The following is a 59,696-nucleotide window of genomic DNA, read 5'->3' on the forward strand; positions in this document are numbered from 1 at the left end:
CCACATTGCAGAGGGTTGCAGATGGAAAAAAAAATCACAACACAGATTGTGCATATCACCCATGTACTATTGAACTTCCATATCATAAACATTGTTTTTTCTTTAGATATTTTGAAAACGGATGTGCATCAAGAATTGGGGACCACTGATGTTGTGAAGAACTAACGAAGTAAGTACCCCATAGGATATGTTTTGTTTTCAAGTAATTTGTTTTACTGTAACATTCACATTAAAATCTAGGATTCACTGCATAAGAGAAAAACATTCCAATTATAAAATTTGACTTCATTTAGATTAGAGTATTGCTCTCTTCGCGCAAATGAATATGTTGATCACATTTGAGGAAAAAAAATACTACGTACCCCAAATCACTTGCAATTACTGAGATGAATTATTAATATAGTTTGTAACAAGTAATTGGTTGTCAAAAGCTCTTGGACCACATCACCGAAACAATGCAAGTATTGAGCATGAAAACATTACTGCTGACTTAAACAGTTTAGCAAATACCATTCCTTTCATGTGTGCCAAAAATGTAATTGAAAGGAGGCTGGCATGACAAACATTCAGTTACAAAGTGGTCTTTGGTCCTTTCATCACATTATTAGGAAGTCTATCACACCGACAGTCAGTTGATATGTCGGATTACATTTTCCTCAAACACCTTCCTCATGGTCTTTTCTATCTGCTTGAGGAACACTTGAGGGATCCGCCCACACAAGGTGTTTACTGTGTCCAAGAATTTGGCCTGGATGGGATAGAATAGTGACTGGAACATGTTGTCCTCAAAAGGAAACTGTAAAAACATTACACTGTGTTACTTTTAATTGGCAAGGCCCCTTCCTTCCATTAATATTGCAACCACACATCATTAGGTTATTATTTACAGATTCCCCGAGCATGATGGAATTGCTACTCTATGTGCTTGAGTGTCTTATCTGAGCAGAATATTTGTAGAAAGAACATTAAAATCAAACGCATCCTCTACAACAGGGGTGTCAGACTTGGGTTGGTTCGCGGGCCGCGTTAACGTCAACCCGATTTCATGTGGGCCGGACGATTGTAGATATAATGTTTAGATTTTTTTAAATAAATGGATTAAAAGATCTGGATTAAAAGCCCTGAATATTCAGTTTTTTATAGATCTAAAACAATGTTTATTTTAGCTTTTTTTTAAATATATTTTTAGATTTTACAAAATGATTTTTGAACTAAAAACACAGAAAAAAATTGAATAAAAAATTACAATTATTGATTTAAAAGGGGGAAAATCAGGAAATTCAATATACATCTATACTCTTCATTTTAATTTGATCCTAAAACAGAAATTCGGCACTCATGATTTACTTTCCCGGGCCACACAAAATGATGCGGCGGGCCAGATTTGACCCCCGGGCCACCACTTTGATACATGTGCTCTACAATATTTGAGTTGGGAAAAACGGTGTATATATTTAAATGCTCACGTCTATGCAACATGATCACCTAAATGGTTAAAATGAATATTTATATTGAATGCCTGTTTTGTACTGATTGTATTTGTGCTATTCGATAGTGTTACACACATTTGGGTGGTGTTTGAGGTCTCGTCACTAAAATATACTTACCTCGCGTATTCCATCATAAACTACTCTGAAGGCCGGTTGCTTCTCATCATGATACACTCCACGGTTGCCATGGAGAATGGACACACCTTCCTCTTCAGCTCCTTTGCAGTTACTCCCATACATACAGTGATCAGGCCTGTAGTTCCACTGGCATGGAAAGATGAACAGACACTCTGGGGAAAAACAAAAAATATGACTTTCATGGTACAAGTAACAAATAATTTTCCAATATTATGTTTCTCACCATACCTGGGTTGTAGTGAAAGATAATGTTGAGGAGGTCCTGATCTCCCCATGTGATGTGGTTCTTGTACTTCTGATAAAGTGGGTGCAAAAGGTCCTCCCAGGACAGGCCACTAGCAATCATGCTGTTCTGAAATATCAACATCAGTCAGTGACTCACAACTAGAGAGCTTCTTTTTACCACAAAGCAAACCATCAAAGAGCACATTTGCATTCCAGCTTCCGGTTGCAAATTGAAAAGCTGCTAAATTGAGTTCCGAGGGAACACATTTGTTATGCTTGCATGGTAATCACAAAGCTTCAATCACACCCACTCGCACAGCGCTAAGCCTAGCACTTGAGCACAAGAAAATGACATTAAAAATGCAAAAGTAAAACCACAGCCTGTTTAAGATGTTATAAGAAGGCAAACAAATGAGAATAATTTGGGCTGACCTTGAACAGAGTGCTGCGGATCCTTGTAAGATTCATCAGCATGACACCAGAGTTGACCCCTGAGATGCCGTAAAAGGGATGTCGTGCAAAGCGGCTGTACCAGCCTATCTTGGGGACCTCGTGTTCAGGAGCCATTGCTGCGAGCTGGGTACTGTTGAAAGACTTCAGGATTTTCCAGATATCATCCATGGGTCGAAGGAACAGCACATCAGTGTCCACATACAGCAATGAGTCTATGTCCTTGAGGATGACCTGCAGCATAATTAGACATCATGAAGATTCATGCTCACAAACCACCAACAGGTAATAAACATGTAGAGCACATGTGTCAAAGTGGCGGCCCGGGGGTCAAATCTGGCCTGCCGCATCATTTTGTGTGGCCCGGGAAAGTAAATTATGAGTGTCGACTTTCTGTTTTAGGATCAAATTAAAATGAAGAGTATAGATGTATATTACAATTCCTGATTTTCCCCTTTTAACGTTAAAGCGGCCCGTGAACCAACCCCAGTCTGACACCCTTGATGTAGTCAATCTTTATCAGCCTGGAATGAGCCAAAAGTAATGACAAAAAGCAAAAACAAAAAACAAAAACAAAACCTTATCTACATATATGATGGTTGCATTGTGGTTGGATCAAGAATGTTATTTTTACCTGATAATAATTCATTCTAAATGCCATAACATCAATTATTAGGTTCTATTAATTAAGTGGATAATGGGCATACAGTGTATTGACTTATTTGTAGCATAAGAAAAACACCCATGGAGTTGTCTGTCCTACAATATTCAATATGGAATAGCGGTATTTCAATGAACACCAGCTGAGAGGGAAAATCAATACACAGCAGTTTTCCTCCTGTTGAAATGATTGAATATTTACTATTTAAAAAACACACCCTAACCTGTAAACAAGGTACAAACTCATCAATAAGCACACACAAAGAAACATTATAGTCGTGAGCTTTGGGAAAAGGACATTTAGTTGTTATGATGAATCAAATCATGCACAAAGCATAAATGCCTTACAGGAAGAAAGAGTCTCTGAGCAGCACAGGGCTTGAAGAGCTTCTTCCATTCCTCCGCGTTCCCAACTGAGAAGGTGATTCGGTATAGGGTGTACTGGAACTTGGCTGTGATAAATCGAGGCCACTGGCTAAGCTGGAAGACATTATTAAATTAATGTATACACTACTTTTTTCTGGTGTACTAAAAGTAATTACCAATTCAACAGTAGTTCTAAAAAAACTACACAGATATACAGTACAGTAAGAATTCATGGATAAATAATAAATAAAGAATTGGTTTGGAAATGTTACCGATGCTGAAAAATGTCAAAGTTTTAAGGTTTGACCAGTTCAGAGCCATTAAAAAAATCTATTGTTTTAATGCTTACTCCAACTGATTAAGTCTAACAAATTTGAAAACCATTAAATGATACTAGAAAAATTGGGTCTGACCAGCCAGTGATTAAATGAATAGTATGTATGTTCCAGAACCTTTGTTTTTTCTGTATTCTACACACAAAATACTCTCCGGCTACTCTTTAAAGGTGACTTTGAAGCGATGCACTGCGTTGGAGCACAATAGGGTGTCTTGGTGATAGATTGCACCATAGGCCAGGGACAAAAGGTTGTGTGTCATTATTAGAGGCTCTGAAAGCATAGCTTAAAATGTTCTAATCATGATAACACCTATTACCGAGTGGCGTTGAACGTTAGTTCCCTGCAAAGTTTGTAGGCCACAAAAAAAAATAGGAGGAAAAAAAAATTACCTTCCAGTATACGGAAGTTTCCTACCTTTTCTTTAAACTGTGGGATCAAGATGTCCTCTGCAAAAATGTGAAACTTGATCTTTTTCAGGCTGAACAGAACAGCTGATTTGACAAGTGTTAGGGTTTCCTCCAGACGATGTCCACATGCCACCATGGCCAAATGCATGACTTCCTCTACACGGGTGCGCCTGACCGCAGTCCGTCCTCCTTTACTAAAAATACACAAATTAATAAGAAAGATGACACATGGGCGTGGGCATTTGTCCTTTCAACCCAATTCCCCCTAAACTCTTACGCTTCTCTGTTGCTAGGTTTAAACCCAAAACAGTTCTTATTTTGATAACTTTGTGCAAGGTCCTCTCATTCTTGCTCAGCCTTGAAGGGTAAATGTTTTTCCAAGAGAAGAGATCAGATTATTTACCTCAAAAGAGTCTAAAATGAAATATGAGAAAACGTTTCAGGGTAGTCTCCAAGCATGACCCTTCTGTGAGCCCAAGGGGTAAAAATGAACGGCAGCCTAGGATTAATTTGAAGCCGTTGAGAAATCTGTCTTCCACACTTTAAAGACTGATGCCTTGTCAAGGTTGAAGGAAACACATTTCTATTCTCTACCAAGAAGATTAAAATTTCATCTTCTGAACAATCAGAAAAATATATCGCATGTGACATTCATTTGGCTTTGACTCAAGCAGTGCAGACTCCATTGATAATCAGTGGTTTGAGTGTTCGCAACTAGTTATTCGTGTTTTGAGACTAACTGGCGAAAATTTCAGGGTGTTGTATGCCTTTTATTTTACATAAGTGATGTTGAGACTAGATGGACCATTGAATCTCTTTTCTCGCCTCAAGATTTTGATTTTCGCAACACACATGATAACAGTTTGTGTCATGGCATACTTCCCAACATCTGGAAGCTCTCAGAAAGTTAGCAGAAGAACAAAAGGAATGAATTCAATGCCTGCTGCAGAGCAAGCACAAAAGTTGGGTCCACCACAAAACGGCATAACCAACATTTTTATAAAGCTATGGGCTGAGAACACGGTGTAATTCAGTAATCAGAGTAGAGCCAGACCATGATTATTTCAACTTTAAACACACATTATTAAAGTGTGTTTCAAATCTAGCACACCAGTCATTCTTTGCACAACGCGATTGAAAACACAGGGTAGCGTTTGTTTTGGCAAAATGAAGCAGACGGGAAAATATATATAGATTTTTTTTGTGACAGTTTGTGGGTGATTGATGATTAGAGATGTGTTATATATTTGCCTGGCTGGACAACAGGAGCTTCATTCTGTAATTTTAGCAGGAGGAAGTAGAGTGATGGGTCAAGAGGAAACGATAGGACTTGGAAAAACAGGAATGTTTGTCGATTTAGCATATTGCCAGGAAACAGGCCTGCTCACATTAAAAGATGAAACGTAAATCAGAGAGGAGAGACGCACAGCTTGAAAATAGAACAGCCAACACCTAATGTATACATCAAAGTTGACCTAGATATTTCCACTTAAACATGTTGGTGCTTATTATGGAAGAAAAAAAAATCCAAGTATAAGGCTTATTATTTAAGGACCATACTTTGAGTAAATGCTTTGAGTCAGTCCTCAGCGTGTGTCCCTCAACCATATAGGCCATGTGTGTTTTCAAAACCCGCTATCCCCCCAGCACTAAAATGACACCTCCTCCACCCAATTTTCCTTATCAGTGGTGAGCACACGTGGCGTGTGGCTTCTGGGCGGACACAAAGGTCCTTTCTCAGTGAAATGCCTTGATGGCTTTTATCTCACCAGCCGAGTCGCTAACCTGCAGTCTGGCTTTAGAGGAGAATACATATTGCCTGCTGGCGATTCTCCAAGCTTTTAAATACCTATGTTTATACAGTAACATGTTCGGGATAGTGAGTAAATGGCTGCACAATTCACAACTACTCCAATAGGATGAAGTGCAGTCCCCCCTGCAGACTGCAACTACAATGATAAACATATTCATCTATTCCCTGTATTCCTTACACACACCTGGGTCACGATGAATTAATTGTCACATAATTACATTTCACATGGCCTTTAGATGGTCTTTACCCATTGCATACTTACATTCACGCCTTGAGACAATTTAGAATCTCACTGCCCAGGGAATCTAATATGCATGTTTTTGAATCATACGTGAAACCCCATGGCAAGGGGAGAACATACAAACTTTACACAAGAAGCCCAGATTTGATCACCATGCCAACACAACAGAAGTCTTACTCCGACATGTTATTGTTTATGTATAGACTACTACGACTGTACTGCTGCAATCAGCACATACTGTAGAGACAGACAAACACTTTATTCATATACGTACAAGGGAAATTCACAGTTCTTGTAGTCTCCACAATGAAAACAATGGGAGATAAAACAAGGCAATGCTGGTCTGTCGACTTACTAATAATATTAAAGATGTGGAAAATGGGGTTGGCCCGGCGGATGAGTGGTTAGCGCGGCAGCCTGACAGGTGGGGGTCCTGGGTTCAAATCCAGGTTGGTCCACTTGTGCGGAGTTTGCATGTTCTCGTCGGGCCTGCGTGGGTTTTCTCCAGGTACTCTGGTTACCTCCCACATTCCAAAGACATGCATGGTAGGCTGATTGGACACTCTAAATTGCCATTAAGTATGAGTGTGAGCATGAATGGCTGTCTCCTTGGGTGTCCCCCGACTCGTACCCATAAACAGCTGGGATAGGCTCCAGCACCCCTCTCCCCTGACCCTAGTGAGGATAAAGTGGTTCAGAAAATGAAATGACAAAAAATGTGGAAAATTGTATCTCTCTCAAACATATGCAGAATATTAATCGTCCATGCATGTATCTTCTGTTTCTTCTCTTCAAAATACAGAAATAAGTCAGATCCTGTCTTCCAAATTGACAGACTCTTAGCATTTCAGTCCCAGGGTGGATTAAAATGTATTCTTGTGTCAAGAGTTTATCCTTTAAATAATATTCTAAGGGTGAATTGGGCAAGGTTTAGAGGTCAGCTCATACATCATCGTGTCCCCTAGAAAGGCAACAGCCACACCGCATAATAATCGAGTATTGTGCTGCCTTCAAGTTGGACATTTAGTAGTTGCAATTTCGTTCTCAGATACTATGAAGCGAGCATAAACTGGTGCCTGTGTACATTGTGGATAACTACGTGTTAATAGCCCTAACCAATGGATTTGAAACTGATCGATATGTTGTGTAGCGCTTGCATGAATGCAAACGTGGAAGGAAGAACCGCTCGGAGAAACCAAATCTGCTCTCACCTCTTTGCATTGGCGTTCCCCCTTGGCTTACTCACTTTCCCGTTTTTTCGCCCTTTGGGGACATCTTTCACTTGCGTGGCTGATTTTCGGGGCAACTTTGAAGCAACATCGCGATCGATCGTGCGGGACGACGGAGAAAAAAGCCTGGTCTCCTCTGCCGAAACTTCTTTCAGCAACGGAGCGTCGGCGACATTGCCTCCCCAAAAGTAGAAAAGTAGGAAAAGTCCCAAACACACGGCGATCACAACTACTTTGCAGTGGATCCGCATGGCGAGAGCGACTTGTGACGAGGAGAAGCCGCACACGGGACTCGGCTCATGTTGTCTGCGGTTCAGGGCGAGCGGACAGAGGGGGCATTTTGTTGCGTATACCCGCTTGAAAAGTTGCTGCTGCTCATGATGATGATGATGGAGAGTGGAGAGGGCTTTTTCCACAGCGCATTAAGGGTTACACGGCGGGGGCGTGGTTTCTCAAGCATTACCGTAAACAAGAAAGTAATGTATGGAGGCAAACTTGCCACATATTGTAAGTAACTTGCCATTAGTTTACTGCTTATCCTCACAAGGGTTGCGGGGGTGCTGGAGCCAGTGCCGGGACACCCACAATCTACTGTTGTCAATACTACAGTGTATTTCCAAATTTAAAAATTGGTCAAAAATGAACTCATGTTATTAAAAATAGTTTTTGGGGATATTTTGTTCGTTCCAAGGGCCTAAAAAGTGATCACTATTAATTGCATTCACTTCATTGAAGATTTGCACTTCAATGAAGATTTATTTGCCCATTCAGTAAAGTGGCTCTCAATTCAGAGAGAAATAATGAGATTGCAATTATGGTGAGGAAAAAAAAATCTCGCTTTCGTTTTTTTTCTGCCTAATAATTGATCAAATATGCATTGTTTTCATCATTTTTAGCACAAACTTCAGTGAAGAACACTCTTCCCAATATGAGATGAATAGTAATAAAGGTTTGCAGCTATGGTTTAAATAAAAAACCCAAATACAAGATCAGAAGTTGGAAAGGAACAGCAGGTTAATACAATTAGTATTTCATTTTTAACCGATTTATAATCACCTGTCAGCCTCGTGCAGATGATGACAATAACATTTCAAAACAACTTGAATACGATTTCTTACTGATTGTTTACACGGTCCATTACGGTAAAACATGGCCGCTTCATCTGGACTGTCTGTGTGAGGTTTGTTTCTCGTGAGTTTTCAATATTTAAGATTTTATCTTAATTTCAGACCACTAACTAGTTAGAATTGTTTGCCACTACTATATGATATGAAAGGAGAACAATGTTAGTGTTTGATGGTAAAGCTAGTTTGATCTGCTCGTCATCGCACTTGCGTCAACGTGGTCTGGGTAAACAAACTCCTCTCGGATAACTATTTGACAAGCAAATAGGTAATAAAATGTTTGAAAAAAACGATGAATGTTATAAATACTCTGGTAATTTAATTGAATTCGATCGGCATCCGCAATGTGCTTGTTGTTATAATGTACTGTGGCAAAATTATTTTGACGTAATAAATACATATACAACAATAATAACCCTATAATAGATATAATACATTCTGTCATTCAACCATTAAAAGACAGCCGTAAATTTACATGTTGGCGACACTTTAGAAGACATGTGACACACCAAAATATTTCATCGAGTCAACCACACGAGGGCGCACTTTCAGCAGGTCTCAAGCCGGTTTTGAAGCATCCTTTTCTGTCCCTTTTCTGCAGGACCGTATCACAAAATTAATCACAATGATCACGCCTGCCTTTGACTTGAATCAGAATCCAGAATACCTGATCCTCTCAGCCCGTGTTCCTTACACGAGAACGTCAGAATTTGATCTCTTCATTGATGGAACAGATGTCAAATTCTATGCTAAACCCTACTTTCTTCGGTGAGTTTATCGGATGGTTGCACGTCTCCTTAAAGCTGGTTTGGATCACAGAGCTGTAATGGAATCTTGATGTTACTTTGATGTCATTACTATAATTGCATATGTTCTGTATGGGGGAAAAATGCAAAATAACCATCAGTGGCATTTTAATTCTAGGTTAACGCTTCCGGGAAGGGTAGTGGAAGATGGGAGAGAAAAGGCAACATTTGACATTGAAAAGGGTATGTTATATGCACTGGTTGAAATCCTTCTGTTTTATTGAGTCATAATAACAGTTTTTTTAAACTGGAGAATTAATATAACCAATGCTTTTTTTACCCTATGCAATATGCAATCTTTTGAAGGCTATTCTGACCAAAATTGTATCTTCCAGTTTTCTAACCCAAACTCTTTTGAGTTTTGTCAATTTGATGACAAACATGCATGTGAAAGCATTTAACCATCAACCTCAGAGTTGTTTTATTCTAGTAGAAAATGACAGACTTTTTACAAAGTTCTCAAAACCAAAGAAGGCATGTGTTTATGTTTGAAGTCATGACATATCAAACAATGTAAACATGTTACAAACAATATTGTGACAATGATGTCAGTGTGGGCAAATGGATTTCAATGCTTGAGGGAAATCTCAGTCTTTACCATTCATGTTTATTTGATGTGTTTTTGACATTTTAAGAAATAAGAGTGACAGTTAAATACATTTGCTGAAGGGTTTGTACCGATGCATCTCCTTTTTTTTCTATCTCTCGTTCTGTGGTACCTTTTGGCAAAGGGTAGCTTGAACATGCAATGCATGCTATAAGACAATGAGTCATGTTTCCGGTCACAGTCAGTAACTGTTCCCTCAGGTCTCTTTATTGTGCACTTCAGTCAATCAAACTAGCCAAATTAACAAGATGATCATGCTTTTTCATCCCATTAAAAGGGCCAATGAAATCATTTGTAGTTGACCTTTATGAATTGCAGACTGTTAGCTGTAGTATTTTATCACAGTGACAGGTGGTCTTGTGGGTATTTAATAGGTTAATGTGGAAATTAAGCATGTTAATTATTGTTCACTCTTGATTTCCATGTCCATACAATGTTGCGTGGAACTTTGATCTGCCTTTAACTTTTTACAATTAATTGTAATGGAGTTAACTAAATGTAGACAGCCGGGTCATTGTCGCCCACACCACATTGAGCCTCTATCAGCATAGCCCAAGTTGACATGCTGGATCTTAATAATCCTGTGACATCTGCTATTAAATCAGCTCTATATAACCACTATCCTTCGGCAGATTTACAATTAGTTTAACCCTGTAGAATTCGGAAAACACTCTCTCTCTATCTAGCATACCGATATATTTTGTACTGTCGAGCCGATGAAATAATAAAGCACTGATAAATGAATACACATCCTCCATAGGTATCTTCACTGTCCATATCCCCAAAGAAGTAGCTGGAGAACACTTTGAAGGTCTCCAGTTGCTGACAAACCTCCTCGCTCCCAAAGGATCCCGCTCGGCAAAGCCTCTGTTAGAGGACATTACCCCAGGTAAGTCAGAGCAATTCATCAATGGTCGCCGGCACTCATTTACGCACAGTGATGACTAAAACTAGATAACCATGACCTATCAATCAATGTTTTAAAGATTGCAGTGAAAGTGCAGGCAATGATGAAGAAGAGGAGGACTTTAACTGGCAGGTTGAGCAGGAAGTCTACATTGAGAGGTCTGAGGAGGAGTTAAGTGGTCTGCAAAAATACGGCTTTGGCAATAAGAGGTCTGGAGTTTTTGTCAGATTACAGGTAAAACTGACTGAATAACAGCCTTTGCTCAAATATTTTAGAGCTATCTGATTCTGGATTTTCTTTATGACAGGAAGAACTCAGTGATGTGATAGATGTCAAAAACCCAGATAATACAACAATAGCTGAGAGGAGACAAGCGCGGATGGATGTAGAGGCGTTGGCCTTCTCCCCCGATCATTACTTGTGAGTTTAACTGATGCCAAATTCCACACTTGTTCGCTACACAGCAAGTCTTGGCTTTTTGCTAAGTATTTGGTGTTCCATGCAGAGCTGATTTGTTCGAAGACGATGAGATAAGGAGACTACTGAAATTCAGATCGTGGTGGACAAAACTTTTCCCTTCACCTGCAAATGAAGAAGAGGCTGGTATGTTTTACCTGAAATATTTTCTATTACATTTTATCGAAATGATGTTGCAACTACAGTGTTGGGATTGGTCTTCAATTATTTTTGTTCAAGTTGATAAACCTAAGAATAGCCTTATTTAAAAAGACTGATTTATTTTGCCTAATGTATTTTTTTTGTCATTAGCTTTCATGATTGAAATGTTTTAAGTTTTATTATTTGACTATTTGGGGGGGTGCCTGAAGTAATCAGGAAACGGTTAAATTCGAGCCCTGCTCTGACATTTAGCTTTTTATTGTTGGTACAACACTCAAATGAATATCACTGGTGGGGGTTGCCTTCAACAGAGTGCTAACATTGTTGTCAGACAATATGTCAATACCCAAAGGATAAATCAGTCTACTTGCAGTCCCCCTCCAGAGGAGGGTCAAAGCTCAGTCTTGTCGGCTATAAAGCTACACGGTCTAAAATGCCCTAGGGCACTTCAGTATCAACAACACTTGCCTTTTATGAGAGATTGAATTTGGAACTCACTCTATCATTGGTGCACTGTAATGCTTTCTGGCATAGTTAAAGAAATGCTTTTCTGACGTTTGGATGTGACAACCCCAAAAGGGATTATGGTTTTTCAGTATCCTGCTTTCTTCCAAGTATTTTTTTTTAATAATCACTTCCCATCCATCTCACAATCAGTGGCTAATTACGATGTGAACTCTTGGATAGCTCTAGACTTCATTTCTTTTCTCAGGTCTTTTTTTACACAGACATGATAGCTTGGAAATACTTTTGCAAGAGCCTTTTTAATCTTGCCATCCAGATCGTGATAATTCCTGAATGGTTTTAAGAGGCGCCACTGCATGCTTGAGAGAGGATTTAGATTAGGCAGATAAATTTATCACTGGAGGCAACTCTTTTTGAGCTGTGTCCAAAGGGCCTTCTCCACTAGCGCGAACACAGGTGGGCAGCAAAACAAAAATTATGAAATTAACCTACAACTGCATTCAGGTGTCATATTCTCCTTTGGTTGCTCAGTTAGTACAGGTTTTTATGTTTATTTATTTATTTATTGTTACTGCAAACACTGTCAGGCAAACCTTGCTTTGTTTATTTGGCTATATTGAAAGTTTAAATAGCAAGACTCCAGAATAACATCAGTCAGTGATATTCACAGTTTGAAAGCCTAACCTCATGATATTCTAGTGTTATTCATATGTTTTACAACAACACTGGTGCCTTTGTAGTTATTTTTAGAAACCTATCAGCCCTCTTTCAGTGATGCTATGACTGATAGATATGTCACTTGACAGATGGATGCGGACATAAGTGCTAATGAAGTAGAAAGTAGGTCCTTTGTGTGCTCCAGTGTCAGGGCCATCACACTGACAGACCCCAGCTGTCAGCTGGAGGCCCATATTCATACATCGCTGCAAGTTAAAAGGGCCTGACAGGTTGGCCTGTTCCTCCAACTGAAGCTTGTTATGGCTAGATATAGATGCTACTTTTAAGTCTGACTTTTTAATCAAATTGATAGTGACCAGTGTACAGTCTGATTTTAAAGGTCAAATATACACAGTTTTAGACTCGACTTGATCACAGTGTTCGCATTTACATTAGCTGTATTAGACCTCCCAATGTCATATTTTGACTCTTATTTATTAAATCAGAGCAATGTTTAAGAACCCTCAGCAGTACATTTGACAAAGCATATTTACTAGATGCTGTTAGCCCATCTGGACCTGTGGTGAGCACGGAAAAGACAGACTGCCTCTCCAACTGGAGGAATTAGTTGGAAATTAATTTCCAATCAGTTGAAGGCCTTGTGCGGTGTGAGTCATTTGTCATTGGAATTCATGCGTTCCATATTGCAAAAATAACCATGCATGAAGGATTTTTGAAGCGTATAACTATCCATAATGCTGCTCTTCCTCAAATTTTCACACTAGAAATTACCCTGAAATTATATTATGCTATTATCTTATATTGTGGGAGCAAAGCTCATTTGAGTCATCTAAATAATTAATACCAGCTCTCTTATATATCATGCAGTTATATTGTTCAACGATGAGGAGAAAGAGCAGCTGAGAAAATTCAACAACCAATCATATCTGCTCGACAAGACTTCACGTTACCAAGTGTGTCTCAGCCTGGTGGACATTTTACTGGCTTACTGCTATGAAGTGCGCTCTACAGAAGGAGAGCACAATGTAAGTGACTTTTAGTGTGAAGAGGCAACTCTTTTCTGAAAAGCACTTAGGCTGTTTTTCCCCCCTCAATCCATAAAGCTGCTTTTTCGTTTCATGTTCTTTAGACCGCACATGATTATTCATTCAAGCTGTTTTTGTCACTCTTTTAAGGTGACATACATTTAAAAAAATAAAATACATATAATGCAAATTCTGTCAAAATTAAATAAGTCTAATGCGGTGGTCTTCGTCGATTCCTTGTGAATTAATTCACACTCCAAATACGTGTTGTATTTTGTAAGTGTAACATGTCAAAATATGGTAATTGAATAGATTACGCATATTTTTTTAGGTTTTTTGTGTGTTTTTTGTTCATTACCATTGGTGTCGTTCATTTACACAGGTGGAATCACCGTGGACAATCCGGAAACTGAGTGGAACATTGTGTTGGCTGGAGGTGCGTTTTATTTCAAAATAATAATAAATCCAGTTGCAATAGCATTTGTATGATTGCCTAGAAAGGTCAAAATATTATTTCTACTAAATCTCAAATTATTCTCCTTAAACAGTTTGATTATCTATTTTTTTCATCTATTTTTTCATGAAGTCAAATGGCTATATTTTCCATTCAGTGACCACTGTGAGGGTTAGTAGTTTCCCCTTTGTAGTGACACCAGAGAAAACAGCCCTCAACTGGCTCCTCATCAGTCACCAAATTTTTCAGTGCCAAACTCCACTTCCTCTCTCTATTCTCTTCCTGAGCTTGTGTTGCTTCCTCTCCAACACCAGACTATGTTCTTCCCATTCTTCTCAATTCAGTCTTTTTTTTCATTCCTTTCTTCCTCTGGGAGTTATTAAAGGATTATCTTATCTTTACACTTATCTCCAAGCACACTGCCAAACCCCCCATTTGCTGCATTTGTCCTCAGTAGACTCATAGTGTAACTGAGTTCCATGCCTGCAGCAGCAGACTTTATTTACACTCCTGCTAAACAAGCCAGACAGAGAGAATGATCCCTGATGACACTCATGTCTAAGCTCACAGTGCCCCCTTATTAGGCCTCGATGAAGGAGAATAATACAAGAGATAAACTCTCCAGGCGTTGCTACGATTACTAGAGGAATCTGAATGTGGATGCAATGTTTAAAGACAAGCAGCAATTAAGAGGCCAGTGTGGAAGTAGTGGGAGTATTTTGGCAGCTTAATAAATGGGCGAGGATTGTTAAAAGTAATTAGTACGCCACTGACTGTGATGAACACCAGTGGGGTAGTGTTAAGAGTAAGAAAAGCCCTGCAGCCAAAGTGTCTGGCGCAACCAGCGTTTACTTGCCATTTGCATCTTGATGTGATTTAGTGCTAGATGTTTTGTGAGTGTCTTGTCCTCTGTTCCCCAGACATACAGCTCTTTGCAGGAGGTCCTGGTGTCGTTTGGAAGAAGGATTCTCTGCTATCCACTTTACCGACACTTTGACATGGTGTCTGCTGCTGTTTTTGATACAGTTGGAGTCCTACAGGCAGGTGAGTCCTTCAGACCAACACTGCCTCAAGACTAGTGTTTAACGTTGTTGTGAAGTTTGGTTACATTTTAATTGGTATGGATTGATTTCCATTTAATAATCTTGTATTTGTTGGTCCAATGGCAATATAGCTAAGGATTAATTGTAGTTATCTGTAGGTCACTTAAGACCGCAAAGTATTCAAAACTTTTTAGTTATTCTGTTTTAATTAGACAATTTCATTTTTTCTCTTTGGAGTCAGAGTTGGACAATTGTGTTAGTCAATAATTCATATTTTGAATACTATTAAAATCTACAGCCCACATGACCAAATGAAACATTACCATAGTAACTAGGGATATCAGTTCTATGATGATTTTAAATGTTGTAAATTACATCAAATTAATGTCCTTTTTACGCCCCAGGTGAACATTACTATGCTTCATTAGGTGGTAATGAAAGTTGATCAAGAGAGCAAGCGAAGCAGCTGCTTTGCGCCTCACCTTGCTCTGATGCAGGTTGTTCACACGTAATCTGGAAATTGCACCACTGTTTGAGATCTTTGCTAATCCAAGTGCAACGTATATTTAGCGGTGTTCGAACTTGAAAAGTAAGAGAAAACGTAGCAATTGGTTGCCAGAAATGTTGAAAAACTATTTTTGGTTGTATGGACAGACCACCGGAGCAGGGAAGAATCGTTTCAAGGATGTGTGTGTATCGGCTATAGCAGGGGTCGGGAACCTTTTTGACAAAGAGAGCCATAAACAATTCATATTTTCAAACATTATTCCATACTCAGAATTTAAAAGAAAAAATACATGAAAATGTGTGCATTTATTAATCATTTCACCACTTTGAAAGTAAAAAAAAGTCTCTGAATTCTTTTAAGAATATTTTCTCACGGTTGCTTATCAATGAGTACCAATGAGAGTATGCATGCAAAAGAGTATCATGAAGAAAAATTATGATTAAAGAGGCGCTAGAGATAGTGTCGGCACCACAGTGTGACGCTCTCATTGGTGCGTTTGGGGCTTAGGTCGTCTTTCACCAGCGGTTCCCATATTTTACCACACAGGTTAGCAGAGAGCCATATACAACCATCAAAAGAGCCACATATGGCTCCCGAGCCATAGGTTCCCTACCCCTGGGCTATAGCGTTCAAAAAAAAATCACACTGCCCCCTACTTTACGGTATGAGTACTACATTTAAATGCAGAATTGCAGCAACTTTTGAATGGAGAAGGTTGTCGTGTGAACGAAAACCTTTAATGGGTCGTTTCTTGTTGTTTAGGTTTGTGTGTCACCGTGTAAATGAGCCATTGGTTTAATGAAACATTTGCAAAATGTAATACAAGGGCTGTGTTTTTTCCTTACTTCATTTTCTCCAACACACACCTTTTAAGAGAATCCGATTTTTGACCAAAAACCTTTTCAAGCAGTATGGATTAAATTACTCCCTTGTCTTCATGGGGTTTTACACTGATGTTTTATTCTTGTCTTTGATGTATACAACACAGGCTACAGAGCCTGTAGTTGTGACTCGTTTCTGTCAGCAGCTAGTGCGTTGTAAAGAATAAGAATGTTTTCATTTGCATGCTGTCTAGGGAGAGCCTGCGTCCTCAAATGCCTGCTTGATATTCACAAAGTTTTCAGACTGAACGACCCAGCCTACATACTCAATGATCTTTACATTACAGACTACTGTATCTGGATTCAAAAGATCAAGTAAGTTCCGACACGCCATCAAAACATAAATATGCATTTGCTGTATGTCTATGCCCTGCAGAAGGATATGCTTGGGGGGTAAAACAAACTACTACATACACAGCCAACACTTGAACCAGGATAACCTCCCATTCATTCTATCCCATGTTTGAAATTTGGAAAATTATTTTCATACCTCTTTGAATTCTTGGTTGTCTTGTGCTGAAAGTACCAAGTGGATTTTTCCCAAGAAAGGTAGCCTAGAGCAGATTAAATGGGCAATTTAGGAGAAAATAGAAAAATTCTTCATCTTCTCAAATGATATGGATGTATGTATACCTGTCTCTATCACCTTCTGCATATTTCATATTGGTATACACATTTATTTTGCAAAACCTTGAGTATATTACTACTACATAATAAGTTCTGTTTTACTGTAGGCCCAGGGTTACTAATGTGGTGTTTTTCCCTGGAAAAAGCCCAGTTGAAAAATGTGTGCCTGATGTTGTAGGCTTAGTGCCCAGACACACACCTCCCTCCCATTCCTTACATTTTCATTTCAGAGTATTCTTCGAAAAACGTTAAATTCTATTATCTAATGTTGGAGGATGTGTTGACGCCTTAGTTTATCAGTGGTGGCATATCATCCTTTGCAAGATGGAAGAGCAAAGAAAAAGCACCAGCCAAACTCATTTTTCTCTGGCTGCCCACTGAAAAAAGTGATCTGTCTCTTCGCTCTTGGGCACCAGGGAAACTTTTCACTTTCCTGCTTCTCATCACTGTTCTCTGCTTTGCCTGATTATTAAAAAAAATGCACTTTTGCCAATTTAACCACATGCTGAATGTTAATACAGACATCACTGATCATCAAATAGTTAAATGCACTGTATAGGCATTTGTTTAGTCAGTGCATTTTGGGAAGGGAACCCTACATCTCAGTGCTGTGAGGCGTTGGCGATTGACCTCGTAGCAATACGCCGCATGTCCGTTTTGTTGTAATCACTACCAATTTATTCCAAGTTCAAAATAATCATAGAAAAAAGTCAACAGAGGAGACCCTAACCCTCAAGGTCAATTCCTAACAACATGCTCTAAGCATCCGAGTAGTGACAACAATGAAGTGGTTCGTTCAGTCCTTTAAAGGGGGGGGCGAGAGACGCTCTGATTGGCTGCTGGGGCCTCGTCCTGGGTTACCATCAGTCTTGGATTGGGCAAAAGACTTTATGCGTCAGTGCAATGGTGATTATCTTTTGTCAGCGTAGGGCGAAAGTGGGCACGGCATTAAAGTTATCAGTTATCTGGTGTCCGCAGTGACCAGGCGAGGACGAAAGTTGTTGTCCCCCATTTATCTGGTGTCCGCGTCAATCTGGCAAGGGCGGGACTTTGCTGTTCCTCAGTGCGGTCACTGTCAGTATACTGGTTGATGGTCGCCGTAGATGCCTTATCTCAGGGAACCACAGAATATTTCATGTTGTAGTAGCCTTATCATCAGCATACTAATCAAGGATTTCTCATCCTCTAAACTGACTTGCATACACTGCTCTTTTTGTCTGGCACATACGCACTCATATCTCATGTCTGAACATTTTTTTATAGCAATCTACAAGTTTACCTTTTTAGTTTTCACTTTCAGTGACCGCAACATACATACATATTTTTTGACCTAAGCCCTCTGCCATCACAATTTTCTCTTTTCTACGCATCGCAAAATGCAAAGCATCACATTTAAGCATTGGCCTTTGCAAGATGGGAAGTTTGCAACACTTGTAGGCACTTAAGCCCACCCGTCACTATCATATGCGGTTTGTCACCGCAGGCTTTTTGTGTAACTTGATCAATTTGATGACATATCACTCGAGCATTGTTTTCTTCTCCGCGTGTTATTCCCCTATGCAGCATTTGTCAGGTCTGCGCTAAGTAAGTCATCTTTTGGAGCCACACGGAAAGATGTAATCTTATACTCCAGGTGCCGTTCTTGTATCTTCTCAAACCTCACAGATGAGTCAAGACATGATCACTCTCAAATGATGAGACACGGCGATAAATGGTTGTTTGTAGGCCGAGGGGGCTTGATTTATTTAATCTCCTTTTCGTCCCACATGCATTTCTTCTCATAAAGTCCTGTGACTGCAAAGACATCAGTCTCAGATTTACAACCTCGTAAAGACTTCACTATGATTTAAGCCAAAGGGCAGGCACTCCCTTTTACTCTCACTCACTCACGCTTGCACAGTCAAAACAAAGCTTCAACCCTGTGCATTGACTCAAGAGTCCTCCCTTAAACAAATTACTGTTCATATCTAAATCTTGTCAAAATCTTGTTTCTCAATGTTAAAGAAATCGTTCAACAAAGATAGGAATGCAGCAGGCTTCACTTTTTCTCAAATGCATATATATTTGCTCACTGTACCTTTTGCCTTCCCTCTAATAATATTGGACTCATTCCGAGACAAAAAAAAAAGGCAGAACGCAATTCGAATCTGTTTGATGACTTCGATGAGTTTAAATGAATGCTTCGTAATTCCTATTAGAAATGCTGAAATGTGTCCTATTTTTCTTTTCTTTTTTTCTGCGATGTAAAATGTGTGAACAGAACAATTATGGTCTTTCACCTCTTAATTCTCTGGGTAATAGATAAAAGGTGTCATACAGAATTTCCCACAAGTGGGGGGTTCTGTGAAGTCAAGCATAGAATCAATTGTCTGCCAAACATACTGGTTAAGTACCAGACAGACAGTATACAGTTTTTGTTTTGTTTTTCTGTTTATCATGATTGAGCCACAGGGAAGGAGATGAGTTTTAGGAGTGACCAGAGGGTCTTTTGTCAGCGTTATAAATGAATAACTCAGCTTCTTTATCTCGTGTTTGGCTCAGCCTTGGAGGAGATCCAAAAAGCCCAGCGGGTTAAAACAAAGACATGAAATCTCTCAGCGAATAACGACAAGTTCCACAGATTTATCCCCTCCATGGTGCCACTCCAGCATCTTGTTTTGAGCAGTATATCTTTAGAAAGATCTACACAATTATCCACTCCAATCCATGTTGTGATAGTGTTTGGATGATGGTAGTTACTAGAATATCTTTCAGATTAACTTCCAAGTTTGATAAGAGTAAAATTCACATTAACCATTCTAAATCGCAAGAAACCCGTTCTTGGCTGTTTTCACTCTACTCAAATCCCTTGTAATGCATTACATAATTATCATTTCATCAAGTGTTTTGAGGAACAGGTCAAGGCATATGTTAATAATATTGATATTCTTTTAAAATGATTGGAATACTGAAGTACACAGCTGGTTTTCATTTCTCCTCAGAAAAAAAAACAGGTGTACCCTAATCATCTCAATTCGTGAAAGAGCAAACAAGCTAATTTGAACCATATTCCTTAGCATAATAGCCGCAATTACCAAGGCATATTAACAGGTGACTCTTGCCGGTAGTCAATTATTGGCAAAGTTGTAAATTGCGGTGTATCTGTGCATTTACTCCATCACAGTGCACAAAGAGAAAGTCACGTGAAAGTCTTTCCCTTTTCCGCTCAAATGGGAAATTTTACACTCAGATATGTCGTAAGATGACATCTGTACTATAAATGTTTATTATCCATAGTCTTATAAGATGTAAAGCAGGTTTTGGAGCTCATGTTCATCATATCTTGAACTCTAATTGTCTTGGGCTTTAGTGTAGTAGTGATGGCTCATGTTTCTCAACGTTTCCTTTATTTCCCAGGAATTAAAATATATATTTAAATCTTCTCCTGTGAAACAGACGTAGGCACACTTTATCTGATAGTTTTTGAAGAGCAGAGGCAGACATGCGGAATACAGTACCTACTCTTTCAATTGACACGCAGACGATGAAAGCAACGTGAGAATGTATTTGAACTCGAATACACACACGCTGAACTAACTTTCTCTCCGACCCCTTCTTTTCCCATTCAAACACTTTGGCAGATGGAGGGGTCTTTGTCTTAGCAATAGCTTTCCAACCTAGAAAAAGCCAGCCTTTATCAGTTTAATGAAGACTAACCACAACAGCAGTGTAGTAATGACTGGTTTGTGTATAACGCTATCCCTCCCCCTCCTGGCCAGAGCCTTTGTATTCAGCACAGGCCAAGCTTCTCCCACCACAGAGCAAGAGAGGGGAGGGAAAACAAGCTTGCCTCTCCAATGCTAACTCAATAATGACTTCCCACGGGGGAAGAGAATACAAGGCAGTCTTTGAAGTGGCAAATCTACAGGAGCCTCAAGTCACATTGTTGAATATGCCAAACAATCCCCATTCAGACTTTATATGCAAATATCAGTGAAGTCTACCACCATCAAGTGTGCCTATTCTTCAGACTTTTGTCCTTTAGTAAAAAGTTGTGTTAGAGTTGGAACTCAGCTTGTCGAGTCTTTATTGTGTAGTTATGTTCTAACCTAAGCGGATCATTTTTCCTTTTTTTCCCCCCAAGTAAGGTGACTTAAGTTATGGTCATGTTTATTGGCTTAACTATTAAGCTCACTTACTGCCTTTGCTCTGCGGGTCAACCAATAGAGGTTGACATCGCTACATTGTCTTTGCATTGTTGCCTCTGAGAGATGTAAATGAATGCAAAGCCTAAGTTGCCAAAGCACTTTACATGTCAGAGGCAAAAAAGACCTATTGAGACTGCGCATTGAAGAGGAACAGTTGTAGTGCAGAGCAGTTGGTCAATTAGACTAGAGTGGGCAGCAAAAGCTGAGTGTGAAAATGTGAATGACAGTTAAAGAGTTACTCCAAACACATGAACACAAACACAGCAGCTGAACTCAAATCAGTTTCTTTATTTTGAGTGGACACAGTCTGAATGAATCTTAGTGACCCGGTGAGGTCAGCCCCTAATCACTGTGGCAAAGGGAGCAAGCAGCACACATAGCCTAAGTGTTGTGTTGAGGTTTGTTTTGTGGCACTGAACGAGCATGCCAGGCATTCCCCACATGAATGGAGGACCGGCAATAGCATCATTATGCACAATAGGAGCTTGCTCGGGCATACACAAGCGTCTAAGCAAATGAGCATCCTGAATTGAGTAATGAGCTATCTCTATCTAATTTCGTAGGTCCAAGAAGTTGTCAGCGTTGGCCGCTGCACTACAAAATGTTTCCATTCAGAAAAAAGATTTGGATTTGGAGCTTGAGGAGCTAGAAAAGGCAGCCACGTTGGTTGCCGAGGAGGGAAGCAGAGCTTCCGAGAGTGCTTCCGAGAGTGCTTCGGAGAGCAGCGATCTTTCCAGTGACGACAGCACTTCGGAAGATGATGATGATGAGGAGGAGGAGGGGGAGGAGGAGAAGGACTGTGAAGCCGAAGAGCAAGCTCGCGTTGAATCCGGTAGAGGAGGTGGAGAGGAGCCATCTGAGGACAGCCCTCCCAAGCCTCAACACACCTCCGCCGTCTATGCTCCCGTCCCACAGGAGCCAGCAGTCACGCTGCTGTCAGCAGAGAGCAACATCGACACTCTCCCCCGAGCTCTAGAAGGCGCCAGACCACTCATCCAGGTCCTTGGGGAGCTAAATATCTCAAAAGAATTGCCTGGATGTTCTGATGGAGATGAAACGCTATCAGAGGGGAACACCCCACGATCAGGAGGAAGCAGCAGTACGACTTTATTAGAGTTGAGCCCTTGTGGACACCCTCTGCTCATCATTCAAAAACAGGACTTGAGCTCATGATGTGCTAATTGAAGACTCATTTCAAATATATCTTCCATGTAAGTCTCCTTATTAAATAGGAATGATTTTCATTTCTTTTTATTACTCTACTGACTCAACATTACCACCTCTTAATTAGCTAGAACTTGCTTTTGTGTTTACATTAAATTGCATGCTTTTTTTACATCACCATTCGAAACAATGCTTTTCCTCACATGTATTATGTTGCGACTGCTGCTTGTTCCTTTCTACATGCATGATTTTTAATAAAAGGTTAATTAAATTAATGGTTGTGTCTCAGAAATCTTTTGAACATTTTCCTATTACAATGTGATGAGAATAAATTATCCACTTGAAAAAAGGTGGTCCAGGAGAGGGAATTTTGCTTCGGTTCGGTTTCTGGAAAAAAAGAGAAGAAGCTGTACTCCTTCGTCAAGGAAAAATTGTACATACTCCACAGAGACATCAGTGGAACATAGTAATCAAGTTTGGTTTAAAAAACATCAATCTCCATTGACTGTTTATGTAAAATAATGAATAACCTGGTGAGTTTAAAGGTCATTTTTATTTGTTGAGTGATTATAGTTCTAATTTTAAAAATTGCATGAAAATCAAACGCAGAATTAGTGAATAATTCTACTGTAAGAAAAGCTGTTTCCACTTACAAAAGATTGACCGGAGCGGAGAAGTGTGTCGGCACTCAGCTTGCACGAGTGATTGATTCATCCGGCATGAATGGAGGAACTCTGTCGACACAGCTCAATATCGTCGCCTTCGTACCAGCGAGAGAAAACAAACATGGAAGCACATGTCAGCTAGATAGATGGGGGCTGCTGAATGGGAGCTGTTTGCCTGAGAGATAAGAGCACCCCAGGGCCCGAGGTAGCTGTAAGATAGAGCTGTGGAGACATACTGAAACTGGTCGTGATACAGCACCTGCGGGCATGTTACATTCATTTGTGCATTGCATTACTGCCTAAAAATACAAGAAATAATTAAAAGCTCTGATTTTAATCTAAATAGGAGCTGTTTTGAGGCGTCTTGTCGTTCAGAGCCTCCTGAGTTGTTACATCCCCAGGCAACTCGTCCCTCAGGACCAGGTATTATTGAGTTATGCAGTGAAAATCAGCACATTCTAAGATCCTTCATTCTGGGGGAATCGGTTGGGGAGAGGGTCTCTGTAGAGAATAGTTCCTTCTCCCTGAGAGTGGTTCAAATTGATTAAGTGACACTGGGCCACGTTGCCATTTTTCATCCTTCAAGCACCGTCTTCAGAAGCCTAGGAACACAATCTGCAACCAGGTGACCCATTTTGTCGGTTTGTATTTAGATTAATTCATAACTGTTGGATATTTAGCTCAGCAGAATTTACAAAATCAATTATTTGTTTATATATATATATATGCTTAGAATTTACAAAATCAATTATATATGTGTATATATATATTATATATATATATATATATATATATATATATATATATATATATATATATATACTATAAATGTCTGCTTTTGTGTGCGTGTGTTTTCTTGAAACCATGGAATAAGCGTCACTGCCCTCATCTTTGTAAGAGTGAGTGTTAGTATTTAAGTCATTGTTTGCAGTTGACAACAATAGACCTTCAGTTCTGGGAGGACTGACTGTGAACGCACATCTTTCAATGCCATTGACCTCTTGCTTGACCTCTAATCCATTCTGACAGTCAAAGCGAGTTGGACAATGAACGCCGTCTAGGGTAGCCAATAAGGTAACGGAGGGAGTACCAATTGTCATTTTCTATTAACATGGGTTGTCTTGTCTTTAAATAGGCAAAACCCCAAAAGCTGTTTGCACAAGTATGACGTCATTCGTGGCGATTCAAAAACACGCACAGAGACGAATGAATTGTCACGAGAATAAATGAAAAACCCAACTGTGACGTCACTTTGCATCTTCTCTCTTTTTTTTAATCCACCTTAAATATTTCTCTTTTCAGCATGGTCACAACCCCTTCTCGCCTCAAGTTGATTGTAATAGAAACCTCAATCTCTTCTCTGCCTCTTAAGAGCCAAAGTCACTCCGGTGCTTCAAAAGATTAATAGCTCTCAAGAAGAAATGAATCTTGTGCTCTTCAGGGCCTGACTCCTTTTGTGTCCTTTGCGCTTTTGTGCATGCTTTTTCTCTCTCCGGCGGCTACGTCGCCTGGTGCTGCTCGGGGCTCTCTTTTGTGACAGCGGGACTGTGTCACGTCGCTCTAGGCTTGGCCAGTCAAGGGGAGAGAGAGTGAAAGCGAGTTTTTTTTCTTTCTCTGGCATTAAAGTCCATCCTCTGGGGCTGACGTATAGGACACGCATTAGTTGGCGTGACTGTCTCATACTCGGAGTGCAGACAACTTGAAATCAGCGCTCTCTTTTCAGAACCGTTACTACCGAAGGAAGAGTGAAAGAAATCTTATCATCACTACGTGGGAGCATGATTGGGCGGCTGTCTGTTGACACTTCAGTCACTCTGCCTCGTTCATGCACTCTAATTGGTGTGAACAATGTCTCTTTAATCACTGTGTAACTCGGTGGACAGAAACGTGTTATCAGATAGGTTGATGCTACAAATTGCTTCTGCCCCGCCAGTGTGCATGGTTGATTCACCTTGTTAAGTGTTGGGCTTGAAGGGATAATGTTAAACCGGAGGGCAGTTGGAAAACCTTAACTTGCTGTTGTATTGCAATTAAAATTCTATTAGCAGAATGGAATTAGGTGCTTGAGGATATTATGTTGTGAACATTTTGTGGGTGAGTTTGGAATGAGGCTGACTCCAAGATTACGCTTACAGTGCTGTGAGAAAAAATTGGATCCCTTAATTTCTTTTAACAGCCTCCCTAATGTAGTCTCGTCAAACAAATGTATGTATCAGACAAAGATAAGTGAGCACAAAATGCAGTTTTTAAATTGTGATATCATTAATTGAATAAGGGTTATTCAAAGCTACGACTTTACGTGAAAAAGTACTATACACCTAATCACTAAAGCCACAACCTGAGAGAACAGGCTTCTGCCTAAGCAGACAAATTCAAAGCATTGCTGGATCGCTGCCCTCTTTGACCCTTTCTCTGATCATCGTATCAATTTATACTGCAAATCTGTTTAAAATAGGCTAATGCGTTAACCAGTTGAGTGAAAATGCCTCATCTAACCTCTGTGACCTTTGAACTCATTAACTCAAATTTAAATACCCTCCTCCATTTCATTTTACAAAAATCCTACAGTCATTCATTTTTCTGTAGCAGTATTTTATTCTACACTTGGAAAATTGTTTTAATTCAGCACCATTAAATGTGAAACTGTTTATGTCATCATTAGTGATATAAACAAATGTAGGTAGGTAGTATGCTATATATTATTTATCATAAGCATAGATTTCACATATTAAAGCTCAGTCAGTGAGATGCTTTTTTATGAGTTGGAAAAAAACCCTGCGAACGCCATCAGAAAAATAAGGGTGCATCCTGTTCACCAAACGTCTGATTCAATGGCTGTGTTTGCTCAGGTCTACTGCACTGTGCTTTTTAGCCTGTGTGTTTGCCTTAGCGTCTCGGTGCAGGTTCATCCTCCAACTAATGATGCCTCACGGATGTCGTGGTGTGTTGCTATCAGACATGGAACAAAGGTTTCTAGATCTTTTACTCCCTCAGCCCTCACTAGGCGAGCTCCCATGGCACTTTCAACACCAGAGCCTGACACAGATAAAAGCCTCAACATTCCAGTAAACACAGAAACTCACCACACTGTCAGTCCCAATGCATCTGTTGACATATTATAAGCGAACAAATGGATTTTCCACTCTTGTAGCCGCTTGTGCATCAAACCGTACCTTCATCCTGCCCTGTTTATCCCATGTGTCTGTCACTGTTGATCCACCAACTTGGATAAACGTAAGAATAGCATAGCCAAATCAAGTATTAAAATGTCCAGTCTTTTTGTTTTTTGTCTTTTTACGATGAAGCACCATACAGCTAAGATGCAGATGAAACCTTAGACTGGTCGCCATGAAAATTCATGCCATGTTATGATGGGCAACCATTCAAAATCACATTTACAATTTCCATGAGTATCAACTGCACACATGTTGCCTGCACGGTCGTGTGAAGTCATTAGTGTCAACACCAAAAATGACCCAAGATGACATCATTAATTATGTCTAAGCGTAGAAGAAAAACAGTGATGCCCATACTCCTCGTTACAGTATACAGTGGTACCTCGAGATACGAGCTTAATCCGTTCCGGGACTGAGCTCGTATGACAAGTTACTCGTAACTCGAGGTAAAGTTTCCCATTGAAATGAATGGGAAACAAATTAATTCGTTCCAACTCTCTGAAAAAAACACCAGAAACAGGATATTGGATTGAAAAAAAAAGTTTTATTTCTTATAATTCGCCATATATTGACAAAGTAATAAATAACGAGTGGTTTAATAGAAATAAAGTGTTTAATCTAACTAAAATTGGCCGGATTTCGCCGAGGGGAGAGGGGCTTCGGTTTTTTTTTCCTCCACACAACGCCCTCGTAAACAGAACAAACACTCCACCCTCACGTTCGCTATCGATGGGCTGTTTGCTGTCGTACTATTCCCTTCAAAATATTCCGAAAATGATGCACACAAATGTCCTCACAATCGGAGAACGCACGACCACTTGCCAACGAGCAGCAAGCAGTCTTATCAGCGATCGCCCCGCTGCTCATCTTCTTCTTCTTCTTCTTCTTCTTCTTTTTCACCTCAGGCGCCTGAGGATTACCCTCAGCAGCGCTAGGGCTGCCACTGGAACACGGATAAATTCATCCAGGGAGTTGCCCAAGCCGCGATGGTAGCGTTCGGTCATTAAGGCCGGACAGCGGAGCCATAAGTGTTCAGACGACTCTGTTTCCTCGTCGCACAGGCGGCAGCGATCCGAGTCGGATTTCTCATGGGAGCTACAGGGGCGCTGGCTAGCGGCTCCTTTTAGCTTGTAGCATCTGTGTTCGCGTCCCATCGAACGGCGCCTATGATAGAGTTGCTACCGGGGATACTTTTGCGAGCACGAGTATACTTCATTACCCAGAAAGCCCTCTTTTCACCGCGCATGCGCGTTGTGCGTTTCCTGGTCTGAATAGCTCATCCGGTGCTCGTAAATATTGTTATACACGAAAGATATGCCAAAAAAAATGCCATGGCAACCTGGCTTGGTCGCATCACGAAACTTTGACCGCATCACGGGCGAATTATTCGATCGAAATTTCCCCCGTAAGACGAGCATTCCGTATGACGAACGGTCGTATGACGAGGTACCACTGTACTTTCATTTGATAAATTTTGGCTGTTAAAACCTTTGCTTTTTGTTTTTTGACGTGTCATTTTTATTGTATCTTTTTGTACAGTCTCCCTTACAAGAAATAATAAAATAAAACCAACAGTTCACATAGCCTAATAGCCATGTTTCCTTTACCATAATACTAGTTTCCATTTTGACAGAATTACCAATGCTCTATTTATCTTACGAATATGAACCTTTTTACATCTTTAGAGGCCGCTGACAATAGTGGCGTATTGGGTGGAAGACCAGTCCGCACTATACTATGATGATCTGACCTAAGCATTCCTTATTTCATGATCTGTCCTTCTTAATCCTTTGCAGATCTCCCAGTTGGGCACATTTCCTTTTTTTCTCCTTCTCACATGACCAGAAATGATCTCCTTAACTTTACTCCCCGCCTCCTTGCTAGATGTGTTACATGAAAGCAGATATACATACACATGCCTTGCTTTTGCCAGTCGTGTCAGCAGGTCTCCAGATGGCTTCCTGCTGAGATTCAATCGCTGTTCGACAGATTGAGAGGTGTAGATTACATCTGCGTGCTGCAGCATCGTGCCTCCCAGTAGACATGCGGCACCAGCGTACGTGATAACAGAGGAGGGAGTGGGCATGTCGGGGGGCTAATGCGAGTAAAGTACACTAGAAAGAGGAGTAGAGATCATCTTTTCAACACTTCAACATAAAGAGATCTGGGTATCTAAAGATTACGCTCCCACTGTGTCACTGCAGACACTTGTGTGGTTCATCTGCTAAATGCTTAGACATAAAGCCAATAAAACTTATTCACAATGACTTAGTGGAAAACAGGGCTGGAAACTTACCCTGCAGCGGCATGAACTAACTGTAAAATTGGCCAATAGAATGTTGTCGACATGTGCCCCAATGTGAGTGGCAGCTCAGTGAGTTTTCCTGACATGGTCGTGATGGAATATGCCGCGCGGGAATGTTGTTAGTTGGTGCTGCGTGTGGTCTGTTATGTCAAGCTGTGTGAACAGCGGCAGGTCCTATATAAAGGTTATGTGTAATAAAATTATCTCCAATCTGGCTGGCGGCCACGTGACTTTGTGATCTACTGCAAGATCGGAAGGAATTTGATGATAAGTTATATATAATTTGAACATAGAGAGTCTGAGATTTAAAGCTTGCCTGCTTTAACACTACTGTGGCTTGTGTTTTTGTATTCTTCAATAAATCTGAAATTTCTGTCACCACCACACATCTGGTTGCCAGAAACTTCCAACATGAGCAGTCCACCATAGTCACAAAAACAAGTAGAAAGGACAAATTAAGACATCAAACAGGTACATATTTGAGTTCTGTATATTGTTTGTAGTAAACAAATAGCTGTCCCGATAAAATGCCTGCCCAATCATGTAGGGAAATTTACCAAGTACTGATATTCTCCAGTAAATCTATTCCATATTTCCAAATATGTGTCTCTGATCAAGCTTTCATGTAGATAATTTACACAATGTTTATTGAATTTAATTTAATCTGATTTGAGGTAATTCTAAGAGTATTTCCATAAAGAGATTCATTTGTTTAATCCTAACAGGGGAGTCTCAAATTGGCAACTTTGAATAAAGGATTCTTCTATTCAGGCAATGAGCGTGTCGAAAAAACCAAGCACACACACAATTTCTCAGAGCCTTTGGGTAACATCAGGACACTGCATGTTTTATCGTCATGAGACCCCAGGGATTTGAGAAAGTGGAACTATAAGACACTTAAGGTTCTTTTCTTTGATTAGAAGATATATTTCACTGAAATGGACTCTTTATCTCGTAACACTATATGACAAAATCAATGATTCAGGGAGCTGGCATAATGAGTACAGCTGATGATGTTTCAACATTTATCATCATGAGTGCAATTTAATGGTACTCTCCAATAGTGTAGAATACAGCTGCTGTTTTTATTATATCTATGAAGAGAATCATACATTGATTTCTTCACACCTAGACAAACAACAAAGTAACCTTTCAGTTCATCTTTACCGCACAAGAACAATTTTTAAAATCTTAACATAACCTTACCATGATGTGAGCATTTTCAGAATACTGGAGTAACCGAGTGAATTTTTCCTCATCAGTAAAACTGGTATGCTGTTCATGTCAATTTCAATTTATCATCTAAAACTTCCTAGATGCCATTTTTACACAACAAACCTGCTGCTAGTGAGAGAGAGAGATTTCCCTAAAACGCTCCCTTACGCACATGAAGCAGCCTGTACCAGAGTTTACTCAGTGGCGGGCCGTCAGGGCCTTCAAGGTCTTCTCTGCTGGCCTAAGAAATATCTGAATCATATATTATATTTTGTCCATCAATACTTATTAAGTAATTCCAAATTGTCTGTTAGCTTCCTTTCATTGCTTTCCCCCTTGGATGCACTGCTTCCAGATGTGTTTTCATAGGGTTAGGGGTGTCATTCCTCAAGGCCTTCACAATCAGTTCTGCAGGCTCTGCTGCATTAAACAAGCGTCGATAAGACTGTTGCTTTAACCAATCAGATTTCTATTTGGCAAAACCACAATGCCTTGTCGCAGGCGTAAGGATACGTCATTGCATTCTCGCAGGCGTAGGGATACGTCATCGCTTTCACCAAATATGATTGGCTAGTGATTAGCCAGAGCTACCAAAGTGTATCTGTAGCGAGCTGCACAAGCAAATATATTGTTGTGTTGATTTAAAGCCATTTTCAAGACGGACTATGCCAGAAATACGACAGGACAGGCTCGACTTTCAGCATTAGCTTTGATGGCGATAGAAAAGAAGGAAGAAAGAAAGGAGGATGGATATTGTGTACAGGTAAAAAGGATTTTGGGTGAGTAAAATATGGCTATATTTCGAAATAATATTTCAATTTTGGGCCCAGTTCTGATATCTGAAAAGCTCCAGTGTTTGTATTTAATCACTAAATGCTGCTAGGAGGGTGGATTTTACCCCATTTTAGTGCATTTTTTGCCGTTTCGCCATTGACGTCCACCGCTGTCTTTTCCCGGGAAAATCAACCCCCGGCCCGGTTGTAATGTCTGAAAAGCTCAAGTATTTGTATTTAATCATTAAATGCTGCTAGTAAGTGGATTTTACCCGTTGAAGGCGCTACGAGAAAATGCACGGACCGCCACTGAGTTTACTATATCACCAAGCAGTTGTGCTGAACCACTGTGACATAACAACCACATGAGCCACCCCTCACAATTGTCACTCAGAAATGGTGAGACACTACGTAGCTTTTGATTATGTTACAGTTTCATGGATGAATGCAGCATACATAACTTGCCCTGGGCCCTGTTTCCACTGTGCAAATACTCGCTTCAGTGCACAAGGACAAGCTGCAACCTTCGCTGACATGACGAAGCAGCAGTCTGTGTAAAAGTCTGATCAGACACAGCTGTGTAGCTCTTAATGGTGTGTGTCTCCTCATATGACAGCCCCTTCTTACAATATAATGACCATACATTAGGGAGATGCACATATATGATTTACTGGCTTTGACCTCAGTGGCAACAATTGTATATTTTAATACCATCTGTTATAGTATGTGGGCGAATGTGTAAATGACCTATTACTTCATCTTGAGTAATTGCTAAGTCATGTGATGCATGAATTGATTTTTTTAGCTCCATTGTATCGGTTATGAACTGTTACTAATCACTGTTTATTCGTTTTTATTCAAAGGTTCGATTGACTGTTTACATTTAAAAAGAAGAGAGAGGCTATGGGGACTGAAAGAGTTAATTAACATTGAGGTTGCCACCCGATGGTATTTTTAAATATGCTTAGTGAAGTGGGAGGAACCAAAGGGATCAGAAGCCACTTAAAACCAGACTAGAATATACAGTTCTTGCAAGGGGCGATTGGAATTTTGGAGTGGAAAAAATGTCTTGAGTTTGAGTGGCAGGTACTGACATGGAATCCAGGGGAGCTGAGCCAGGTTGATTGACAACTGAAGTAAAATGGTTTAAGACAAAGCTGTGATGTGACTGGAAACAGGAGTGCCAGCTCAAGCGGGTTCTCAGTATGCCACAGATTTGTTTTGGTCTCCACACCCTGAGGGGCATTTCAAACGTGTCACTTTTTTTCTGATATCCAGTGATACAACTGCGCCCCATCATGATGAATACTTGGGAGAGTATGCATTTCTGTTCGAGACAAATGAAAACTATTGTTCAAATAAATGCCTCAATGAACGTGCCAATCAAAAAGCAGCATTGCTAACTTTCTAAAGACATTTTTATTCACTCTCTTCATTGATTTTCATTGTGCAAGTGAGTCTAGAATGTAGTAGTCAGTACGTATTTGTGTTAATGTAGCATTGTGGTCTGAATGCCATGACTTCTGTGCAACAGTTGTTTCCATAAAGCATTTTAAAAGTGCTGTCAGCCAAGGATTAAACAATCCAATCAGCCACTATATTGATTTGCTCCACTGTTTGAATTTGTTGTTTTTATATCCATGCATATTGCACTCTAAGGTATCCGCAAAGTATTCATTGAGTCTTGCTCACGTTGTAAAATTTCTCATAACACCACAGCTCTCACCTTGGTCATTTTGACCGGAAGTTGGTCATAAATAAATAAAGATATTTCAAAACTCAACATCAATGTTAGCTTTTAATTTCGCTGAATTTGTTTTTATTTGTTTTTTTTTGCTGTAAATCCATCCTTGGCTGTGCAAACGTTTCCATTTGTGAGCTCATCTGTGCTTGAGGATGTTGGCGAGCAATGCCTTCTTATAAAGCTGGCTTTCTTCTCTCCAACAAGTCAGAGAGCTTCAGGCTTTCATATTCAGCGATGCTTAAACTCACTGATCCGCTGCCGCTATGATGGATGTCTCCTTTTTCTCTCTGGAAATTACCCTATATTGTCTCCGCCATCACAGGTGCACTGTTGGTTTTTGTGCTACAGCTTTCTTACTGAGGTGTTAGAGAGTCCTTGAAAAGCAATTTGTCTGCTTCTACCCTATTCCTCACCCTCTATGCTCACTCTTCCAGCTATTTTCGACCTTCTTCCCTTTTCCTCTCACACTAACTTTGTACTCTATCTTAATTTTCTACTAGGCTTTCATCACCTGCCAACTTACCCTCTCCATTTCAGCACATTTCCCAGCATTCCAGCAATACTCGCTTTCTCCACTGTTCACAAAGCATAGAATAAACAAACACACAAAAAAAACAGAGGCTGCATCCTTGCTACCTAAATCCCTTTATAATCGAACCCAAGATTGCCCAAACTGAAGTAGGGGACTGTATGAAGGTCATTTACACAACCCTACAATATAAACATGTATGTCTTGTCTTGGGAAGCCTCTTAGTAACATGTGTCAAAGTGGCGGCCCGGGGGCCAAATCTGGCCCGCCGCATCATTTTGTGTGGCCCGGGAAAGTAAATCATGAGTGCCGACTTTCTGTTTTAGGATCAAATTAAAATGAAGAGTATAGATGTATATTACATTTCCTGATTTTCCCCCTTTTAAATCAATAATTGTAATTTTTTAATCAATTTTTTCTGTGTTTTTAGTTCAAAAATCATTTTGTAAAATCTAAAAATATATTTAAAAAAAAGCTAAAATAAACATTATTTTAGATCTTTAAAAAACTGAATATTCAGGGTTTTTAATCCAGTTCTTTTAATCCATTTAAAAAAAATAATCTAAATATTATATCTAAAATGGTCCGGCCCACGTGAAATCAAGTTGACGTTAAAGCGGCCCGCGAACTAATCTGAGTCTGACACCCCTGCTCTCAGTGCTGAATCCCCCCTGACTGTCTGGGAATTACCTTTGACAGTGGATACGATATGGAAGCGTATCAGACTTTTTTTCCTCCTTGAATACGATTACTAAAACTCATCTGATAGAATCAGCCTGAATATTAATTCAGGCAGTCCTCATGTTACAAAGTCCTAGACCTGCGACATTTCACTGCCCCCTGCTAAGTGCACTGCGAAAAACCCTTTACAGACGAACGCACTCAAACGGTGTCTGCGTCTTAACCTGACTCATGGAATCCTTCAATCAAAACCAGGTTCAGAACAAATGCTGAAAAGCACATATGTTGAGGAATGCAGAAAACAAGCACCAAATGTCGGACATTACATTTCTTTGTGGCATCATTCATTACTCTGGCGATTTTTAGTACATACGCACACAGACACACGCACACACATAATGGAAACAAGGTTGTCAAAATTGGAATCTCTTCAAGCTGCATTGAGTAAATGAGAGTGGCTGGTTTAAAGACAGATGAACTAGGCCAATGTTCATGCTTTATTTTTACTACCCCATTTTTGTAGAGTCTTTTGATTCTTCTGGAGTCATTTTTTTTTGATTGGTGAATAGATTACCCACTACTTGCCTATCCACGACTATGTTCAAGTGACTTGGTTTCCATCCAACAGCTGGATTCAGTCATAGAAAACCATAAACACCAGGCTTAGTCAGTTGAAACCTTTCCCAAGTGCCAATGATTTATTGTGTGGGTATGTGTGTGTACGCACATGCACTTGTGGAAATGCTGAAGGCATTAAAGCTGTTATTGACTGCAAAGTCAAAAAGGCTCACACTAAGAAAATGGAGATCAAAATAAAGAGTTTTAAGAGACTTCAAAGTAATTTGCCATAACAAGATGAGTGAGTCAATAAGGCCCCATTTACTAAGTTTCTTTATGCATGATTAATGTCTTCAAGTTTAAACTGTGTGTTAGGTCCTAATGAAGACCAAAATAAAAGCTAGTGGTATTTTATCTTTAGGGAGCACGGAATGTGTCGATTCATCAAAAACGATAATCAACAGGCAAGTAATTGACATTACGGGTTTGCCCTAGTCTTTATTCAGCTTGCTGTGTCAGAGTTAAAATATGAGATTGGTGCCTCGGCTCAGCTCGCAGGCCTTTTGTTCCATAGCCTTTTGTGGAGACTCATTGAAACTCTCCACTGCTGAAGGAGCTGCTTTTTGTCACACATCCCCAGAACATGCGCTCACAAATGCACACAGACACACCAGCAGCGTGCACAAAGGCTGAAGCTCTGCCAGCATTTCGTGGGATAATCTACCTTCCTGAAGGTTCACTGCTGCACCCTCCCTTTTTCCCGCTTTCCCACTGCAGCGCAGCTTCTTCTTTCTCTCGCCTCCTTCTTATCAGCGCCTGTATAAGCAGGACGGTGTTCCCTGCCAAATTTTGGAAGTAGCGAGCAGCGTTTCTAAACGAGAACATGCATGAAGACTTTGTGCTTCCGAAGGGAAAATCGTCCTCAACTGCCCCCCATATTTTCCGATTTTCCGACGCACGTGCACATGTAAACATGCGCAAAAAAAGACTACAGCATTTCTGCACAGCTACGCACATGGAATTGAAGACAGCTGTGTGAGGAAGAAAGATATGCAGTGTGCATGACTACAGATGAGAGAAGGGTAGATTATCTGTGTGTGAAAATGTACAAGCATGAGAGGGTGTTTAAGTAAATCCCTCTAAAAGGATTTAAAAGATTAAATCTTATCCCTTCAGCATATATGATCATAAATTATCCCATTGAAATTGTTTGATTTTGTCGCGGGAATCCTGTCAGTAAATAAATGTCTTTTATTAGGAACACCACACTTTTTCACACCATGAAAAGTTCCTGAAAGATTGAATAAAGCAACTCTATGAAATCCTGACCAAATGAATGATAACGACATACATACTCATTCAAATTGTGTACGACATATCTGGATCAATTCAAACTTATATGATAAAACAAACATATAGAGGGATGATCTTAAGTGATTGCTTGAGTATGCATTAAATAATTTAGACTGTTATTTCAAATCTGAGCAATTTCTCCACTCCAGTGAGTGCTCCATCAATAGAGAAATGTTTTGAGGAATGTCTGCATGAGATAATTAATCACTTTCTTTGTTTGTATGGATTAGTGCCAGAGACGGAATATGCGTTTCTTTCCAACCGCTCTCCTACTGCCTTCTACGAAGCTAAATTTCACTCCTCTTATTAGTTATGTCGTTTTTCAAGAGAAAAAGTCATACTTTTCTTCAGATTTAGAAGTTACCTTTTACGTAGAAGATGGGCTTTGTAAGACTATTGACCATATACGAATATCTCATCTCCCTCATCTCATTTTCTGAACCGATTTATCCTGATTAGGGTCGCGGGGGGTGCTGCAGCCTATCACAGATAAGATTCTACTTAAGTCTAAAGCTCAAATTAGGCTTTGAGTTCACTGCATCACACTTGAATGACCTTCAACTGTAATTAGTAGATGTGTATACAAGTATATGCTGTTTGAAGAAATAAGGCGACAACAGTTTAGTTTCCCAAAGGGAAAATAAACCTCTTCTCCTTAATTGATGGAATGGCATTACATTTAAATAAATTGTATGCTGAATGAGAATTGCAAACAAATGAAACTGAGATATCACAAGCCATGACAAAAGACTAACCCATTATTTCATTCTCGGGCTCATATATTTCCCCCCCTCTAACGCAATGTGAAACCAGACTTCTGATGTCAAACTCAAAGTCAGCTCTAAAATGTCATGACTTCTTTAAAAGGTAATGAATAACGCTATGTTTTAATCACATAATTCACACTGCATTAACATTTGACAAATGGCACTGACTGAATATGAAATATTAAATGTACGACTTTGCTCAACCTGGGTGGCAATTGTAAAATTAAAAGGTGCTCTCTAATTAAAAAAAGTACAGTAATCATTTCAGAATTACAGATATCAAATCGTGTAAGCATACACACAAGTCATAAACATCTTAACTGTCAAGAAAAGAATTATGATAGCGCTGGCACAGAGAATGGTCTAATAAATAATGTCACATTGGTTTTTCAGTGCAGAGCAACTGTCATAAACAAAGGGTTTACGACAACTTTCACAAAGACTTTGGAAGTAAATAAATCTGCCCATTACTAGTTTGCTTCCTTCATTTTGTGTATTGTTTGAGCATCCCATCAAGTTTAAATCCACCAGTGTTGTCGACTTGAATACTGGCTTCAGTGTTTGTTCTCTGAAATGTTGTCCAAGTTGGGAAAAATCTTTGTTTAGCTGTTAAGTTAACTAAGGATGCTCAGCCTTGATTATTCTCTCTATTCGTGAATGTCTGTATTATTGCCCTGTTATGCCAAAGAATGAATCAGCAGAATAAAATATCTGTAAATATTGTTTTTGTTTTTTTTAAAGATCCTTTTCCACGTTCTAATTACACAAATAGTAAGACAGGCTTTTATTGAATTGTATTTGTCATTTGGCCATCATGATGATGCCCAATTAGCACATCGTGCAACGAGATAAGCAGCGGTAATCACTGGGTGGAGAGAAGGCTTATGTTGAGGCAGATATATTCACTTGAAACAGAATAGGGGACGCACAATGGGACCTGGAGTCGTGGAGAGCAGCTAATGAGCATACACGATTCATGCAAGCTCTCCCCCGCTGAGAGCCGTCACTTGGGCAGAGTGAAGGCTCACAAGAGGAGCAACGACACATTCCATGACGCCGTCTGACAGCCGTGAGCGCAAAAGACTGATTAAAAATGTCTCTTTTGCAGAGGATGGATGAAAAAAAGTCTGAAAAGTCTAACAGCGATTTTGAACCACTCAAGAGTCAAGTGTAAACATTCCACAGTATAAACACAGATGTATACGTATGTCATATTTATTGCAACATAGACAGACACATTCTGAAGAAAAGGGATGCTCTTAGAAAAAGTCTCAAGAGGTGGTAAGCCTTGCCTAATTTAGTTTTCTTTTATCTAGCTCACAAATCTCAGAATCATTTTGCACGCTGATGAGAAAAGGTAATATTCAATTGAATAAAAGAAACTGTTTTCTTTGCAGTGCTTTTTTCCACTGTGGCAAATGATCAAAACAGGTATTGTTTGGAAATCACAGCAATCTTTTCTCTCAGTATTTTTAAACAAATATTTGCAACCCAGCATGCTTTTAATAATAGAAGAAAATGTATGGTTCATTGTATATTTAACGTAAAAATATATACACCTTGACTCTCCAACAACCTGTAGCTATGCATTCATTGTCTATTAGGCTGATGCTCTTTGGGGAATCAGGTGAGCTGTAAATTAGTATCCCAGCGGATAGAATAAGAATAATGGAAATTACATCAGAAACTTATACTGCAGTGTGAAACATAATTAAAGCTTTGGGTTGAAACAGCTGTTTTTTTTGGTAACAAAGTGTGTTTTTAAAGTTTTATTTATTTATTTTTTATTTTTTTACTTAACACTGGAACATAAGAATTCATGATTCACAGCCAGTCCTTCCAGTTTAAGAAAATTCAATATCTGGCAGGCAAATGTGTTCAATCCACTGGATAAAAAAAAACAACTTCAGTGTGTGATAAAGGGCTGTTTTGATTTTATTATATAGCTTTTATTCACATTTAATTAATTTACAAATGCATTTAGTAGTTAGAAATAACACAAATGATTTACTACAGTACTTTTCGTTTCTAATAACCACGCTCAACCATACTCTCAAGCTATATCTTTCATATTCTTTCATATATTTTGGGGAAACCCACCACTAATTTCGTCCAATTCTAATTTCTGCCTCCTCTGATCCGCATCCTTTGATCCCCGTTGCAATCCAATCTCCCAAAACGTAACTTGTACTTTCTTGAAGAAGAAAAAATGCTTCAGGATTGCAATTCCATTCGCCCTTGCCGCGTTATGTCCTGAAACCAAAGACTAACTCTGACGTCCGTCCATAGCACGGGGTGAGTTAAGGTGAAGACAAGTCAAATAGTGCCAGTAGTAGTTATGGGACGAGCTCTGAAATCTCCATCCAGACTTTTAAAGCTCCTCGCGCTGTGATTGGACGGAAGCGATCACATGACGCCGTGCAGTCAGTCTCTGTGCCGTGCCTGGAGCCAGCGCTGAGTGGAGCCTGTCTGCCAGCAGCCTCAGCAGCGGCTCGATCTGGATCCTAGCACGCTCACTGACAATTCAAGGAGGCCCCTTTTTCTTCTTATTTCCCGCGGAATATTGTTCACAATGGGCGACAAAAAGAGCCCTAGCAGGTAAAGCCACCGCCCGTTGACCCATTTACACGTGTTCGAGGCGCCACGGGCTCGATATTTGGACGCGTTGCCTTCACTCGGGATCGTTTCTCCCTTTTTCACTCGGCTAGCTAGAATAGTGCAGTCACTATGGCGGCTTCGAGCGCACTACAACCCCGGCCACTTAACAAAGGGATTTTTTCACAGGAGACGCCTGGCATTCTCCGAAAGGCTCTTCCGTCTCGAGGCCGTGTACTGGGCGGCCCGATGTCGAATTCGACACGGTTTAGTAATGCGCGACATATTAAGCTTCGATGCTGGGAAATAATGAGCGCTGCCTGCTATGCTAGCTGCCTGCTGGGGGAAATACAACGGACAGCCGTCCGTGGTCGTCCGTCCGTCCGTCCGTCCGCTCGGGAGTAATTCGAAGATTAATCGACGAGGTACACTTGACGGGACAAACCTGCGCTGCACTGTGCATTTGAACGAGCCCAGATCGGGTCCCCTTCTTCCACCGATCCACCCTTTCGTGTTCGTTTAGGAAATGTGTCAATAACGGACTCCCCTCATCGGAACTCATCCTAAACATGTGTCTTGTTTGTCAGGCCAAAAAGACAAGCAAAACAAGCTGACGACGGCTATTGGGACTGTAGCGTCTGCACCTTTAGGAACACAGCCGAAGCTTTTAAATGCAGCATCTGCGATGTGAGGAAGGGCACATCAACAAGGTACCGTAGCTCCCTCTCTCACGTACACACGCACGCACACACTCACATTCACACACAAAATCACTCTCTCTCACTTTCTCACTTCTGTGTTCCTCACTCTCCCCCATTTCGTCCGTGATCACTTTCCTCTGGAAGCTCCACTGTTGCATGGATATTTTTTTAGGTATGTCAACTTAAGTTATCTGTGGGAATTTTGATGCTCACTTAACTTATTGTCTGCCGTTGATCACAGTCGATGTCCAATTGATTTAAAGTGGGAGGACTGGATTTAATTGCTCATGTTTCAAGGCCTTTGAAGGCGTTTGCAGTGATTTGCCAGACGCTTTCAGTCGGGATGGACTGGACGCCCAGTGCCGTCAGTGACAGTTAATGAGTTGAGCAAAGCTCATCCGTTTGAGATTTGCATATCTTTTAAGGCAAGGTAAAGCTTGCCACTGCAGCTTTATGAAGGTGTGCAGAAGCGGCAAGAGTGGATAAAAAGGTGAAGTCATTCCGTAATTGTTTGTATTTTTCAATTACCCTGATGTCGATAGAATTTGTCTTTTTTAAATTTTATTTAAGTTCTGCCACCAAGCGCTTATTGGAAGAAAAAGTATACGAATAAACTCTTTTAAATGACTCATATGCATGTTTGTGCCTGTCTTCAGCGAGAATAAAAATGTTGAGGTGACATTTCTTATAAGAAATGGAGATGAAATCACCAAATTACTTAACACGATGGGATTCCCTTAAAGGTTCTTTTTAATAGCAGCACCCCCTCTTTCCTGGCAAAGAACCTTTTTGATGACAAATAAGTGTGTGACAACTTTGTTTATGTATGCCACCAGTTGTGTCATGAGCGTGAAACACAGATGAATCATCTGTGGTTTGATGTTGACGCCATCAGATTCTAACCTTTTCAGCTTGGGTTTTACTATGAGTATTTGGCAACCACCCATCAGGATAAGGCAGGCATACCTCAGTTGATATGAATCTGAAAGGTAGACGTTCGTCTTAATTGTCTGCCTCCCCTCCCCCATGTCCTTTTCCTCAGCAGCGTGCGTCTCAAGACCACAGCTGATGATGCATGCTGAGCATGAGCCGCGAAAGCAGGAAACAGATAAGCGTGTCAGAGGCATCCCTGTCATATTTCCTCGGTAAAAACCGAGTTGTTTCTGTTAGGCCAGTGACATCAGCACATTGCTTGTCTTCTACAGTATGTTTGTAATCTGAAAACAGAATCTTTTGATTCATGCAGTTGTTAGGTTGCCTTTCATTTTAATGAGTACCAGTGCTTCCCACTGAATGGGATTATAGTGGATTGTTGAAGGCATGTTGCTGTAGTTGCATATTGACCGTCTGATGTTCCTGTTATAAACAGTGACACTTTTCTCCTTCTCTGTGAACTTGCTTGTGCGGGTGGGGTAACCTGTTTAAAAAAGTCTTGTAATAGACTCATGCCAGCTGTTCTTTGCACAACCATGTCAGGCAAATTCATTCCACCCCCCATTTTTTTTCATCGCAATTAAAGCGAACAAAATTCATTTTATGAACATATGAAAAGCAATGCTGATATTCCTGGTAAATGTCTCTGACTCATTTGTATTTGATTCCAATTGATTATAACAGGATATTGTTTATTACACTTTAATTTCTGCTCAGCCACCTACAACTCTCATCAGGAACATATGGGAACAGCACAGGATGTAATTTATCGGTCATTGTGAAAGGCATTCTGTGCATGGCAGACATCAGGCCACTCAAACAGAATTAACTGCCAAATATATTAACATAAGATTTCATTACTGCGCTTTTTTAATTGCACTTCGATTGGCTTTTGACTTCGGAGTTCACTCTGCTGGTGCTGTCAAAATAGTTTCATTTCTTTCCACTTAAGTCATGCTCGTTAATGAAAAGGACATTTCAGTGAAGCTGTTAAAAACAACTTTCTTAATGTCATTCATTGATGTTTTTAACCTTTCTATTGATGTGTGCATGCTTTACGATTTTTTTTATTTGTGTTTTAACCTGTTGTCTTTGCATGGCTTCCCTCGGAAGCAAGTCTCAATGGCTGAATAATCACTTAAGTAAAAAAGCGGCTAATACTGAAGCAAAGCGGGATTAAACATCAATACAGAATGTTTTTTTTATTGCGAAAATGGGAACCACTGAACATGATTGATAATGACGGCAGGTAGAAGCTCACGCTGCTGCAAAATTTGAATGCCTCTTATAAACTAGCCATGAGCAGGTAATTGTAGGTCACCATTTTAATTTGTGTTTATCGAGGCAAGAATATGTGTTAACAAGGGCAAACACTGGCTGTGACATTAGCATCTGGGGACAGTCCCTCCTCCCCATTAAAGAGCAGCCTCACGAACCTGTTGACCCAGTCCTGTTCGGTGATGTAACTTGATACTCATGTAGGCTAAATCCAGGCGCTACCTCTATGACTCTCAACCAAGAAAGCGACTGGCGTTTGCACCTGACCCCAATGCTCATCTTCAAGCCCATTCAGTGCTAGTCTTAGAATCCCTGATGTTGGCAATCATTAAGACATTTCTGCCATCGGAACCCCAATCGCGCTGTGTTCTGTAGTTTTATGTCAGTTTGCTTTGTGGGGATGTTTGGTATGCTCTTCTGGCAGCCCTGGGGCCCAGGGGGAAAAACATTAAGAGCCCTCTAAAGTTGATAAATGGTAGACATCACAGGAACTCTTAAGGCACCTCATTCCCTGACTGCTGCAGTGTTGTGATATCTCTCTTTCCACCATTTTAAATTGATTCCATTTAAATACAATAAAAGTCTGAGGTCTTCTTTTTGTGTCATCTAAAAACAGCTCTATTGAAAAGCTTGAAATCAGCAAAGACATTAATTGGTTCTTCTAATCAATCAAATTCATTTAACTTAGTTTCCCTACCATTAAATTGTGGAGTGGGATTTTGTCATGATTCTGAAGCTGTTACTTCAAACATGAATCATAGGTTGCATTCATGACAGTAGGTGTATTTATTGAGAAATGGCATAGAAAAATAAAAATGACTCAACACAAAACCCTAAAGTTTGCTCTCGTGTGTCTATGCGGTTGTGCAATTATTGGAAAGTGAGGGTTGTTTGACTACCTGTTTGTCATGTACAATAATGGAGCCAGTATAATCTGCAGATTCCACTACTGTCATATTAAGACAAATGGAAAATGCCATTACATAAGACGGGCATGCTGGATTTCAATTTCTATCCTTGGTTCCTAGCCCTCAGTCCCTTTCCCCACTCAGCCCAGCCATGCCCTGCTTATAGAAAAAATGCTTTTGCTTATCCAGCATTATAAGTATCTGCAGTGAATGTTGTGTTGGGTAAGACAGAACATAATCTTAACATGTTAATTAGCAGATTTAAAAGTTCGTAATTACTTCATAGCATTTGGCAGAGTGCAAGAGATTAAATACAATAGCCAATTTGGCAGTTTTACAATACAAGACAAATGTTGAGTACCGAATTGTAGCACGTACGTACCATTCAGGGAAAAATGATAATGCAAGCAACTGGGTGTAACAGCGAGAGAGTGTGGCGTGTCCAAAGAATTCATAAAAAGTCTTTTGAGGACAATAACGAGAGGGGAAAAAGGGCTGTTTGTTTATGCTGAATTGCTGATACTTGGAACATATGGATGCTTACAGATAGAGATTAGATTATCAGAAAGCTGAAGATTTGTCTCAATGTGGCATCCATCTCTGTCCAAGTATGTGCACGAGTGTTGCAAAAAAAGAGGATATATAGGTGGCTTTTAAAGGGGGTGTGCTCATTCAGCCAAGAGTCTCAAGGGGCTTGAAAGCAGCATGAAGCACATCATTATCCATTGAGAAAGAGCCAGTGTGGACAGTCTTTTCTCTTCATACCACCACCATCGAGCTTGGCAGAGAAATCAGGTCTGAGTACAATAAAGAGCCACCATGCTTGCAATGTGAAGCCATTCTAACTATGAGAATAAAATGCAATATTCTGCCGTTGACTGCAAATAAGATAACCCAGAGCACTGTTATATAGAGTTGTATGTCATGATAACTCGTTACCGGTCAAGGTCTTATTCATTTAAAAATACAACAAAAAAACATCGACTCATGTTATGAACCATATCATTCTACGCATCATTAAAAAATAAAAACTCAAATATAAATAAATTGGAATGAAGTGTACAAAAGGGGCTGTATTGGTTGGTCTGTCTAAAATGTAATTTCTACATAATTTGAAACAGTTTAAAAGTGTGACAGACAAATAATACATGTTCTCTACATGTCTAATTTGACTATGCAAAAACTTTTCAGTATTCCCATTTCAACTTTCACCAAGGCAGTCATTCACGAGGGTCCATTACATCCAACTCATCCACTAATGTATATCCCTAATGTGTAATATTGCTCTCACTTAGTTTTGCGATACACTAGAAATAAACATCTGATGCTCTCATGTCAATGCATTTCTTTTCTCATACTTCTTAACATGTATCCCTTCGTTTGCTGACTGTATTCAGTGTTGACTGCAAAGAATAAATCTAATCCATCAGTTTATCTCAAAGATGCCAGTTGCTTAATTGAAACTTGTCAAAGCTGATGTGACAGTCTGGCCTGTAAGAGACAGACCCAATAACAGAAAGCCTTACAAGAGGTTAGGCATATACCTACTTAAAGGTATAATTATTCAGAAAAGGTTACCTTTGGGGCGACTATGGAGCGAGAAAGATAGAGCAGTGTCAGGAAGAAGACAAGAGAGGATGATGGAGCAGTTAGTAAATGATTGATCTGAGCAATGTGATACCTTGATATTGCTGGAATCCACTCATACTGCCTTGGCAATGGCATGCTGTCTGTGCCTGGAACTTCCAGGCAGTTTACAACATGAAAGGTCAATCATAGAGAGAAAAAGACCCTTCAGTGGTGAGTCATGTAGCCTTTTTCTCAGGGTTTACAGTGTGTTGAAAATCTGCAGCCATTATTACACATCAAGTTGCTCAGGAACAAAAAAAGACTGACGCTAAAGCAGAGATGGCCAAAACGTGATTGACTGGTAGATTTTAAAGATAGTCAGACAAGCGCATCCTCGCTCCAAAACGGAGAAAAGAGGCCTCTATTCTTTCAATCCTTTTACTATATTTGATTGACAGTGCATGACAGCAGCTTGCGTTTGCAAGATTCTCAGCACAAGCATAACAGCCAACCGTATCTCCTGTTTAGTGGAATATTGTTTTCCCTCTACAATTTCATGTTGGAACATTTTCAAAATTTTCACAAGACCATGACACGAACTACTCAAGCCGCTCTCAGGCATAATATACCACTACTGGGTGATGTGACCTGTACTGTACCGTTACTGGCTCAGCTGCATTCAGACTAGAAAACAATGTAGCGGTAATTTTCACATTCAGCGTGTGACTCGGGCGTTAGGTGATTCCTGACTTGCCTGTTATCTATAAAAATCCTTACATTGTGAGCTCTAAAGTTCATTGCATTTGCAAGAAAACTCCTACATGCTGAATTTCCATAAAATAACTGGTATTTTAAAATGTATTGAAATGATTGCCAGTCGCTCTGTTGGAGAAACCATGTGATGTTTATAGAATATACCAGCATATCCAATGTCTGGTTAACACATTTGAAATAAACCACAATTCTACTACAAGGCTTTGCTCCATTACCCTCCACCCTGGTGGGGGATGGGATAGCCTCCCGTGCATCAACATAATCCTCAAAGTGTAATACAAGTGTCGACACAGATGAATGCATGATGATCATTTGTTGGTTCATGGTTGTCAGCACATGATAGGGATCTTTTGTAGTTAAACAGAACCCCCGCAGCCTCTTCATATGCAGGATGTAAGTGATGTGATGCAGGATCAGGCTGCGCCGTGCGTAATTTCTTACATACTGGTGATGTGGCCACCAGCTATGAAGCTCGGTCACCACGTTGGCGTGTACGTGCACTCTCAAGACGTCGAGCCTCATCGATGTAATTTTTATTTGGTGATTGCATTGTTCTGAAAGCCGCTTTACTTTTATTGAGTACAGTGTGGGTATTGACTGCTTTTGAATCAGTCCCTGCGTATTAGTCTGATCTCTTCACTGGCCATGGTCGAAGAACCCCCCTTCAACGTCGCCTTGTTGTGTTTTCAGCCATTGCATTCACTCATTTTGGTAGGAAATAATTGCTTGTCCTCCTCAACACTTGAAACAAAGAGCTGTGTTAACTAAAGCTTTGATGTTCCCCTCTACCTCAATCACCACCACTTGCTCGTTCCACTAATTGCTCTTTCTCAATTCGCATACTTAGTCTTACACATGCAGGAGGGGTGGCAAGTGTCTTTCATACTTTACATTAATATACAGTCTGCAGATATTGTTCTTTTCATGATAAATAATCTTTTTAAATCAATCTACCTGTACCCTGCTGTCCATAAGTACAATTTTACTGAGCTTTTAAATCAAACTATTTTTTTCTTAAAAAAAAAAAAATAAAATTCATTAAAAAAAAGTTTGGTTGTGGGATCCCCTGACAGGAAAAGCCGAAAGTCAGTCAATCAGTTACTTTTTCTTTAATCAAAGCATATCCAAAATCCCCACTAACATGCACTATTTATACTGATCTCATGGCGCCATACAGAGAAAATTTTCAAAAGCGGCACACGTTTGGCAGTCATTTTAAACTGGTTCACAAGTCTTGAGTCAATGAGCAAAGTGATTTTAAAGGATGTTGCGACGAAAGGGAATAGCAGGATCAAATTATTTCAGCGTTTCAAACGCAGCATACATACATACCCTAAACATCAAGGGTGGCTCTCAACAGTTGATTGCAGTGGAAAGGAGAGGTAATATACTGTCCAGGAGTTCCCACTGTGAGGGTTTGCACTCATTCTCTGTGATTTTGCCCAGAAGGTATTGGCAGCAGCATGATGCGGGAGCAATTTCAACAGTTGGTCTCTTGAGTTCATTCCCAGTTCTGCTCTTGGTTATTACACCTTGTTTTGGTTATGGCTTGTTGGTTGTTGGATTGACAACCGCATGAAGCCAAGTTTTTTTTAGTAATATTTACTATTCTGGAGGAAATTTTTTAAGTTGAAATTTAAATTTATACCCTGCACTGGTTGCCGATCAACCAAAGGGCTGAACATAATTAAATAAATGTTTTGAATGAAGTGAACTGGACTGATTTCAGATTAATTTAAGGGCTGAACATAATTAAATAAATGTTTTGAATGAAGTGAACTGGACTGATTTCAGATTAATTTAAGGGCTGAACATAATTAAATGTTTTGAATGAAGTGAACTGGACTGATTTCAGATTAATTTAAGGGCTGAACATAATTAAATAAATGTTTTGAATGAAGTGAACTGGACTGATTTCAGATTAATTTAAGCGCTGAACATAATTAAATAAATGTTTTGAATGAAGTGAACTGGACTGATTTCAGATTAATTTAAGGGCTGAACATAATTAAATAAATGTTTTGAATGAAGTGAACTGGACTGATTTCAGATTAATTTAAGGGCTGAACATAATTAAATGTTTTGAATGAAGTGAACTGGTCTGATTTCAGATTAATTTAAGGGCTGAACATAATTAAATAAATGTTTTGAATGAAGTGAACTGGACTGATTTTGGATTAATTTAAGTGCTGAACATAATTAAATAAATGTTTTGAATGAAGTGAACTAGACTGATTTTGGATTAATTTAAGGACTGAACATAATTAAATGAATGTTTTGAATGAAGTGAACTAGACTGATTTCAGATTAATTTAAGGACTTGAGTAGTAGTTTACAAATGTCTCTATGTAAATGACCTGTGTTGGCAATGGACGTGTGAACAGTAAGTAAATATTTAAGCATGTCGTGGTGCCTTCTGCAACCCAATGCCTTTTGGTCCAAAACTCAACCACAAGCCAGTTTCTGCACAAGCACTCATTTCATTTGTTGGACTCAATATTTTACGCTCTTCCTTAATACGTATATAAAGTATTTAGATTTGTTTGTATTGCTTTATTCATTCACAAACAATGTAAGAATTTTTTTGGTAGTAATGTTTCTTCAGTAACCTTATTTTCCCCAATTATAAAAGGTAATCCTTTATTAGTTTGAAAGTGTGATTGTGAAAACACTTAGTGAACATAATTTCTACTCCGGCTGCCTCATAACAGCATTCCTCAGTTTAAAACAGAGGATTTCCTGGAGTTTTAGGTTGTCTCTATACATCCAAAAACATGGCAGTTTTTCACTCTGGAATCCCTGTGTGCTGTTGGCCTTATGTCAGCTGTTTTGTACATGTTCAATAAATCAGGCCTTTCCAAACATGAGCGAAGCTGAGCTGAACTGGACTAAACCATTGGGGAATACCTGAGGGGATAAGACGGAAGTCCACAATTATATTTATGAATGCAACGTCTTTTATTATATAAAGTATGCACGAAATTCTGTTTAGAATTCAAATGTTTTTGCTTCTTTGCTGGGTCACATAGCATGGATGGCATGCAGTCAAAACAAGCAGCTGAAAGTTTATCTTTTAGAGGAGACCTTTTTGTGCTGTTAACAAAAAGAAATGTTCAAGGCTGAAAACAATGCTGTGTGCTCTGCTACGACTGTCGATTTCACTATCTGTATACAACCTATAAGAGGAGAAATGGAGAAAAAAAACATTGCTCGTCTGTGACCTTCCATGACCTCAGCTGGTTTGAGGTCATCTGTCATCCAGATGGAAGCATGCTTTCTACACAACTCTTAAAAACAAGACTCAGGGCTATCATTTACATTCATTTATGTGAATTTTAAGCAGCAAATTTCTATTAATTGCTTTATACATATTTATATGACGGCTGAATTAAATAATAGAGGTCAGAATGCAGTATTTTTACTCGAGGATCAAATTATTTTACACATTGGAAAATAACGCAACAAATTATATTTAAAAAAAAAACAGCCCTTCTGGTTACTTCTCAAGAAATGTTCTGTTTGCAATTATTACACAATGCTCTTTAACTTGCTTTGGTTTCTAAAGAGAAGTAGTCCCCCACAGCTGACATGTTTGCCCAGAGGTTTGATTTACAGCAGCTGTAAAGTGCGACAGCACGCAGGCTTGGTTTGTACCCCCCCAAAAAATGCGGAAAAAATGCTTTAAACCAAACTAAAATGCTTCGCAACTGAACCAACTCAACATGCAAAACCGAAATAGGTCATTACATTCCATGTCAAGTGTTACACCCCTAATCTATTTATATATAGATTTCTTATTTTGCAATGTGAAAAATGTATATATTGCATTAACTATGTATCATTTTTTTCTGATATCGTTTAACTTCACCCCAGACTTTTAATATGCAAGAAGAGGAAAAAAACTTTTTTTTATGTTGGTACCAGATGGCATAAGGGCTGGCCCAGTCTGCGTTCTGGTATTTAAGGACCCTTGGGATAGACGCTATACTTTTCAAATGAAAAGCCAAGCTGAGAGGCACATTTTGTCCATATTAGCATCAATTTTGAACCCATTAAAGGTCCCCCATGGGCACTTAACACAAGTGCTGCGGGCTCCTTCTAACTATGCAAGGTAATGCATACTGGAGCAGCCCATGGTTAATCATCATTCACAACAGCCGGTGTATTGATTGGCGTGAGCATCTTGACGTGATGCTCTATTATTGCCCGATTGACTTGTGGTCAACTACTCAAGTGCACGGACAGTCTGAAATAGCGGCAGCAAGAGATTAGGTGCGTTTGTTGCTGGCCATTGAGAGATAAATTGGATAATCTGACTGCCTAATGTTTGAAAGTGTAAGGCTGGTAGACTAAAAAGAGAGTTAATACCTGATGCTTAACCCTTGTCCACGTAGCTTTCAAGTAATGCTTGATTGATTAGGATTCAAAAGTTTTTGAATGTTGCACTGTGTGCTTTAATGGAATGAAAGTAGAATCTATGAATTTTCATTGGAGGTGCTGATTCATGTGTTCTTCTGGACTTCCAGGTTCTGTCATTTACCTATTGCAAAATGTCACCAATAAGACATCGTGTGTCTTATAGATGTGTACAGTGGAACCTCAAAAGGTGGACCACACTCCACGGTGAAGGTCTTCAAATTTCTTTCTCGCCTCACATGAAACTTGCACGACTTCAAATGCGTGTTATGTTGGTTGGCATCTGTATTGCACGTCATTTTGGGCTTCCAATGGGAGACTATTGGTCCAACTAAATGTTTGTTTAAATATGATGAAAAATGAATCATTTCATTTGAGATTCTATATTCTCTGAATTCTTCTTGCTTATTTGCTGATTTTGAAATGATAGAGGAACGACTTTGTGGCACATGCCGTATTTGCTGTGTGCCAAATGTACCAGGAGTGTGGTAGCTCCATCACACCCTCTTGAGTGTCAGTCTGTGACAAATGGGACTCTGCCTGCTCTAATCAGATTAGAAGACCTACGTGATGTGTTGCAAATGTCCCACCTTATGATCCCGAGCATTCACTTTATGACGGCCCCAGTCTAATGAGATTAGCTGTCGAACGCCGCTACTCCAAGGCAGCCTAAGAGCTACCTCTGGCGTACATCACTTGCGCTTGAGCACCGACTGCCTTCGGGAAGCTAATCCATATTTGTGTCTTGACTCTTCTCCACAGGAAACCCAGGATAAACTCCCAGCTAGTGGCCCAGCAGGTGGCCCAACAATACCCGATGCCGCCCCCTGCCAAAAAAGAGCGACGGGAGCGAAGCGAGCGCACAGACAGGGAGCGGCCAGACGGTGAAGGTGACACCGCCATTGGGGAACCTCGCCATGAAGGTGAACGTCCAGAGATTGTGAGGCCCAGCATAGAGGCGCCACTTCCCGACAAGGAAAAGAGCGACGTGGAGCATCCGAACCCAGACAAAGCCGACAGAGAGAAAGACATCGTCCCGGCCGTTGTAAAGAAGCATCCGAACCCAGACAAAGCCGACAGAGAGAAAGACATCGTCCCGGCCGTTGTAAAGAAACCAACCATTAAAAGGAGGTGAGTGCACATAGGCGGACAGAGACATTTTGCTGAGAATGTCATTGACTCGCTGTCCTCTCTCAGACCCAAATCAGAAAACCACCAGAGTCCACCCAGTGACAAACAGAGTATACAGTCTGGCAAATCAGCAACTAAGACCAACAAGAACAATCACATTTCCAGGTGTGTACTCCACAATTAAAATCAATAGGTTTTGGGGTTTGTGATTTTTTTTCCACCATTTGTTTTTAACAAAAACAAATATATATTTTGTTCAAAATACAAGGAAAACGGAATAAATGAACTCCTAAGTCAAGAACTGATGTACGCTAGCATAGAAGCATGTGGCAAATCACTGTCGTTGCACTCTGACTTGACCGTTTAGCTGACACTGTTGACGCTTTCTCCCTAATTCTATCCCTCAGGCCGAAGCTGAAGAACATCGACCGTAGCACGGCACAGCAGCTGGCTATCACCGTGGGCAACGTGACGGTGATCATCACAGACTTTAAGGAGAAGAGCCGCTCTTCTTCCACGTCCTCATCCACAATTACGTCGAGCGCGGGCTCCGAACAGCAGCACCAGAGCTCTGGCTCCGAGAGTATGGACAAAGGCTCGTCGCGCGCCTCCACGCCCAAAGGGGATCTATCCGCGGGGCATGACGAGTCCTTCTAAGGGGCCCCCTTTCTTTTGGGGCCCCACCCACTCGACCGTCTTTTCACCCCATGTTAATGGATGCTATGGATCCCTGAGGGGGAGAGACTTCACCTTCCCCAAGGCCATGACCAACCTGGATGTGGTAAGGTGCTGGCATGGAGCAAGGTAGCGTGTTGCGCCTAACGGAGAGGAAAGGTGCCGCGGACTATAAAGAGGAAAACCCCCATGCTAGCCTCAAGACACTTGTATGTATTGTTTTATATTTGAACGTGGATGTGAGGCCAACTCGTTCTTTTGTTTTTTGTTGAGAACATTTCTTTGCCGGGCACAATAACCACCCTCGTTTTTGTTATTATTGTACCCTTATTTATTACCCGTCGCACCTGTATACTTTGATATTTTCCTTGTCGTGTTGAAGCTTGGCTGCATAGCTCTGCCGACTGATCGTACCCTCAGTGTTTTCATTGCAGTCTGAAATTTTGCCAGACCACACACACACACACGAAGGTGCTAGATACACTGTGAAAAGTTTTGCAGATCTCCCAAACACTCTATAATAACAAATCAGATTGTCACTCCCTTTGAGCAACAATACTGTCTACACTCGGAACACTGTCGGGACCGTTCTCAGAAGTCCAAGTAATCATTTTTCAAATGATAATCTTTATACAGTATTGTGTGTCCTTAACTGTAAAGTGAAGGCTGTTGTGTAAAACACTAAAAGCTGTTGCTATTTGGTCCATTACATGGAGATAATTTTAAGGTTTCTGACTCCAATTGAAGTGATGTTGCTCTTATGTCGGCATTAAGACTGAAGGATGGTTGCACACAGTACGGTTTGGTGAAACCTTAAGGAACTGTTAAACACACCTCAACGTATGATATCTTTTTATTGTAACGCCTAAAAAACCTGATAGAAATTAGTGCAAATAAATTCTGTTATCGACCATTTCATGAACGTTTTTTTGTTGCTAAATAGCAATTTAAATGTGTCATTGGAGGTAAAAATTTAAATCACAATGGCTCTTTCATATTCTAGAACAGCAAGACATGGGTTCAAAGGCTTCTAATTCACTTCCACTAATAGCTGATATGAGAACAAACAAATTTCCTTTAAATGTATGAAAATGTATAAAGAATAAATGTGTATATGATATCTTAGTTTTATTTATTGAAGGACCAAAGGAATTTCATATCAACAAGATACATAGATGAATAACAATTTGAAATGCGGTTATTGCAATTATCTAATGTTTGAGATGAATAACATATTAAATAAATAAAGACTAATATAATCCATGTCAATGGTGTTCTTATTGTTCACTCGTGCTGTGCCCAGCACGCCACACTGGACACATACCGATGTTGAGAGGCGGGCTGAGTGAACCCACCTCACCTTAGATGTAGCCCCCCGCCACATCCGAGCCATTGCCCGCACACCGGCCCAGTATAGTTGTGACTGAGGTCCATCCATCCCAGCAGGGCATGATTTTACGTGTGCTTTCTCACGGGGATAATCATTTTTGTAACTCGTATACTTTTTTTTTCTCCCTTTTGCTCTTAAGAAATTGTTCAAATGTAATCATGTATTTTATTGTGTACAAATTATGCCAACAGTGTTCAAGGTGGGGATAGGCCAAGAGAATTTAGCGGGCTAAAAATGTTAGATTTTTACACACACACATATACACAAACACACTCAAAACTGTTTTCTAATGCAATCTTTTCGAAATGGGCCTAAAAAGCCATCGTCTCGCTTGCCTTATCTACAACCATGTAGTACTGCAAGTGAAAAGATATGTGTTAAATTATTGACAAGTGGCCACTTGAGTATATGACATTGCTTGTACATAGAATTTTAAAATCTGCAAACACTATGAAATGGCATTGAAGCTGACGTCTTTTGTTCTACTGTTCCTTTCCGCGCAAGCAGTTCTGTTCTTGTGTGCGACCAGTAACCTTAATTTACTGTGTAAAGATGGTTACATTTTTTAGGTTTCTTTGTCAGAAATCCAAATATAGAATGCTTGTTTACTGACTGTATATCATAAACGTGAATTCCCACCTCAGTGTATTATTATACAAGCTCATTTCCTCCTATGAAGATGTCTGTTGTACAATGCTTTTAAAACTTATTGTTCTGTTGAAAAGAAATGTGGAAACATTTGTAGAACAGTACAATAATCCATTATTTGTTTAATCGTTTAAGTTGAACTTCTTTTGGGGTTTGTTTAACTTCCAGCTGATGTGTCATTGTTTCCCCTTGTGAAATGGTCACATTCTGTTTCTGGTGTGAAAATGTATGTAGCATTTTCAGCGATTCATAGCTTCTTGTCCAGCTTCTAATGTTGAAACACAACATGTTCCTGGCATGTGCACGACTTTGCGCTTATAGGCTAATCTGTTCAGTTCCCTTCTTGCTTCAAATAGAAATGTCTATTTATGAATTTTGCTTGTAGTTTTTCACAAATAAAATTGTTGAAGTTACTTCTTTTCTCCCAGCTCTTCTTTTCACACCCAAACGCAACTTGCAACTATCTTCGCCCTGTGTACATTGTATAGCATTATTATGGTTAAAACAGCAGCAGTTCCAATGACCTTTGCGGTTTCTTAGTAGAGTCTATAGTTATTGTCCAAGCTGGAAACCCACTTAAGTGTAACATGAGCAAGGTTTCGCTCCATGACTGGATCCTTCATCCTACTGTTTGACTTACGACTCTTTCCGCCACTCTGACGAGGAAGCACAGAATCTCTCCCTTGAGGAATGTATTGAACATATCATAAAAAAAGAACATTGCTTTCAGGTCACGACCCTAGCGGATGGACGTTCAATATGAGCTCATATGGATGTGACTGGGTCAAAAAGCACGACTCTGAAGATATGGTCTGATTTTTGCTATGCAATTTACTCAACTAACTCCCTCACCTGAACTCCACAAGCTGCAGCCGAAATGGCCAATCGTGTGTAAGGTTTCCCCCATAATAAATTAGACTTAATTGTACAGAATATACAATCATTTTGAAGCTTTCACTAATGTATTTAACAACACATCTTAAAACAGGTGTTTAATCAAATATCAGACAATTCACCCATGGTAGAGTCTAGACAGAACAAGACATTTGGTCATTATCTTTATTGGCCTCCTGGCACTGATCTGACAGTTGTTAAGGCTGAAGTGCTGACACTAATCCTTGTAAAATAGCAACTTAATTAATGCATTTGTTAAGGACCGGGAAAATATATCAGCAACTATTTGGACATGCAAGCCATGTCAAAAATAGCCCCTTTTAGAAGTAACAAAACACACTTCAGTTATGTAAACATTTTACTACTAAAGTGTAGAAATGTTTGTTATTTACCTTGTCAAATTTCATTGATTTACAGCATTCATTCATTTATTTTCCATTGCGGGGGTTGCTGGAGCCCATCCCAGCCAACTTTTGGCGAAACGCACACCACATCCAAGCCTGGTCGACAGTGAGCCACAGGGGACAGACAACCATTCGCACTCACAATCATATCATCACCAGTGGGAATCCAGCCCGTGCCGGCCCGCATCGAAGTCAGGCGAGTGAACCTTTTACAGCATTGACTAAAACTTCTTGAGCACAGTAATTCCTGATGGAAAACCACACATTATGATAGCACTCAGACCACCATCAAATCCAGGCATATAATTACAACAGTTAAAGAAGTGTTGAAACTTTTATATTCACCCTCCCCGGCACGAGGTTGTGCATAACTTAATGAGTAATATCAAAAGGGGGCCTTCCCACTGTGTCACTAGCATGTGATTGCAGTGCCAATTTTGGAAGCGGCATCTTTACGCTCTCGACTCGCTTCACAGAGCATGTAGATTTTCCATACATATTGCATGGTTGTCGGCTACGTTAAATGAAGAAGTCAGTGAGATATTAGTGTGGCCAAACAATACAAAGCACCCTGGTGGTGTCCAACAGAAATCTGAACATGCCATTTTCCACCCGCAGAGATCAAATCCCCAAATAAAAGCACAATGATGAAGGATTTATCAGGTTGCAGCCTCAGTGCTCATAAAGTGGATCAGTAAATCTCAGCGGAAGTGTTTGTCTGTCACTGGGAGGACAGACCATAGTATTAAGAATCTTTGAGAGCGGAACTGAGCCAGAACATTTTCATTTTAATGTAAACAGTATAAAAAAACAGAAGTGAAGAGAATAGGAAATTCCTTATTTTCTGTTTTTACTTGAGCAGTTGATGTTAATTCCACCTAATTTATTCGTATCTTGTTTTGTTTATTCACTGAACAAAATGATGCGCTTTAAGGAAGCTGCCGCCTCTAAATCCTGCTCCGCCTGTGTGTGAACACTTTCCAAAGGGTAATTGCTTGTGCATGCAAGCGTAGTGTGCGCTTTATTGGTATATAATAGCTATACATAAGTGTAGCGTTAACATGAGAGGATGTGCAGTAAATCATTGATGAACCTTGGACCTTGAGAGGCTTATAAAGCAGCTTTACCTGCAGGTCATACACTGATACTGTGCATCTTGACACCTATTAATACATTAAACACTCCAGGTTGTATTTGATTTAACTTGGCCCTTTAACTCAGATGCTAATTTTATTAAAAGCATAAAAGTACAGGTTTATGTCTTACTGCCAAAGCTTATGCTCTCCCAGAGCGTTCCGGCCTAATGGGGGCACATTGTGTTATCATTTGGGCTAATTGCTGCTCAACAGCCTTTTTCTTGTTGTCTGTCAAACCGAAAGTGTGTAATCAGTCTTGACCTGAATGCTGACTACAAAGTATGCAAAGTGTATAATATTCACCCAGTTTAATTATTAACAAGATTAAACCGTCAGGGATTTGAATATCCAATCTATAATAGGAGTTCATGATAACTCTGCTTTCACGGTGTACTGACAGAATTTAAAACATGGTCTCTTGTGTTGTACATCCAGAAACACTGTAAAACCAATCTCCTATATAACCACCCCCCGAATGAAAAAAACCACTACAATAATTCCAGAGGGCAACCTGTAATTGGAGTTTCTGTGTCTTGCTCAAGGGCACCATGTTCATTGGTGGGAACTAGAAAACCACACTGTGGCAGGTAGTATTCTTACTCATTCACAAAATATGCTGTAGACAGCTGTTTTTACTAAATCCTTGCAGGGTTGTCAGTATATACGCGTATAATGATATAGTTGCCACTAAACATGAGAGCTATTAATCTTGCAATTGTGATTTTTTTTGTCAAACGTGGAAACAATAGGCTAACTCTCCTATAGACAAATGGGTGAATGTTTTAAGAAGAGAACATGTTGTAAAGGAACGTATATGCTTTGTTCTGATAAGTGTCCCCTGATGATGCTTCTGTTCAAGTTGGCTGCAGCTATCAGTCACTTACAAACCCGTGTGTAAGGCTGACAATTTGGCCTGCCTCCAAATACGCGTTTCCATTTGGGAGCACTCCAAACAAAATGGTGAGTGCTCAGCCAAGCGTTGAGGAAGGCTAAACATGAACTCATTCATTTGGCTGACCCTGGACTGTCAATTGTTGCTTCTGGCAGGTAAAATGGAATCCATTCCGAGGTCAAAGTGTTCTCCTAAAAGCACTGTGCCGCATAAACGAGATGACTCCAGTTTAAGGACACAGCAAGTGTGAATCAGATGTGCAGATTGAATGATAGCAATAACGTGTTGATGGCAAGACTTGGATAAAACACTTAAATGGATGCTACTGTTATTTGTTTTCTTGGGTCAATAATAATTCTATTGTTTCCCTTCTCAGTTGAAGTTTCAATAACTGTGAAATGTCCATTGACTATAATAAACACCTATGACAATTGCAGAGGTGTTCTGTATACATTGTTTTAGCTGCATAAATGATGATTAAATATGTAAAGATTTTTTAACATCCGCTGATGGTGTCGTGGTTCATATTCCACTGAAAAGGTTTAATATCGTGTTGTATTTAAGGTTCGTTGACTCTAAAAAGTCTGTCAAGGCGTTCATATTGAAAGAAAACCACTCAATTCCCCAAAATGCGCACATTTTCAATGAGGATGAAACGGTTCAGAAAATGAGATGAGATGAGGTTAGCTAATGCAAAGAGCAGCATAGTGCAAAGATTTAACCTTTCTCTTGTCTGTGATTTTATTTATTTATTTTTGCAACACCCCACTGTTTATCTCTTCGCCTCTGATTGTGTGATCTTCACAGACGAAGAGCACAGCAGCGAAGCATATTCTGCAGCTGTTACAGCTGTACAGTGTTCCTTCCTTACACTGCGACTGATTATGAAGATAACAAAGGAGAAGATCGAGGTGATTGGAAACCTGAAAGGACGTGAGGGGTGGGATAAAGGTGCTTGTGCTGTGATATTAAATCCACAAGTGTTGGGTTACCGTGCGGTGGTGTGATTGTGTCTTAGGGGCTGCTACCTGATTATTTTGCCAGCCTTATGAGTTGCAGTGAAAAGCCTTCCTCTGCAGCAGGGGAGCATAATGAGATGTGGAGAGGAGATGGAGTGTGGTGTCTTACTTCAGATTTTGGGTGACTTGATTCCTAAGTGGGGATGGGAGAACATGGGTGCTTGGGATGTTCCATTCCAAAGACATCAGTATATTACAAGGCACGCATGGCGTGCTGCTGCCAACTGGCACTCCTGGTGCTGCATATTGAGTCTCTCCTGCAGAGCACCACAGGCTCCTTGGTGTCAGCCAGCCAGTGAATCATTTATGTTCTTGCTGTCGTACTTGCCAATGTGTGTGCATGGCATCATTTCGTTGTTGTTGTTGTACTGCGAGATTTTGGGATGAGACGGATACTGTATAGTATCCAATGAATGGAATGATGGCGTAAAGCTTTGTTTGTCTTAGATACGGGTCTCAAGCAAACAAACGCTCTATTTCGTCAAGGCCTGATTAGGATGCAGGAAGCACAAGCTGAGCCCACTAACATCACCTTGCCATATCTTTTCACGCGAGCCCACAAGCAAAGTGATGCGGGTGTCTGCTGGCTAAAAGATAGTATCAGTCTGTGTGTGCCTCGCTCCAATATTTCATTTGCGCTGGAACTCATGTCCATTCTTGGGAATTGATGGATAGAATTTCTATGAATGTGAAAACAGACTATGCTCCTCTCATACCGCTGCTGCCGTGGAAACAGGCAGGCGGCCAACATATAAACCATTAAACTATTTGACGCACTAACCAAATTAAATTGAACTAGTGGCTGTATTAAAAATTCTTCTTTTTTTACATATGAGTTGTTGTTATTTATATTTTTACATCCCATGGCAATCTAATTTTCATCTAAAGGCTTTGTAGTTGATTTACCCACAGTAAAATGTACAATATTGCAATAACATCACAATTTTGCAGTACTGTAAACATTCTAATATTTTTTCTCTCACTATCTGTCTATTTCATATATTTTTTTAAATTTTATTTTCACCATTCAACAGAGTTAAATCGCATACCCCCAAAATTCAGCAAAAAAACCATGTGTCTGGAATGTATTTTAATTACCCCGAAATGAAAGGGTACTCCTTTTTAGACCAGTGATTGCATTTTCTGACTCTTTGTCCGCATATCTCGTCTCCAATGTAACTTTGGTGGAAGCATAAGATTACATTTTTGGTCCAATTGCCCCATCTTGTGGATTAATGTCCGTTTTAAGATGAAATCGAATCCTTGAAACTGCTTTTCAAGGAGTAACTTGGTCTGTTTCTGTATCAATTAGCTGCAGTGAAAAAAACAGAGAGTGAAGGGAGTTTACATTCATCTACAATTAAAGTAGCAATACACAATACATTTCACTTTTGAAAAGAAATTCAATTAACATAGATGATGTAATAATCGGGTCATAACATAATGATGAAATGCCAGTGTGAAGGAAAAGATGATGCAACCCCGTGGTAAAATCATGTTCAATGTTGAAATTTGGATAGGACATAAATTCAGAATGAATTGAGTTTATTTTTTTAAAAAAAGGTTCGGATGATTACTATTTTACCAACAATAAGTACATTTGTAATTGACAAAATTACAATTAAGTTTTATCAAATGCTTTGAGGCAAACTGCCTACGTGAGTACCCCATAGAAATTTCCAATGGCGTTTGTCGCTGATGTATGTGGTATACATGTAGACAAACAACATGCGCACATGCTTCGTGTTACCTGTTGAACAGACAAATATTTATTCAGAAGGTTAAATAATTAATCTGGAGATTAAAATAGACAACTGCCAAGTGTGTGTGGTTTTGGAGCTGACAGCTATTTTTGGGAATGCAATTATTCGCTTACTAGTCAGTCATCGTATCTCGCTAATGCGTGTGATAAAGATGGTGGTCCATCTTCTGGAAATGAAATATAATCCTTGTCTTTTATGCTGGTCATTCTGCACATGTGCAATCATGACAATGATCCAGCTGTGGAAAAGTGACTAGCACTTGAATAGGAACAATTAAAAGAGAAAGGATAGAGAAGCTTCAAAAATAAGAACTACAGATTTTCAATTTCTTGGAATAATAATAATAATAATTG

General features: G+C 39.9%; 3 protein-coding genes across 5 annotated transcripts; 2 read left to right on the top strand and 1 right to left on the bottom strand.

The window, feature by feature from the left end:
- Positions 1 to 427: 427 nt before the first annotated feature.
- gxylt2 (glucoside xylosyltransferase 2) lies at positions 428 to 7,742 on the bottom strand. The gene is made up of 7 exons (XM_077603312.1): positions 7,340 to 7,742; positions 4,082 to 4,268; positions 3,312 to 3,443; positions 2,286 to 2,537; positions 1,857 to 1,980; positions 1,608 to 1,780; positions 428 to 796 (listed from the first exon to the last, which is right to left on the bottom strand). The coding sequence occupies exons 1-7, from the start codon at positions 7,606 to 7,608 to the stop codon at positions 629 to 631; spliced, it is 1,305 nt and encodes a 434-aa protein (XP_077459438.1). The 5' UTR covers positions 7,609 to 7,742; the 3' UTR covers positions 428 to 628.
- A 672-nt stretch (positions 7,743 to 8,414) lies between these two features.
- On the top strand, positions 8,415 to 22,726 carry shq1 (SHQ1, H/ACA ribonucleoprotein assembly factor). 3 transcript variants are annotated; one of them, XM_077603685.1, is made up of 12 exons: positions 8,415 to 8,548; positions 9,083 to 9,249; positions 9,406 to 9,470; positions 10,655 to 10,783; positions 10,881 to 11,035; positions 11,109 to 11,221; positions 11,307 to 11,404; positions 13,430 to 13,587; positions 13,970 to 14,023; positions 14,962 to 15,085; positions 16,668 to 16,788; positions 21,851 to 22,726. In XM_077603685.1, the coding sequence occupies exons 2-12, from the start codon at positions 9,107 to 9,109 to the stop codon at positions 22,458 to 22,460; spliced, it is 1,770 nt and encodes a 589-aa protein (XP_077459811.1). In that variant the 5' UTR covers positions 8,415 to 8,548; positions 9,083 to 9,106; the 3' UTR covers positions 22,461 to 22,726. The 3 variants fall into 3 exon arrangements, with proteins under 3 accessions (XP_077459811.1, XP_077459813.1, XP_077459814.1); XM_077603687.1 differs by having other exon boundaries at positions 8,473 to 8,537; XM_077603688.1 differs by lacking the exon at positions 8,415 to 8,548 and adding an exon at positions 8,585 to 8,749.
- A 15,884-nt stretch (positions 22,727 to 38,610) lies between these two features.
- Positions 38,611 to 53,648, top strand: rybpb (RING1 and YY1 binding protein b). The gene is made up of 5 exons (XM_077602174.1): positions 38,611 to 38,815; positions 39,400 to 39,522; positions 50,154 to 50,522; positions 50,589 to 50,687; positions 50,930 to 53,648. Exons 1-5 carry the CDS (start codon positions 38,790 to 38,792, stop codon positions 51,177 to 51,179), a joined length of 867 nt encoding a protein of 288 aa, XP_077458300.1. The 5' UTR covers positions 38,611 to 38,789; the 3' UTR covers positions 51,180 to 53,648.
- The last annotated feature ends 6,048 nt before the right edge of the window (positions 53,649 to 59,696 follow it).

Source organism: Stigmatopora argus, chromosome 6 (genome assembly GCF_051989625.1).
Source record: "Stigmatopora argus isolate UIUO_Sarg chromosome 6, RoL_Sarg_1.0, whole genome shotgun sequence".
Taxonomy (NCBI): Eukaryota; Metazoa; Chordata; class Actinopteri; order Syngnathiformes; family Syngnathidae; genus Stigmatopora; species Stigmatopora argus.

Excerpts from the sequence above, each read along its gene's own strand:
- gxylt2 (XM_077603312.1), bottom strand. The coding sequence starts at position 7,608 with ATGCGGATCCACTGCAAAGTAGTTGTGATCGCCGTGTGTTTGGGACTT. Across the intron at positions 3,444-4,081 it reads TCCCACAGTTTAAAGAAAAG|CTTAGCCAGTGGCCTCGATT; the intron begins GTAGGAAACTTC and ends AATGTCTTCCAG. Across the intron at positions 1,781-1,856 it reads TATCTTTCACTACAACCCAG|AGTGTCTGTTCATCTTTCCA; the intron begins GTATGGTGAGAA and ends GTTTTTCCCCAG.
- rybpb (XM_077602174.1), top strand. The coding sequence starts at position 38,790 with ATGGGCGACAAAAAGAGCCCTAGCAG. Across the intron at positions 38,816-39,399 it reads GACAAAAAGAGCCCTAGCAG|GCCAAAAAGACAAGCAAAAC; the intron begins GTAAAGCCACCG and ends CTTGTTTGTCAG. Across the intron at positions 50,688-50,929 it reads AAGAACAATCACATTTCCAG|GCCGAAGCTGAAGAACATCG; the intron begins GTGTGTACTCCA and ends TCTATCCCTCAG.
- shq1 (XM_077603685.1), top strand. The coding sequence starts at position 9,107 with ATGATCACGCCTGCCTTTGACTTGAATCAGAATCCAGAATACCTGATC. Across the intron at positions 9,471-10,654 it reads AACATTTGACATTGAAAAGG|GTATCTTCACTGTCCATATC; the intron begins GTATGTTATATG and ends CATCCTCCATAG. Across the intron at positions 15,086-16,667 it reads AGTTGGAGTCCTACAGGCAG|GGAGAGCCTGCGTCCTCAAA; the intron begins GTGAGTCCTTCA and ends CATGCTGTCTAG.